This window comes from Psammomys obesus, unplaced genomic scaffold, assembly GCF_907164565.1.
Source record: "Psammomys obesus unplaced genomic scaffold, mPsaObe1.curated_primary_1811, whole genome shotgun sequence".
NCBI lineage: Eukaryota > Metazoa > Chordata > Mammalia > Rodentia > Muridae > Psammomys > Psammomys obesus.
In genome coordinates this window covers 6562848-6632718 of record NW_026585691.1, presented here as the reverse complement: position 1 = coordinate 6632718, position 69871 = coordinate 6562848, and the positions used below count along the sequence as shown (strand labels likewise).

The following is a 69871-nucleotide window of genomic DNA, read 5'->3' as shown; positions in this document are numbered from 1 at the left end:
AGGAGGAGGAGGAGGAGGAGGAGGAGGAGGAGGAGGAGGAGGAGGAGAAGAAGAAGTAGAAGAAGAAGAAGAAAAACAACAACCAAAAAATCAAACCACCTAACACTCCAAGGTGTGAATTGGGGTATACACTGTTGTGCCAGTAGAGGCAGGAAGATCAGTTCAAGGCCTTTCTCAGTCACAGATTCGGGCTGGCCACGGGCCTTGGCTGAGGATGACCTTCAACGTCTGATCCTCCTGCTTTGACCTCCTCAGTGCTGAGGTTGTTGCATCTGCCGCTATTTTCAATCAAACTAGGGGCATCGCACATGCTAGGTGGGCGCTCTACCAGCTGAGATACATCCTCAAACCTCAGTCATTATTTTACTTTTAGTTTATTTTTACTTTGTTTATATGAATGTTTTGCCTATGTACATGTATGTATACCATGTTCATGTCTGTGGATCCCCTATAATTGGGAGGACAGCTGGTTGTGAGCCACCATATGATACTGGGACTCGAACTTGGGTCCTTTTGCAAGAACAATAAATGTTGTGAACTGCCAAGTCATCGCTTCAGCCCCTGAGCTATTATGTCTTCAGTGGCTTTCTTGGAAAGTCCCTGGTCTTTTTTCAGAGTCAGTCTTTTCGAATGATGCACTTGGAGCTTAATTCTCCACAGAGAAAGTGCAGAAAGAAACCCCTACTTTTTTAGCTCTGTGCCGTCAAGCAAGCACAGACATCTGATTTGCTCAGGGGACGGCTGCAGCATGCACCACCCTTCTGCATTCCCATCTAGTACATTTGCCACTGAACCTCTGGGCCAGGGCGTGGCTGCACTTCAATAATTATGGAAGGTCTGGAAGCATAGGGTGGTTGGCTTGCCAGGAAAGCGTGGTCACTGTGCCCTTAGGTCTACATCAAAGGGCAGCTTGCCAGTACTGGCCTCAGACTTCCTTCATTCCAGACCTGTCCCCATCTCCTGCACATTGACTCTCCTTAGAGAAGGTCAGCCATGTTGCCTTATGTACTCCCAAGTCCCAGGAAAAACTTTTGACTAACCCCATGTCAGCAGGGTGCACCCAACAGTCCCTCCACAGGTCCCTAGCACACCTTATGAGCTGGCTCCTCCTCTCCTTCCGAGGAGGAGAGGCCTTCACCCTGCTGGACAACCTACCACTCCAGCAGCTCATGGGTGGCCCTGTTCCTCTGTAGTTACTTTTCTCCCAGCTTCAAGTTTCCAAAACTCCTTTCAAAGCTCAGCCCCAGTGTAGTGCCCCTCACTGATTCAATCTGACATCATTGCACAGTTACAGTGACTTGTTACCTGAAAGAGCTTTTCTGTCCGTTACTATTAAGTGGCTACTGCAGCCTGTAGGGCACTCTGGAGAGCCTTACCACGAGGACTGCAGGGACAGAGACCCAGGCCCACAGCCATTGGTAGGGGTGAGACTGCACCTCAGTGCTACACCCAACTGCTCCCCCTGTCTCTTCTAACAGTCACCATCTCTGGGTGGCTGAGGAGAAGGCTCATTTGATAAGATGCCTGCTGTGTAATTCCCGGAACCCCCATGGAAAGGCTGGGTATGGCGATGAACTTGCAGCCCCAGCACTAGAGAAATGGAGACAGACGGATCTCTGGGTCTTAGACTAGCTTATCCAGAGAGCTCCAGACACAGCGAGGTGGAGAAAAGCTGAAAAAGATTCCTAAGGCTGGCCTCTGGCCTCTACAACACATACACATACAGACACACACCCCACCACACACAAACACACACCTTGCACACAAAAACATACACCACACACACACTATACTACACACACACAACACACCGTCACACCCACACCCACACCCACACCCACACAGAGCTGGCTACCTCCAAGCTTATCCTCTCATATTTCTTGGCACTGGCTGCTGGGAGGCAGAAGGCGTGGCTGTCAGCACACTCAGCATTCCCCTGGATACAGAATGACATTTTAGCCCGAGGCACTTACTAAGTTACACAGTGCTGGTTCCTTAAGAGTAAAAGTTTCCAGGCACGAGGGTGTAGCATTAAAAAGAGCCAAACTGAATTAGGACGGACCGACCACTCTATTAACCTCCCATCCAACCCCCCACCCCCAAACACTGGGACGCAGAGACGGCTAAGCCTAATGCTCCATGGTTTCACAACTTCCTTCAGCACTCTTTCTGTACTCTGAGGCCACTAACTTGTGCAATTATGTGAGATTGTAGGTTGGAGCTGGACAGAAAGGACTGTCGTCTACCCGCAGAGGCACTCTTGGTGGGGTAGAGGGCAGACATGCAAAATGTATTCTATTGTTATTTTGCGCCACAGTCAATGAATCTGCAGTATCATTGAGGCCTAGACTACGCGGTCAAACACAAGACTCTGATTCCACAATACACTATACTTTAAAAGGACTTATTTTTCTTTTTATGCAGGCTGTTTTGTCTGCACGGCTTTGTGAAACATGTATGAGGCATGCACTACTTTTGGAAGCCAGAAGAGTGGGTCCATATCCTGAAACTGGAGTTAAAGACAGTTATGAGCTGCCATGAGCTGGAAATTGAACCTAGGTTTCTGGATGAGTAGCCAGATCTCTTCCGACCATGGAGTCAACTCTCTAGTCCTATTACATCTATTTCTTACTGGTATAGGATCAACTCACGCAATAAAACAGAGAGATCTCAGAGCCATCATTCAAACTGAAACTATTTACGTGCCAGCCTCTATTATTGAAGATGTGTTCTTCAGTGTTTAACTGATTGTGTTTAACTGATAGATGAAACTTGTAAGTAAATTATGGAGCATCATCTCATGTTTTGAACCATGTACACATCATGTAATATTCAAACTGGGTGAGTATATCTGGCGCCTTAAACATTCATCATTTAAGTTGAAATCTTGTTTGAAAGTGCTGAAATACGTAGTACCTTATCTTTTCCTGCTGTGTCTGTGGGTCAGCAGCACGGCAGGGCTTATTTCTACCTCATGAATGCTCGGTACTCACTGATTAGCCCTTTTTTTTTTTGCATTCTGTTGAAATCCTCAGAGACAAACGTAAATACTGCCTCATGAATTACAGAGTCAGTAAAACTGAAACTGGACACAATATTGTCTTTATTTATTGGAGTCCCAGCTAATAGGTGGAATGCGGGGGGAAAAGTTAACAGTTTAAAGTCTGTTTCAGCAGTTTAGGTTGGATGAAGGTCTGTGGAGAGACTGGTTTGCAAACACACTCACTGCACTGGAGAATGTTCTGTGCCAGTGGTGAGGCTCTGAGAGTGGAATGTTGGTGTTTTCTCAACACTCCAGGGACTGCAGATAAGCTTTTGGCACTTGATGGTTAAATTACAAAGCAAGCAGAGGCCAAGTATTCAAGTACAGACAAGCTTTGCAGCTGGGAAGAAGGTTTGAAGATGTTTCAAAACATGTTATCTTCCAAATTGTTGACTCTATCCCGAATCTTCACTTTTGCTCCCTCTCTTTTTTTGGAGACAGGGCCCCACTGTGTAGCCCAGGCTGATCCTCATGCCTCAGTTTCCTAAGGGCTGCTGGGATTATGGATGCCATGCTCCTCCACACCTGGCCTTCTTAAGTGAGTTAGGCTAGCATTAAATGGATTAGTACTGCAAAAACATGTCTGAACATGGAACACTATTCTTAAGAGGTGTATGTGTGTGTGTTCATCTGGCTTCATGCTCATAAGAGATCAGAAGAGGGTGTCGGCTCTTCCAGAGCTGGAATTATATGTGGTTTTGAGCTGCCTGACACTGGTTTTGGGAACCTAACTCAGGTCCTCTGCAAGAGAAGTACAGGCTCACTAAGCCACTTTAGCTCCTGGAACTCTATCTTTTTTGGCAGGGAACAACTGTGACCTTTAATTTCTTTCTCATTGCCTAGCTGTCCACAGAGTTGGGCCCAGAAATTGAAAAGGTGGGAATAATGAAGATATGGAACCAGCTTAATGTCCACCAACAGATGACTGGATAAAGAAAACAGCGTATATGGCGAGACAGTGGGTTCACTCAATTCCACCAAGTGTCATGGCAGCCATAGGACAGGGGAAACAGATGGGTTTACAGGAACAGGGAAGGGAGTGACTCTTTCCAAATGGAACCTTCATAAATGGTATCCTGACCTTCCCCAGCTGTCTTTCAGCCCTTTCCAAGGTCTCCCAACTAGTTGTTACCAGCACTTTCTGCTGACTGCTAAGTTTTTCAGTATGCACCTATTGTATCAACTTTCAGTCAGATGTCCTGAAACCTGAAAATACAAGTTCACACCACTCTAACACAAAAATACCCCTCCTTCAAGTATTCTTTTTGAACTTACCTTTCCACATACTGCTCAGTACTTTTCTGCTCTCCACGCTCTCCTTTCTTACCACTCAGTTCTCAACTTGCTGTACTGCTACTGTTTCACATTAAGAAATCTGCAGATGGCTGAATCTAATAACACTTCCCTGGTCATTCTTTATTTTCCCTGACAATGTGAAAGGTACCTTTCAAAAGAAACTACTCTTCAATAACCCTAGTTCATACAAACATTGCAGAAATACGTGTAAGTACACGCATTGCTTTTGTGTACCTAACATAAACCCTTCATGCTACCCTTTCCACTTTTAAGTCTTCCAATTTGTATGTACGTGGGTTACAGACATCATGTCTCATATCAACACATACAGGCATTTACTTCCTAAGTATGGGGCACTCTCTGGCCTCACATGTTAAAACAAGACTAGTCTCCATCTACCATTACTCACTAACCCACATGTCCATATGTTATGCTGCCCTTATCATACCTCTCATTGGAGCAGGAACCAAGTCATAAATCACATTTAGTTAGCCAGTGTCTACTATCAGAAACAGCTTGACAGCCTTCCCCTGTCTCTCATCAGAAAGATGAGATTCCTAAAATTCTCCAACCACTTGTTTTATAAACTGTCTCTGTCTTGGGTTCTCTGAGTGTGTCTCCATGATGGATACCTGTATGCCAGACAGACGCTACATTATTGACAGTGTACTTTCTCTTGGTGCAAACCAAGAAACCTAACTGTTGTGTTCCTGTATCTTATTAGTGAATACCTTCTGCCTTAGGGCAGTTTCTGCCAAGTTTCTTCAACTGTAATTGATAAACACTATATTCACCAAATAATAACAATTTCCAGGGTGATTCTTTAAATAAGACTATGTGTTTGTTCCTATTTATCACCAAACCCTTGCTAACTTTAATATCTGCTGACTGCAAAATAATTATTAACTTTAGCACTTATAAATGGGTGATTTTTCTAACTCCATCTTTCCATTTGTTGGTTGGCCTTCTTTAGAAATGAATGTGCCCCTCCTGTTTGTTTATTCACTTATAATCAATACAGCCTCTTGAATAACTATTTTACTCAGAAGATTACAGATGATTACTATAGCCTATTTAATGTTTATATTTTCTCTGACCTGGGATCCTTTCAGCTAGCCCTATGTCCTCCTGATGTGCCCCCACCACTCTCTGAGCATTTTCTGGTACAACCCAAATGTCCAGATTCCCCTGCTACCTTTTTTCCTATTCATTTCTGCTGACCTGTCTTGCCCTTTGCTCCAATTTAATTCACTACGGATACATCAGTGACTCTGAAATTTGTACCGAAGTAGTTTCTAGCTTGAGCTCAAATCTTTAAGATACAGTCATTTCTATCTCATATTTAATGTATTGATAGTATCTGACATCTTCTGAACCAGTAGAAGCAGTGTAGCCCAGATTGACCTCAAACTCATAAATCTTCCTGCTTCAGCCTCTCAGGTGCTAGATAGTAGTTTCTTAAAAAAGTCTTTCTTTTCTTTCCACACAATACGTCTAATTCTTTTATACCCCTAAATGTGTTCATGGCTTATAGGGTGGTTTAAAAATAGATTCATACCTATGAGCTATCTTAACAACTGGCCTGGCATAAGGCCACTAGGGCAATAGTGGCACAAATGCTACAGAACTAACCAACTACTGTCTGACAGATTTAAGTCCCACTCAATGAGATAGAAGATATACCTGCCACTGTTAATGGGGCCAAGAACCTGTGGCTGGGTAAGTCACAGGCCCTAGGGGAGAATCTACCATTATTCTGCTAAATAGATACAGTATTAAAAAAGACTCATAATGGTTTACTGCTATAACCATAGATCAATGCATCTTTTGACTCTCATCAAAGAAGCCATTTCTTGCAACAGATGACCATAAATAGAGACTACAGCTGATCAGTATGCAGAGCATAAGAGAGTAGGGATTCATATTCCTAACTGGGATGCCTGTATCATACCCTTCTCCACAAGGTTAAGGACCTTCATTAAAGAGTCCACAGAAAAATCTGGAGTCAGAATGATGGATCACTAAAAGGAAACAGCACTTCCCAGACACAACAGGGCAGATAGATATACAGATATACAGGGCAGAACTTTAGTGATCATGATAGCATACACAGGATCTTCATAAGCTCAAGCTAGACAAATCCCAGCATGGAGGAGGGGAGGTGGGAACGAAGTCCTACCCTAAAACTATTATTATGCTATTGACAAATGATAGCTGCTGGGAGAGGGAGTCAGTTGTTGTTGTTTTTTTTTTTTTTTTAAGGGTTTGGCTCCTTAGTAGGTTGATCAAGCTCCAGGGTAGGTCCCATAACCAAGACTATCCGGACAACACAAATTGGAATTCATGTGTTTATAAACCAAAAACAAACAAACAAAGAATCCAAAGTTGAATAGGAAGGGAGGTGGAGTGGATTTAGAAGTTAGGGTAGGGGAGAGTGAATATGATCAAAACACACTGTATAAAATTCTCAATAAATATATTATTAAAAAAAATAGGTTCACATAGTCTTTGCATATTCTTCCCGTAACAGAGCTGGCATGCAAGACTGCTGACCAAATGATTTATTTCTAACCAGGAGAATGTGGCAGATGTCACTGTTCACTTTGGAGACCCCATCACTTCTGCTGCTCCTTTCTAGGGCTGCCTGAGCTGGGGTGTTCAGGCTGCTGTGCCATTAGGACATTTGGGTAGTGCTACACTGCAGTCTGGACACAGAGGGCCAGTGGCCTACTGTCAGCAACAGAAGGATGAAGGCCTTCCACCTACATACATGTGTGAACCTTGGCTTAGAGGAAGTGGATGTCTCCAGTCAACATGACTACAACTAACAGAAGAGCCTTGGGGAGGTAAACTGAGCTGCACCTGGACTCCAGCTCATAGAGACTGTGAGACAGTATTTGTCATTTAGGCATGTTAAGTCTGGTAACTTAACATCCAGCAACACAACATCCAAACCCAGAATCCAGGGAGTAGAAATGGTTAAAGCAAATACTTCTAATGTTCTTTATTCCCTCTCTAACCACACTTCTATTTTTTCCAGTGAATAACACCATCATTCTCCCAGCATTACAAATGCTTCTAGGTAAGCTGTACCTGATTGACAGTGCTGACTTGTTAATTCTAGACCTTTCCCATTTTCAAATCCAACCTCATAATATTCAACTTTTTGCCAATGCCTTCTGTAGACTAATGCTGACAAGAGCCCTTTTCAGACACTTGATCGCACTATTTATGTTACTAAATTTCACTACAGGTTACCAAGTTGTATGGGACAGGATCCCAGTGTATCTGAGTCATAGTTTCCTCCATCATCTCCATGTTCACAGCCTGGGTTTCAGCCACCTTTCACCTTTTCATATTGTGCAGCCTTCCTTCTCTAGCCCCTACTCATTAAAAAAAAAAAAATCAATCAGCTGAAGCTTTATTTCAGAAACACCTTCCTTAATTATCAGGACTTGGTTGTATGTTATATCTTTCTTTTGTTTTTGTAGTTGTAAGGATGGAACTAAGGGTCTCACATATGCTGGGCAGGCTCTCTACCACTGAGCTATATACCCCCAGCCCAAGACGACTTTTAACAATTACTTTATCAGAGCACTCATCAAATTCTTCTACTAGAATGCACACCTACAAGGAAAAGTCTGACTTGGGACAAGGTCTCATGTAGCCATCTATCTTTGGTATTTACTTATTTACTCATTGCTGAATATAACACTTATCTACTGAGCATGGCACATCTATACTATACTGTACTGTTTGTTACTCAGTGGTGAACAGATATGCTTTTGTCCCTCCAGAGCTTATTGTCTACTGTCAAGCAAACGATACTGTGAGGTCTGAATGTGAAAAGTGGACAAAAATGGTGACCTAGCGGACATTTCATGACGCAAAGCTGCAGTCAAATTCTTGAACTTGTTTTCTAAGACATTTATATAAATTATGCATTCACATAAAAGAATAAATAAGCTAGGTTTATGTTCACAATATTGCAATACCTTGTTTTCTTCCTTGCATCTACTCAGGCATGGTAGGTGAGTACTCCACCATTGAGCTAACTTTCCAGCTTGAATTTAAAATTTTTGCTATAGTATTATCATTACTCCCTTGCTTACAAATCCTTCATACTAAAAATAAAAAACAGAGCGCACCAAAAATGTGTTTAAAAAGAGCCTTTGTTAAGCACATGTGGAAAACCATGTGACTGATCTACTTGGTTAGACTTGTTCAGAGGTTTGGATTGAAAATAATCACATGGAGACAGTGGAAGCCTCTGACACTCAGACTGCAGCAAATACTGTCTAACTTCGGAAAAGAGCTAATTCCAAAGGGATTCCCTACTTCCACACCCCCAAGCTGAATGTCAAATGAGTCACAACTAAAATACTTCTGGAGATGTGAATGTGTAACAAAGTTTAGGGGGAAACCTAAGTGTTTTAAAAGGAGAGTGGCAGGTTGAGGAGATGACACACTAAGATACATACAGCAGCTGGGTATGGTATACATGCTTTTAATCCCAGTACTCAGGAGACAGAGGCAGGTGGATTTCTGTGAGTTCCAGGACAGCTAGGGCTATGTACACTCTCAAAAACAAACAAACAAACAAACAAACAAAAAACAAACAAACAACCAAAAAAAAAACATAGAACAATGTGTACTATATAAATGTGTATCAAAGACTACCTTAACCTTTAATCAGTATATAAAATTCTATACCCATGTATCAAAAATAACCTTATTTCTATATCACTATACAGAATTCTATTCCAATGAATTAAAAAATATTTGAGAATGACTGAAGAGCATATTCAATAATCTATCCTTTTCTATTATTTCTATGTATTTTTATATTCCTATATCCCCCTTTTTTATTATATTGATGTTTTTACTTTACATCCCAATCCTACCCCATCTCTAACAAACTACCTAGTCACATCAGGACCAAGTGATTCCTCCTCCACTGAGGCCAGACAAGGCAGCCCAGCTAGGGGAAAGTAATGAAAAGTGGGCAATAGAGTCTATGTCAGAGGCAGCCCCCATTCCACTTGCCAGGGCATGCACAAGAAAACCAAGCTACCCATCAGTTACATATGTGTTGGGGGCTGAGATCCAGTCCATGCATGCTCTTTGGTTGGTGCCTCATTCTCTGTAAGTCCCTTTGGGTCTAGGTTAGTTGATTCTATTGGTCTTCTTGTAGAGTATGTTTCTGCTCTGGAATGAGGTATTGGACTTATACAACTCATTTACAAATGTAAGGTTTACTTCTAGTCCTGTTAAAAGCTGCTACTACAAGCTGTTTAGAATAAACAGTTATACAAGTTAATGGTTAATCAATTAAACTCATGGTCGTCAGATACTAGTCTAGTTTATCACAGACATAAACATCCTAAAATGAACATAGTAAATATCTAGAAATAAGCAATGTTTGTCTATTCATATTTACTATAGATAGATATGATTATGTATTATGTAAATATAAATGTAAACAGATGATCCTCAAAAACTTCAGAGACCTACAGAACATGGTATTTAAAGATATTTTTATTACTTTAAGGCCTTTTTGACTTGAGACATATCAGCTCCTGGCAACATCCCCAGCTTACCTCAATGGAAATGATGAGCATCATAAAATCTTTTGGTGATAGCTTCATTAATGGCACGCTAGCCACTAGGCAAAAATACCCTAGCTCTCTCTACAGACAACATGCTGTCCAAATGGACAAGACTTAGACGCAGGCTGAGTTGACTGCCAAGCTCTGCCATGACAGGGTAAGCAAGTCCTTAATATTTCCTGCTTCACAATTTCCTTTCGTCTGCCAGATATAATGTGTCAGAAGGCTGAAGATGATGCTCCAGTGTTATAGTGAGAGAATGATACTGACCATACAGAAAGCTGTCTCTATCCCCTCTTAGTTTTGGAAGCTGCTTTCCTGTACTTCCTTCTAAAGTAATAATTTTATTCACTCTCAAGTCTCTGATGGGGTTGAAGACTAGATAGCTATAGTTTCACAGTTAGACTTAAGTTGTTCAGAATTTAAGAAAATGTTTTAAGGTCTAGAATATTGTTTCTAAGTTGAAAATACAAGCTATGACAGAGAATGAGTTAGGTACAAAATTTTACCCACCTAGATAGGATAGATAGTACTTTCTTCAAGGTTCTCAAATACAAATGCAATAAACAATTCAAATGCAATTTTTACATATGGCTGATTGTTTCATAACTGCTCTTATTTTATGTAGTTTATTAGAAATAAACTCCATATGCAAAAAACAATAATATGTACTAATAATTTAGGTAACCAACCCCTCAGAAAATCAATGCAAAACAAAACCTGATAGTAGAAGAAAATTTCCAACTTGAAATATTTTAGAGGATTTTTTGGGTCTTTCTTTTTGTTAATTAAGAAAAATTTATGTGTATGAATGTTTTGCATATGTGTGTGTGTGTGTGTGTGTGTGTGTGTGTGTGTGTGTGTGTGTGCGCACTGCATACATGCTGTGCCCACAGAGGCCAGAAGAGGTCATCTGAGCCCCTGAAACTGGAGTTACAAATGGCCATGTTATTATGTGATTGGGAATCAAACCTGGGTCCTTTGCAATAAGCCACTTCTCTAGAACCCAATTCTTGGGTTTATTTTCGTATATTAACATGGAACAGTAAGACACACACACAAAATTAAAAAAAAAAAACATGAAAATCGTCATATATTTCTGAGATGACAAATTCCTGATGTGTCTAGTGTTTATTAAAAAAACAGGTAACAAAAAGTGAACATGTCTGTCCCCTCAAGCCCAAAATGGCCACACCTACTGCTGATGCTGCTTTCTGAATTAATCAGGATACATGAGAATTTTTTTTTTTTAAATTCTAGGCTTAATGGCACTATCACCATATCTGATAGAATGATGAAGCTTTTTTCCTGGAATGCATGCATCCTCCTGTTGTCTCTGCTTTCAGCAATGTTTCACCACACTGACATGGAATTTGTGCAAAGTAGTAGAGGTACTGTCATCAAAGGTCACACCACAGAATGCTTTGTGTTTTTGTAAAACACATGGTTGCCTACCAGGAAAATATTAATTTGCCACTTTTCAGAGATAGAGATTTTTCTTGTTTTCACTCTGGCGTCCACAATGGAATTTCAACAGGTTTTCAAACACATCAACAGCAGTGTTAATACTGACAAAAATGGATTATAAACAGCTGTTTCTAACAGTGGCAATATTTAACTGTTTGGGCCAGTTTCATTAAACTGGCAATATAATCAAATTAACATAATACATGACAATTCCTAAAACAGCAAGTGATTTTCCTACCTATGATCTTTAGAAAAAACAAGGCTATAAAAATATTTCTCTTATGTGGTTTGCTGCCATGCGAATGGAGCATTCTGGGTTCTCTATGTACCAGTGGTGAGGAGGGACACTAACTTCTGCTGTCACTGTCTTTCCCACAGTCAGTAGGTTTCCAAGGCACTTTGTAAAAACTTCAGGATAGCAAGGGGAAACACTCTTCTTGCTAGTTGATCTTTTGGGCACATTCCCCTCAAAGTTCAACATTAAACACTGTTATAACTGGTTTTTCTGAAACTTCATTTTCCACGGTCCAGCCCTTACGTTATTTTCCTTTTATTCTGAGCCACTCCTTCATTTTCAACTTGCTGAACAGGCAGGCAACTGCTTTTGGTTTCCATGGAAACTGGATTCCTGTGGCTATGGGTAGGCATTCTTGTCCCACCAACCTATGAAATGAAGCAAGAGCAGAATAACTTAATACATTCACAACTTGCCTCCAAAACACCAACTCTGCATCATTTACACAGAGACTTTCAACTTGAGAATGACCTTTTGTAAATTTTCAAGTCTTAGCCACATGGCTCCTTAAGAAGTTTTAATCTGACCCAGTTTTAAAAGCATTAAACTTCTGGTAACAATGAGGGAAAAAGCTGGAGTAGGGCTCAGCTATAAACTACTGTTACACTTGTAAGATGCTGAAATATGAAATTAGAAAATGAGGAAAGGGCAGGCCTTTTGAGAAAGTGTGCAATTCTGTAGAAGGGCAAGGAAGAAAGAAGAAATGTAAGGACAGGGGAAGGAAATACAAAGAAGTGGAAAGATAAAGGGGTGGACAGAAAGAAAAATGGAGCAAGGAAAGGAGATAAGGAAAGACGAAGGTACAAGAGACAAAGAATCTAAAAAGTAAGGTATAAAAAAGAACGGGGAAAAAACCAGAGAAGGAGAAAACTGAGGGTAGAAGGAGAACATTACACCAACAGAAATGGGAGGGAAATATCTGGAAGGGAAGAGGGGATGGGCATAGGTGAGGGGAGCACCAGCTCCCTTCATGTCAGTTCCAACTTGCACCCAGCCGCCATAGTCCAAGAGAGGGGAAAAGCCTGCTAATCGAAGTCTTGGCTAAAGAGAAGACCTGTAAATGCTATCACCTCCCTGGTCACTTAGAGGCCTCACACAAGATCGAGGTTGTACGTAGCCTGCAACCATTCCCACAAAGCTGCATGTATCTGCCCTGCCCCACATTCCCCCAGCCACCTCGCACCGGGAGTGCAGTCAGTTCTGCAAGTGGGAGGGTGAGGGCAGTTGTGACATACAAAGTCACTCACTCTCTCACAGTCTAGCCCAACAAACAAAGTGCCAGGACTATGGGTCACTAAGAATATACTACAATCAGTGTCTCCACTTCCTCTTTACTGAGCTTTTTTGGTTTGTTTTTAAGTTATGTGTCTAGAAATGGGGCAAACTTCAGAGCTTTCAGTCAGCCACTGTGTCTGTCTGTCTCTGATGCTCATGTCTAGCAATACAGCTAGTAAGTGCTGATTCTCAAGACACCTGTCACTTCCCCATTCAGCCAGTATTTTCCCTCAAGGTACTCATTAATTGGGTTTCTGAGAAAGCCAACATTCTGAAAACTGTGTGAGTGTTCAGTAAATGTCTATTATGGAACCTTTATACTGGTGAAAGGGGAGCAGATAAGACTCTGCAGTCCAACTCTTACTTGATGCAATAGGAGGCAGAGTGCAGGTCTACTGGAGTACGAATCAGGGTTCAGGACTTCAGGCACTGTCCAGGAATAAACACCTGGCTCAAGAGCACTAGGGATAAGGATCACAGCAAGGCCACTAGAAGGGATAGACAACTATTTCACACAGGCTCTGACTTCCCAGTTTTCAGAATGCTCTGATCTTTCTGCATATATGCTAAGGCTGGAAACTACAGGTGCTGAGCTTGTTTGGAATTATTAAAGACCCATTTCCATGGCCTGGTTAGGAAGGCAAGGAGGTGACATCAGGATGGAGAACTACACAGCATATGTAGTTCTCACAGCATATGTAGTTCATATGTACACAGCATACAGAGAACATATACAGCATATGACACTACCCATGTCGTCGTCAACAACAGAACAATTCAAAAGTCTTCAGCATTTGTATGAAAAGCTATTTATGAAAAGGGCTTCAAAACTGACTAATTGGGGAGAGAGAGAGAGACAAAGAGAGAGAGAGAGAGAGAGAGAGAGAAAAGCAGTGTGTTCAGGGGACACAAACATGTATCTACTACAGGCGCTGCTGACTTTCAAAACACACCAAGGCAACATTAGTTATCTAACTGTCTCTGTCCCAGGGCTGGACTATGCAACAGTCTTGTCCCAGATAAACTCAAGGGCATCTGTCCCTGCACTGGACACACTGCCCAGTGACACACATGGCTGAATTGTTAGAATATATATTTATGTATTCAAATCCTCAGTACACAGAATTTCTCCCTGTCCAATGAATTTTCTTGTTACACTGAAGTATATTGGATCACTCTACTGAAAAAGGCCAATCTTGTAAGTATTTCTAAGGCATAAGAATTCTATGTTTGGAGCCAGTCTGTACACCCACCTTTAAAAAAAACATCTTGTATAAGTATGTTTTCTTCAGCTTAATGTTGTTCAGTGCCAAGGTATTAAACTGTGTATTTTTACCAAAAAGGAATCAGATACCCCCATACAGAATTATATGTTGTAATTTGTAGACTATAATTAGTGTTTCTAAATTAAAAGAAAACTGTCTTCTTAGAATATAGATTTTCAAAAACATTTTCAATTATTATTTTAAAGTTACTTAAGAAATTTCCTTAGATTACAAAAATCACTAGTTAAGAGTATTTATAAACTAAAATAGTCACCAAAACTGAAGATAAATAGTGTTAACTAACTTTCTCCATTCTTTCATTTTTTTCAACTAGTTTCCCACATTTATACTTTCTTGTGAAAGTTCTCTAGGAATGAGGGAGTGGTTCCTTAGCATGCACAGGGCCTGGCTTCCATCTCCATCACCAAAATATTAACAAACAAACAAACAAAACAGAATGATCTCAAAATGGTGACATCAGGGTGGAAAACTGAAGGGCATACATAATCCTATCCAATGTGAACAATAAAAACAACATTAACAATTAAAAACTTCTCAGCATTTGTAGAAAAGCTACTTTCTCAAAAGAGTTTGGGGACAATTACAGAGTAATTGGGCATAACAGAGAAAAGGAAAAGGAGAGCATTCATAAGACACATATGTGAGCTATTTGAGCTCCTTAGGCGCTCCCAGGGAACTGTATACAGATTAAGGAACTCAATAATCTGACTAGAAGGGTTTGGGCAACATGGCAGGAAAATATACTGGGTTTTTACTTACTGGACATTTGGATTCATTTGCAGACAGCAAAGTTCTTCCTACAACTAAGCTCAAACTGAAACTGATGACAGGACAGAAAGAATGGGTGGCATGGTACAGAGACACTGTAGAGAGCACCTGCAGTTGTGGCTTCAAATTCTGGGTTAAAAAATGCTACTCAACTGACATTTTCAGAAGGGTTTTATAATGAGTATAGCATTAATAGCATTTCAATAAATCCTAAGTTATAAAATACTTAGCATAATATGACTTAGCTCTTAATATTTTACTGTATTTTAATAAGCCATTTCACTAATTACTAATACTTACTTTTAAATATTTCCCCATCTTACTAATCAATTTTTAATTATATCAAAATTTTATTATATGGACTCTTGCACATTGCCTCAATTGTTTAAAAGAAGATGATATACACAAATAATAACTAAGAAAATACAAGTTAGCTTTGGCCAGAAACTCAGGCACTGAACTTTGTGTATGCCTCATGCTTTGCATACATATAGCAAGTAAGTAGAGAATAGGATACTTAATTGTAAGAAAGATTTACCTTTGCTTGTCCTGCAGGGTGCAGTGTTTTAGGCGGAAAAGTACAAGGTATTCGTCCATGATGGATGTGATATGGTAACAGGTAACTGGGATCTAATGGGACCCAAGGAACCGAGAGACTGGAAGGTACACCAGGAAGGTCACAATGTGCTTTATGCAAATTATATGCTGTCCTAGTAACTTTTCCATCCGAGGTCTTGTAGATCAGCAGTGAAGAATCTTCTGCTGCATGAGATAGCAAGTAGGACCCGTCCTGCAAGCTGCATCCAACACTGACACTCAATTCACAGGTTTATGGTGCCAAGCTCATCATGTTCTCCTAACCCCACAGAGCAAAACTGAGCTGCCACAGGAAGAGAATGCCATTTCTGAAAGTATTTCAGGACTAGAAAAAGGTAAAGATTTCCAGAGCCTTTAAAACTACTTTACACTTCATGCACTAATCAAGTTTTTATTCCTAAATTCAGAAATATCTGACCACTTCCCTTATACCATTTTATTGATTTATAAATGTTAGTCATTTAATGGAAAAACAATCCATGTAACTCTCTAATCCATGATATGCTCCAACCATACATTTTCATTCATTCAGCACTATACTTACATTGTTTCTAACAGGTGAGAAAATAAACACAAAAGTGAATGTGACATGTCCAGGATTCTAAAGTGTCAGAAACAGGAAAGGAACATGCAGGGAAGATGTAGTAATAGCAGCAGGCTTATGTGTTTATGAGCAGCTGCTCAATTAGGCATAAACAAACATGAGCGATGCTAAGCAGTTGTCCAGTTTGGCATAAGAAGGCTTCAATACAAATCTGGCTTTTTGGTCTGTAACAGGTCAGAGCTTCAATCACAATCCTCTGCTAACACAGTAACTGATAATGGCCAATCTACATTTTTCTTTGCTTCTTGGAAAGCCTCAAGGGATTCAGTGTATCACCACAAAGAACAAAAGGCAATGGGCAGTAGACTGTTCTCTTGGGAATACACAGCCTCTGTAGGAAAGAGGTGGAAATAACAGTTCTTTTCTACATTATTAAAATGAAGACAATCAGCTTTAGTTACAGAGATATGCCCACAAACAGAATGAGTTACATTTTCACCAACTTTTAAAACTGAAAGTAACTGGTGTTGACAAAGGAGGTCAGAGAATTATTCTTAGCTTCTAGGGAGGCTTTTTCCTCTCTCAATCACTTTCAAATAAGGAAGCAAATGATTATTTGGTAGAAAGAATAAATAACATTTTAAATATTAGTTTCAAATCAATGAAACTGACAGTTTGAGGCCAGACTGGACTATATAGCAAGACTGTGCATGTGTATGTCTGTGTCTGTGTATGCGTGAGAGAGACAGACAGAGAAATATGAACAAAACAAATACACTTGCAATTTCATTACAGTCAGACACTAGCATGTTATCTTTCACTCATATTTTTAATTTTCAACTCTGATAAAATACTTTTTACACTTCTAATTTTTTTCATTTATCTCTAATAGCATATTGTTAAAGGTTCTAATAACTCCCAGTAAAGAAAATCAAAATATCTATGCAAAATATCCCAAAGCACTTACCTACACAATTTCTTTAGAATGTGTTGGAGAATGTTAAATAAACTTGAAATCCTATTAAACAAAAGAAATTGATGTGAAATTAAACTGAAACAAACTGAACAAAGAAACCTAAAAGCAAAAGCCTTATTAATAACACAGTAAGCCACACACAAACATGTAACAAGGACCAGCAATGAGATTATGTTGGGGTGAGATACCTAAATTCTTTAATTTCCTTTCATGTTCATAAAGTATTTGGCTCTGTGTTAGAAAAGTTATAATCATATAATTTTTAGAAATCCAAATTAAATAAAAATACAGAACAGCTGTAATCAGTTGCCAAGAAAATTGACTTTCTGCATGTGAGATGACAGAGAAGCACAGAGTGGGGACAGGCCAGCCAAAGGGGACACAAATGTATCATTCTAGGTATTTCCTTGGTGCCTCATCTACACATAAACTTATTTCCATTTATTATTTCTCTTAAAAAAAAGAATGAAAGAAGTGAGACAAGGGGTTAGTTAGTAAAATATTGAAAGACTTTTCTGTGCACACATAACAAAGCAATTTTTGGAGAGTGGAGTTTTGTGTAAGCAGGGTTCACATTTGACTGTTCTCTCACAAAGCTGTGTCAAATCAAATCGAGCTTTGCAGCTAAAAGCGGTGCCTTTAACACACTAACTACCAAGGCTGCACTCCGCTCGGCCTGTGCTGCGTGAGCCACCTCTCAGTCCTGGCTTAATTGTATATGAAATGGCCATAATGCTACAAGCCTTTCATGTCACGTTGTGTAATAGAATGAGCTCATCTGCATAAGCTTTTTCCTCACAATGAAGCACACAGAGTTCCGAGGACCACTCATTTAGTGTCCAACACTTGGTAGGATGGGCAAATTTTCAGGAGTCAGACTGTTCAGTCCCATAATGCTGAGGGCTGAAGCCTATGGCTGTCTCATCCTCCCCTTCTCCACCCAGGTCTAAAATGTGTGCTTCTCCTACACTTTTCACATATACTCTCTGGCTCTAGCCTCCTTTGTCTGAAGTACAAGACTGGTGTTATTAGCAGTATGCTTCTTTACAGATGGAGACAAATTGGGTAGGGGGGAAATCTTACAATCGTGAAAGTCATCAAATATCATCACTGTTTAGAGGTAAAGGGAAAGCTGCAATCACATGACACGAGTGAAGTCTTTTCAGCATCTACCATAAAGCACTTCCTTACTTGAGTGCTGCAAGTTTTTCTTTTAGTTCTTCTGAGGTGATTTCTTCTAGCATGAAAAGCTTTGAAGTAAATGCATCAATATGCCCTAAAAGCAAACATAAAACTTAAAGATACCCAAGTCATTGTGGTTATAAAACAAAACAAAAAATTTAATTACACTCTTTATATAAAGATGTTCAACTATAAAGGACTTTTGTATTTAAAAGGAGAAATATATTTCACTAAGTATTAAGTAAACTGAATTTAAAATGATACAAAATACAAATTATGGTATATATTCATGCTAAAATATTTGTTGAATATAGAAAAGTTTACACATGCCACATGCCCCAAATAAGATTTATTACCATAACCCTCAATTTAAGAGCAAAACCTGCTCAGATATTGTTGCTTCTGGTGCCGAGGAAAGCTGCATCTTCATGCAGTTGTAAAGAGAGGCATGTGTTTACCATGTAAACAAGCAGCTAAAAGTCAAGGCTGTGGGCGGGGCATGCTCAGTGAGTCTAAAAGATTATTATCACAAAACTATATTATAAAAATATAGCTTATCATTTTTTAATTAAAGCAGTCATGAACGTCTCCGTGGGTAAAGCAGTCTACTCAAAGCCTTATTTTCTTGCATGCCTGATATAAATCTATAATCCACAAAACCCAAAACATTACACTCTTAAAGTGCCACTTCTGTTGTGGAAAGCAATGAATACATTTTAAAACAAAATAAGCTGAGGTGTGCACTGAGGTGCTGTGATGTACTGGGTGACAGAGGAGATCCTGAGGCAAATGCAATACACACGGGTGAACAGGATGGCCATGCTACTACTACTGTATGAAGGCTAAAAGCATCACAGTGTAAGAGTAACACCCACTGGTACTGAAAATAATATTTTAGATTTATTTATATTTTTATGTTTTATATTTTATTTATATTTTAAACTCCTAATATTTTATTGTTAAATTACTTAGAAAATAGGTACCAGTCACTGGGACTACAAAAATTGCATATAGTTTAATAGCTTCTCTCCAATCTAGCCTACTTTACTCTCATTTGCTTTATACTCAAAGAAGTTAATTAGAAACATTTTTACCAGATGTCTTCCCACTAAGACAACATATCCGTTTGTTTTCACACCCACTTGTTATTTCTTATGCCAACTTCAGTTTCACCTCTCCATTTCTAGTGCTCATTATATGTGACATTTCTAATAATAAAGACACATTTTAATGGCTTAATAGCTATAAAAAGAGGATATTAAGTGCAATAATGTATTTTTGGATGTTTAACAAATGAGCCTTTGAGACTATTTACAGAACTTACCTTTTATAAAAGTAACAATAAAAGTATGTAGTATAGTATCCAGCAAATACAGTCTATCAGAGAATTAACTGGACAGAGGACCCTGTACTGAGTGCCATAAAGGACTACTTTCTCAAAGAAGCTATACCTCTCAACACTGGAATTTTCTAACCTGAGGGCTCAAGTGAGGTCTATGAGTGCATGAGATACTTGTCTCCTCTGTCCTAGGGGCACTTGAGCCAGATTTGAGAAGCTGAAAGCTCTGGCCATCATCCTTCAGTAACAACCAATCTCTTCAGATCATACTTTAAGATGAGTTACACTTGGGAGCCATTGCTTTAGATGGCAAAAATGAAGCCTTCAGGTTCATGCATCATTTATACATAATGCATACATAGGTAGTCGAGCTTTATATGAAGTACAAGTTCGTAGAAACAATCACACAGGCAGAAGTCATATATTTTAGTGATAAATGGGAAGATTTATAATTATTTCACTATTTGTAGATTTTATCAAAACAAATTCTCCATCAATTTTAAGTATTTAGAGAAATGGAATATAAAAATATACATTTAGTACACTGCAATTCAAAACATCAAAGAGAGTATGATTCCACATTTTCAAAAAGTTTTACTGAGAGTAGTCTAATAGTGCTCACTGCCTCCTTAGATAGTTCTCGATAGAGAAGCATCTTTCCCCACTGTGGAGGCAGTCACACTCTCCTGTAAGCTAGGATCAACTTCTATATTCTATCTAAGAGTTCCTTTAATTAAAGCCTTACACTGGTGTTACTTCAACTTTCATGTCACCACCGTTTTTGTTTACATCATTAGTCATTAGGTTAGCCATCATGTTCCTGTGGCTGCAATTGAGAGTCCGAGCAGTGACTGTTAATATTCTCAGTCAGCTATTTCTTCTACAGCTCCATGTAAGTTTGATTACAATTTCACTTACAGCATTATTACCTTTTCTGTTTTTCCCCCCTTTATCTTTGCTGGCCAACTCCTTGTTTTCATTATCTGCTCTCGTAAGTTCTCGAATGGTTGGGACAAGGAAGTGTCACACTACACATTTAATTTCTGTGCATAAAATGGTAAGAGGTATATAGCAGTCAAAAAGAAAGGATAGAAGCAGTCACTGAACATGTGTGTCTGTAATCTACTTTATACTTAGTGAAGTGAGGAGCTGGCAATGAAGTTTATATGCAACTTCCACTTTTTTTTTTTTTTTTTTTTTTTTTTTGAGATGGGGTTTCTGTGTATAGCGTTCGCTGTCCTGTAATTTGCTCTGTAGACCAGGCTGGCCTTGAACTGACAGTGATCTGCCTGCCTCTGCCTCCAGAATGCTGGGACTAAAGGTATGTGCCACAATTGCCCAGCTTCAACTTTTATTCTTAATATACTGTCATAACTGTAATTTTATTCTTAATATACTGTCATGCTTCTAAGAACAGTGTAAAGTAAGGACTGCCTGGATGCCAACTCTATGGATTTGATAAATATCATTAACACTGGATAGTATATAGAGAAGTTGTGATGAAAGTACAGATTTTCTTAAAGAAATAGCTCTTAAGGTTTTTAAAGGGCAAGAAGCAATGTAATCTAGAGAAGGTGAGCATGTTTATAGACAGCAAAACAAGCAAGCAAACAAACAAAAAAGCAAGTGTGTTTATTGCACATGAAGACTGTGAGCTATGGTGGTTCTCAGGGTGCCCCAGTATTAGTACCTGAGATTGTGTTAGAAACAAGAAGACCCAGGTCCCATTCTGGATCACTCAATCAGACACTCTACGACCAGCTCTAAAATAATAGCCAGGTATGGCAGCATGGACTAATTCCAGCAGCTGGGAGGCTGAGTCAGGATTGGGAATATGAAGCCAGCCAGATACTCTATAAAAAATAAATAACAACAATAAGAACTCCCCCAAATATTGATTAATCAAAATGGGGACAAATTTTCAAATAAACAAATTGGAATCATTGTTGAAACAATGATTGTTTCTAGACCAGACAAGAAAAACACATAGCACTCACTATATACAGGGTATCATGCTTACGCTCTATACTAGGAACATACAAAGGTCTATCAGGCTCTGACTTTAACCTACTTACTGTCTAACAGGAAAAAGTGATGGCCTAAGAAAGAACAACAATGTAGGAAGTAACAAACGGCAAGTGAAAGAACACTTAGGAGATCAAAAGAAGAAAAAGGCTGGAGGAGATGGGAGCCAGCAGGGCAGACAGACTGATCAGCATCACCTTGTATCAGTGCAGAGACCAAGATACGAGATGACTAAGATGCTCAGCATTGTAGCATTCCAACATGAAGGAACAGACTGAACAATGAGAGCAGGAAACTGGGCATATGAAGCATGCGAACTACATAAGAACCCTGGCAATGTCATTCAAAGCCCTGCTAATAATTCTCTTCTACTCAAAACTTCAAAACCAAAATAAAGTCAAAAGCTGTTTCAAGATGAGATTTCTAAGACAAGGCCATTATAATTGCAAGAAACTTACAAGTATGTGTATATCAATTTAGCAGCTCACCAAAACTCCCTGCCAGTTTGACTGCGGAGTCAGTATAATCAGAGGATGGAAAACAAAAGAAGTACAAAATGAAGTATGTACAGCTGAATTTAAAGATAAGTACTTAAAAGGAATTACAAAGGGGAAGAGGACTCCTATAGACTCACCAACATAAAACGAGCAGTTGGAATGCAATAAACTTTCAGTCCAGAAGCGACAGAGTTCGCTTTCAGTCAGAGCTTCAACTCCATAACAACCTTGATACTCTACTTTTGGTAGCACGTAAACTGGAAATTGCTGCAATGCAAAATTGCATTTTGTCAAAGCTCTAGATCTACTCTCCACACACATTCCATGGTGCACAAGTGCTCACAGACCATACATACATACAATAAATAAAAACTCAAACAAAAACAAAATTTACTTCCCATAGAAAATATATTTACCTATATAGTCAGAAGCTTTTGAATGTCTGCAGGAAATTTAATTTTATTTATTTTGTATAGTGTAGGATTTGGGCAGGAAGATGTGTGTGTATGTATGTGTATATATATATATACACACACACACACATTTGCCTCTGAGGGGTAGATTCAGGAAGTGGAGGATAGATAAGGGATCCCTTACCACCCTCATCTCCGACACAAACAGACATACTCCCTGCCAAGGATGTAATTCACAGCGGACTCCATGGGACAGAGCCCAACACATGCAATTGTTCATAGGTCCAAAGATAAATACTAGAAGGCAGTAATTAACATATACTTCTCAAAAGAAAAGAAAAACGACCCTCCCCTTTTTAGACATCAATCACTCAAATTTCTGGAGCAGCTGGTTTTCTTCCTAAGAATGAGCATTTATAACTCTAAGGAAAACCATGGATATTACTACATTTATAACACAAGATGCTTTATTCCAAGCACTAAGCAAGTGAAAAATTATCCATTTAGAGCTTACTAGTCAGAATATCAAGCAGATGGAGCAAAATGACTACCCCATTACTGGTCTATGGGAGGATGTGCAAGCAAGTACCTACTTGTGAAATACTGCAGCACCTGTGATCTCTTCTGTCAATGAAAACTTAATTCTTTGGTGGTGCTGGACATTAAGCCCAGGGTCATGTGCATGCTCCACAAGTGCTCTACCACTGAGCTATGACATATTCCCCGTCTGAAAAGTCTACTCTCAACTGGATTCTCCATTCCCGGCTACAAAAGAAACACGGTTTACAGAACCTACTCAAGTGACATCACTAGTTAGCACTCTAAAGTTAAAATAAGGTGCTATCTTTCACAGATTTAAAAACATTTTATCATTATTTCTCAGTTTCTAGCTTTCTTAAAACAGTTTAGTGCCTTTGGCACACCAATGGTGCTAAGAACAATTCAAACACAGCATTTCAGCCATCAGCACACAGAATGATGTGGTTTATGTGACTACTGATTTCTCTGAGACGTTAAAGTAGTGACTCCTAAAGGTAATATTGCCTATAATGTAAGACACGTAATAACCTGGTGACCTTGTTAAAATGTAGACTTAGGTGGTGCCTAAGGTTTTGCATGTTTTAGAAGTTGTCATCCTAAGGACCATAGTTTGAGCAGTAAGAACCACAGAGCTGCTTCTCAATAAAAAATAAACACAATGATTAGATTAAAATCATTGTATAATATAGAAATTCATTAGCAAATGATAATATGATTTAGCCTCCTACCGTTAAAGCAAATAGAAACTGGGGACAAAATTTCCATTCTCTATTTTGCCTCCAGAATGTTCAGACATTTGGGCCAGTGATATGGCTCAGCAGATAAAACCATTTGTTGCAAAACCTAACAACCTGAATCTACACAAAATAGAGAGGGAGAAAACAGACTCCAGCAAATTGTGCTCTGATCTCCACACATGTTCCATAGCACACAACTGCCCATACACCATTTGCCTAGGCACAATAAATAGAAACCTAAAGAATACCCTCAAGCCTCATGTCAGAGACCTACGAAATCTGTTCAGTGACATAGTTGATTATAGACCAGGTGATGCAAAGGGAAGATGTTCATCTTTTTGGATCTTAAATGGATTACAGCATTATCTACACATGGAAAGTCATCTTCAAGATGCATATATACACACATACATATGGGGGAGTGTGCTTTTCTTTAATAGAAAAATAAGTCTTAAATCTGACTTTAAATTACCCCACCCACAAGAAATGTGGAGATGAGGGAATAAAGATAGAGGGTAAGACCAAACAATAACTGGCCCAACCTGAGACCTACCCCATGCTAAAGAGCCAGCCCCTGACTCTAATAATGATACTCTGCTATGCTTTCAGACAGAAGTTTAACTTGACTGTTGCCTGGGAGGCTCTAGCCAACAGCAAATCGAGAAAATCGAGACAGATACTAGACTTGCAGCTAAGCATAGGGTGGAACTCTGGGGGTCCTGTGGAAGTGTTGGGAGAAAGATGGAAGGACCTGGAGTGGACAGGAACCTCATAAGACCAACAGAGACAACTAACCCAGTCACATGGGGGCCTCTCAGAGATTTAGACATCAACCAAGGAACATGCATGATCTGGACCTAGGCCTCCTAGGATCACGCAGCTGAGGGGTGGCTTGGTCTTCATATGGGGCGCCTGGCAAGTAGAGGCGGGGGGGGGGAGTGTTTCTAACATGGACTCTATTGCCTGCTTTTGGATCATTTCCCCCTAGCAGGGCTGTCTTGGCTGCCCTCAGGGGATGAAGATATGCACAGTCCTGATGTGACTTGATGTACTGGGGAAGGTTAATGGGGGCGGGGCTCCCCTTTCCTGGGGAAAAAGGGAGGGAAAGGGGAAAGGAGAAGTGGGAAGGGGACTGACAGGAGGTCAGGGAGGGAGCATTCATGAGATGTAAAGTAAATAAACTAATATATATATATATATTATTATATATATATATTATATATATATTATATATTTATATATATATATATATAAATCTGACTATTTCTGCATGCTTTCTATTGCCATCTTCAGGAAGCCATGGAAAGGGCCTGAATGTTTTCTCTCCCCTTAGTATCCACTGAAGTGCAAATACTGTGCTGCCCAAGTGAAAGCTTTTCTTGTTTCTGCTTGCCAGTTTTTACATAAATCTCTTAAATCCTTATGTCCATTCCTAAACAGATGGTTCACAGGCAGACTTCTCCCCAGTACTACTGAGTTTCTTCTATTCTTCCTAACATATTGTACCTTTAAGCAGCCTTTTTTCTCAGGACCTGGAATGTCAACATAAAATGTGGATAACTGAATCTGAAATTGTTAACCATTTTAAAATGCAGCACCCAGAATACATGGCTAACTGTGATAGTCAAGAGTTAGTAGCCATTTATCAGTTAGCTGGCCTCAATTTCATAGTTCTGCACAGAACCTATAAGCTCCAACTTTGTAGTGGTCCACATCAGCCTCTGTCTTCTCTTCCAATTTCTCTTTACTAAGCACAGTATTGTTTTTATTGTTGTTTTTTGTTATTGAGACAGGGGCTTACTCTGTAGCCCAGGATAGCCTGGAACTTACTTTGTAGAACACCTGGCCTCAACTGCTTACAATCCTCCTGCCTCCCAAGTGCTGGGATTGATTATCTATCTATCTATCTATCTATCTATCTATCTATCTATCTATCTATCTATCTATCTATCTATCTATGGTTTTTCAAGACAGAGTTTGCTGTGTACCCTGGCTGTCCTGGAACTCACTATGTAGGCCAGGCTGGCCTCAAACATAGAGATCCACCTGCCTCTGCCTCCCAAGTGCTAGGACTGAAGGCATGTGCCACCACCGCAAGGGTGTGCTGGGATTATTATTAACCAGAGTTTTGTTGAGGAAGTAAGATAACAACAACACAAAACTGCAGAGTTAAGTAAAAATCAGAAATGATATTCTTGAACACCAGGAGTTAGACTTGGAAACCTGAAAACCTTCTCTAAATAAGCTGATTCTTATGAAGGAAATATTTTAAGGATACATTCTTAAATGACAGTATTTTCAAGTTTTTTCAAACTAGTGTGGACACTAACTTCCCTCTAATGTTCGTTACAAAAGACCCTTAGCCTCCTAACCCCTCAAGTTTTCTCACCTATTTACTGAGTTTCTGTTCTACTAACATTTGAGGAGAAAAAAGAGAGAGAGAGAGAGAGAGAGAGAGAAATAAATGGGGCATAAGTCCAATAAGCATACATTACAATATGGGAATTATACCATGTTTGCTAAACCGCCATACATAAAGAACGACAGATGCAAGGGGCAAGCATTCCCAGAAAAGCTTTCAAGTTTTACTCACTTTCGTAGTCAGAAATATGACTTCTATTTAGATATTTTCTGGGGCACAATTGTTCTGACATCTTGATGAATACTTTTCTACTAGATGGCTATAGACTGATACTTACAAATTTCACTTTCTGAGTGAATGAGAATGATCCTACCAAGTTATCTTGGTCAAAATTAAACTGGTGTCCAAATTCTCCTTGGGCTATTTTTACTTGGGAGATACTGACTTCACCAATTTTTGAGCATATAAACAAAAAGAAAAAAAAAAGAAAAAGTGTTATGTATTCACAGTTTAGAATGTGAAAGAAATGAGTCTGGCTACAAAAAAAAAAAAATGAGAGTGCAAATAAGTATACAAATACAACTAAAACAAATACACAAACAAACAAAAAAGAGCTGGAGAGATAGATGGTTCAGCAGTCAAGAGCAGTGGCTTCTCTTCCAGAGGATCCAGCAGTTCGATTTTCAGAAACTACATGGTAGCTCATAAATGCCTGTAAGTGACCCAACTCCCTCTTCTGGCATCTTCAGGCACTAGGCAAACAGATGTGGTGCACAGACATACATGCTGGGAAAACATCCAAGCACATAAAATGAAATAATTAAACAGAAAAAAAACAATTTAACAAGTTCTCTTGGGCTAATGAAATAGTTCATTGGGTCAGTTGCTTCCCACCGAGCCTCATGATCTGAGCTCCAGGAGAGAAGCAATTTCCAAAAGTTGTCCTCTGACCTCCACGCGTCCATATACATATATATTTGCATATGGGTGTGTGCACCCTCTCTCAATAAATAGAAATTTCAAAAAAAAAAAAAAAAGCCTTTTAAGAAACAGTAAGACACCTTAGTGCTTCTTAGCAGACACCTCAGTACCTCTTAACAATCAATTAAAACATGCTTCTCACTATTTACCAGACACTAGAAGTCACGAACAAGAGTGCCACGTGCTCTAAAAGAGAGGCTCGGCCACAAAAGAGACACTGGGAAAACTATAACAATCACCTGCTTCATTTACTGAAGAGACCTTATCTCACACTCTAAGAGCAGCCCGAGGGGAAAGCCTGGCACCCTAGCAGCCTTGAAACTTCAGAGCTCTTTTAAAGCTTCTGTTTCTAGAAGACATTGAGAAATGTCTCAGGGTAAAGAAAGGGCTCATAAGTCACACACAAGATGGGATGTAAGTGCCAGTCTGGTCAAATCAATCTAAATGATGTTTTCCTAGGGTTCATATGGACTAGTGAGGTTGGTTATCAGCATTTATGACACTGGTGTGTGTATCTTATTAAAACTGACTTTAACATCTTATTAAAAGAAGTTTACCCAGAAATTTAGGAATGACCAGCAAGTTAAAAATTAAATTTTGTTAGAAAGCCATGTTCACTATTTGGGATTATCATTCACACTGCCATCACACTCTCAGATGACTTACTCTTCTGATCTTCTTTCGTTTTTTGGAGCGTGGTCTTGTCTCTACCCTCTGGACGCTACACCGCACAAGTAACAACAGATCTTGTAGGCTGAACAACTTGTAAACAAAATTTCCTTCTTGAGGAGCTATATATTCTGATGTATCTTCCACATAGTCTTGAAGTTCATACGGCAATCCTTTAAAAACATTTCTCATTACCATTTAAAAATATGTTGTTCCTTTATGCACTGGAATTTGGGACATAGCAACTATAACTCCACCTTGAGCCATACTTACTTACTGACACTGCATTAGAGAGCTATACTCAGAGCTTTCAAGTTCTCTTACTTTTCAGAAATACCTCCATGAGCACTGGGCAAAGCATGCATCAAGGTGATAAGCAGCTACAAGAACGAACTTAAAAGATCCAGCTATTTCCAAGCTAGGAGGACTGAAGAGCATCATTACACTCATTCTGTAGTCCAATGTTTATGATCCCCTCCATGAGCTTAGTGACCTAACCATGTACATGCTGGGTAAACAGTATACAAATTGGGTAGATATACAAAGAGGACATGGTGGAAGCTGAAATAGTGATTAACAGACTGAAATGAAATGTTAGTGACTAGGTAAAAATTATAAAACAGGTTATAATAGTAAGAAAGAAGGGAGAAAAGCTAAGGAAAAGGAATAGACAAACTGGTGAGTTCTTGATATTCACTTACGTCCTTTAGGCTTCTGAAATGCAGATGGCCAACTGGATTTTGGCCAGCTAGAGGCATCCAAAGCAGCAGAGGCTTGCTCAGAAGCAGATGGCTGTTTACATTCTTCTGAATTAATCAATGTCAACTCCGGTACTTTCCTGGAAACTGGCTTTAAAAGCTCATCCTGCATTTTTAGAATTTCTCCAACTGGATCAAACTTTTTATAGACTCTCTTGATAGGTTTCTTTAAAACACAAGACTCTTCGGAAATAGTAGTAGTCTGGTTTCCCATAGAAGCCTGTGCTGAAGAATTTGGACTTGCTGGTCTAGAACCCAAATCAACTGTCTTTCCGTTACTATTTTTATTCTCTGTATCAATGATTAAACAGTCCTCATCTGTATCACTACCACAAGGAATCCCTTTCTCAGTTTCAGCTGTTTCTGATGCAGTAGCTGTTTTATTGCCATTGTCTGTGTTCCCCGGAATACTCTGTCTTTCATCATTGGTACACAGCATACCTATATCATTTTCCTTAGAGATTCCATCAGATGTTCTGTGGACTTCATTATCTTGTATTAAAGATTTTGCATTGGCACTGGGAACCTCTTCATCACAAGATTCAAGTCCTTGAATATCTTTATTTTTGTACTCTTCAGGACCACTTTCCACACTAGAGAATAGCTGTTTCTCCTTCTGTAATTGTTTCATCAGAATCTGACATAAACTTCTAGAATCATCAGTAATGTTTGGTGTAGCTGGTGCTTCAGTTATAGCTAGTGCCTTAGGTATAGCTGGTGCTAGAGGCACAGCTGCTCCTTTGGGGGCTGTGTGGACATCTGTCATGATGGGTGCAGAGGAGTCACTTTCTGAGCTTGGTGACCTAGATGGACTAGTGGTAGTTACTCCAAAGGTTTCAAGTTCTGTGACATCACCATCAAAATCCAGATCCATATTTTCCAGTGTCTCAATTTTTCGGCAATCACTAGCTTCAGTGGATGTCTTGGAAGAAAATATATTGACCAATTATTAGGGAAAAGTTCAGGTCATAGTTACCTAACTCTAATGTCTTACCCCTAACATTATAGTTCATGTTTCTAAGAGTAGAAAGATGGGGCTGATGACTCAGTGAGTAACAGGATTTCTATGCAAGCATAAAACCTGAGTCTGGATCTCCAGCACCCAAATAAAAGCCAGACATGGAGATGTGAGACAGTGATCCCAATGTCACAGAAGACAAAGGGAGTACAGTTGGAGGAAGATCCCAAGAACTTGCTAGCCAGCCAGTCTAGCCGAAAAGGTTAGCCTCAGGGTCAGTGAGAGACTGTATCTCAAAACTAAAGCTGAGAGTTTATTAGTCTCAGAAAGATGCTTGGTGTTGACCACTGGCCTCCATGTGTGTAACATACACTACAGGTCCCTCTTACCTCCATACACATTCACACAATCGCAGCAGAAAGGTTTAATGTCTAAAATGTACACAATTTATAGTCAAGTACTTAATTTTGTATTCTCCTTGAAAGTGTTTATACAGACAGATCTGTCATGGTATAATAGCACAAGAAACTGAACTGTGAAATGTCAGCCCCAGAGAAGCATAGTCACAAATGCGAAAACAGACAAGACCATCACAAAGAGATGGCCTCAGGCTCAACAACAAAAGATGTTCATGTATGCTCACTTCATATACTCTGGGAGAGAACCTTGAACTTAGCTGACCAGGAGGACAGTTTCTTTACCTCTGTTAGGCAAGGATCTTCCTAATACCAATCAGTGACACTCTTTGCATATCCACTCAGGGTAAACACTGAGTAAAATATTATAAGGCAAAGATGGACAGGAAGTGGCTCTTGGTATTCTGGAACACAAAGTCATTGAGGATGCAATTTTTATGTACTATTTTGATAATAGCAAAACTACAAATAGCTTTAAACTATTCAAGAATAATTACCCACTAGTCAAGCACCAGAGATCTGTTCTCAAACTGGAAGAGCCCTTCATTTTTAAAATGAATTAATTTTAGTTTTTTTTCAAACAGGTTCACACACAGCTCTTTCTTATGCAGCAGAAGCTGACCTTAAACTCATAAACTTCCTGTTTCTACCCCCAAGTGCTGAGATTACAGGAACGCCATACTATATCTAGCTGTTTATTTTACTATTTGTGGTACTGATGATTGAACACAGGGATACTGCATGGTAGACAAATACTCTACCATTGAGCTGTAATTTGTAGCCTTGGCAGAGTGAGTTTTTTAGTAAATTCCATGAAAACTTGACTATAAGCTAGGTATACTACACATTTGGGGGTAGGGTTTGAGAGAGTGAGTGTGGCAGCAATTAAGTTCAAGACTGACCTATAGAAATTACCTGATCTCTCTGAACTTCACATTTTATATTTCTAAAATAGGAATAGTAAGGCTACTTTTTTCTGGATTTGTTCTAAAGATCAAATGAAAAATCATAAACAGGAATTTTCTTGACATTGTGCCTGGCACATAGTAAGCAGCCTCTCAACCTCTGAGAGCTCTAATGAAATGAACAAATCTACCACAAAGGGAGACTGTGTGCCATCAACAGGAGGGCAGTCCCACACAGCAAGGATAAAACAGAACTGGAGATAGCACCAAGAAAGAGAGCAAGGAAGAACACAGGCAATGTTAACAGGGTAAGAGAAAAAGGAGGAAAAAATGTGAATGTGACAGAAACATCACCAGGCCTGCTCAATGGTACTGTCTTTAAGGAGGTAGATGAGGATATTGAAAGGATGACTAACATTGATAGGAATGAAAACACATGTAAGACTGAAATGTATATCCTATACATTCTACATATGCTCTCTTTCCTCTGAGAACCCAAGGGGCCTTTCTAAAAGTGGACTATAAGTTAGTAAAACCTCAACATTGTGCAGAGCAGAATTTGCTAAGGTCCTACTCCAGTTAAAAAGGAAATAAAATTAGAAATTATTAAGAAAACTTCAACAGTAAATCCAAGAACCCAGAACATAAAAACACATACAACTATTGGATAAAATAAGGAGATGAGAATTTTAGAATACTTAAGATGCAACAAAAGTTAGAACAAACACTTGAGGTAATCAGTATCACAATCTGGGGCTCAGCAGACACCGGTCTCCCCTCAGAATCATCTCTGCATGCTGTTGCTGGAGTCTTGGGAGACACCAGCTATTAAAGAGTCACACTACTCCAAACACAAGGCTGAGAAGGTTAGGCTAAAAACCTGTGAGGAAATGGGTTCCTTCTGCATTACCTTAACTCACAGCTCTATGGGATGAAAGGCCTTACTGGGAAACTGAACTCTGCCTTGTTAACTTCATCCTGTGATACTGCCAAAAGCATAGGCTTTTTTGGTTGTTTCTTCAGAACTGGCAAATACCATCAAAAGCATAAATGACCCTAAGTGATGGCTTGCCTCCTAGACTCCTGTAATCATGCTCTATCTCAGCTTTGTAAATCCTTATCCTATTAGGACTCCACCCACCCCATGCTAGTAAGAAATATGTTCTTGTATTTTTCCAGCAACAATGTTTAGGTGTCATCAGTAATGGGAAGGTCCCACTACCAAAGTCATTCTGTGACTTTTATCCTTCTTAACCTGCTTTGTTTCTTCCTGGTATTTCTCATCTCTTGACATGCACCTGCCACCAGTACATATTCCAACATTAAAATGTAAAAGAATAAAACATACAACAAGCTGGAAGTGCTTTATGACATATCATGAAAATATCAATGCTCAAATGGCAAACAGAAAAGTTAAAACATATAAAACTGAAAAAATAAGCTGCTGACAGTGACACACACTGGTAATCGCAGCACTCAGGGAGGCAGAGGCAGGTGGATCTCTGTAAGTTCGAAGGCAGCCTGGTCTACAAAGCAAGTCTAGGATAGCCAAGGTTACACAGAGAAACCCTGTCTTAAAAAATCCAAAACCAAACCAAAACAAAACAAAAAATAAAACCAAAAATGAAAAATCAACAGCCTTAAAATAGTGTAAGTTTGTACAAGTAGGGAAACATTTTTTTATATCTTAATTTAAAATTGTCTGATTTCTTACCTGACTAAAACTTTCTGACCATATTTACTATCTTCAGGCCTTCTTGGTCCTGAATATAAAACACCTCCATCCCTGTCCATCTCTCTATTTCTTACTGTATCCTGTTTTTCTCCATAGTATTTCTCAGTATCTGCTGCTTCTGCTGCTGCATATTTAGAATGTGTTGTCAACTACAATGTAAGCACTGAGAAACCAGGCTGCATTTGTATTTTCCCATTCTCAGCACACAGAACAGACTCTGTACAGTAAATATTTGCAGAATGGATTATTTTCTATAAACAAAATATTTCACTTTAATAATCATAGAAAATTATCTTTATGTACACATCATTAAAACTAATATTTATACCAGGCCAACTGTCACTCTAATGCTTTATACGTAATAAACCTACACTCAAATTGCTAATAAGTTAATGTGAGACTATCCTCCAGACGGCTTCGATGAGAACACTCATTCTCTGCTCAGTTTTGAATGGCACAGTCCTGTTAACTATACTCTCCTTCTTGGGTCACAGACCTACACCAACCCTCCCTCATATCTATTTCCCTGTGACCCTGTAACTACTCTCTCTACTGCCCTCCTTGGCTTCTGTGACCACTGCGCTGCTCTCCAAGTCTATGAACATGTCTTTTCTTTTAGCTGTCACATTTTAAAAGGAAATCACATGCTACCGATTTTTCTGTGACTGGCTTATTAACATTCTGATTTTCAGGTACATTCATACTGTTGCTAATGACAGGATATTTATGTCTGTAAAGGTTTACTAGTATCCCAATGTATTTATACACCTCATGTCCTTGATCTGGTTGCCCACTCCTGAACAATGAAGCTGATTCCATATCTGGGCTACTGTGTACAGTGTTGCAATCAACATAGAGGCAGAAGGGTCTAAACTCTCAGGCTTGTTGTTTTCTTTGAAATATATGTTCACTGGGTAATTGATGGAATACATAGCAGTCTTATTTTTAAGAAACTTCTTAACTGTTTTCTGTAGTGGCCAAACTAATCGGCATTCTGAACAAGTATTCCACACCTTCCTCAATATTTGTCTTTTTGTTACTTATAAATTCTGAGACAGGTCTCACAATTCCTGCCTCAGCTTTCCAAATATTAGTGTCGCCATATGAGCCACATGCCTGGCTAGCATTTGCCACTTATCCTTTTTGTTATTTCCACTCTTACTAAGAGAAGATGACTCCTCACTGTGGTGTTTGCACTTGTGTGTATGTGTGTCTGGGTGTCAAAGGCTGAGGCCCAGTGTCTTTTCCTCAGTCACTCTCCACTTTATTTTTTGAAAGACAGACTCTCATTGAACGTAGAGCTAATAGTTTAGCTAGGCTGGCTGGCCCAAGAACCCCAGAGATCCACCTGCTTTGTCCTCACCCATCCAGTGCTAGGCCTACAGGTATGCCCAGTCGTACCTGTTTTTTATGTGGGTGTCGAGGACCTGAACCAAGATCCTCATGCTTCTGCAGCAGGCACTTTACTGACTGAGCCATCTCCTTGGCTCCTCATGGTTTTCATTTGCATTCCCATGACAATCAGTGATGGTGAACAATCTTTCATGTATTTGTCAGCTACTTATATATCTTGTTTTGGAATGTATACTCAAATCATTATGCTGATTTTTAAATTGTTTTTTAGGTAAAGGGGTTAGAGAGCTGGCTCAGTGGTTCAGAGACTTGCTGCTCTTCTAGGGGACCCAAGTTCTAGTTCCAGGCACTCACATCAGGTGGCTCAGGACTGCCTGTAACTCTAGGGACTCTGACACCTTTGGCCTCTGGGTACACCTCACTCACATGCACATATCACATACTGAGAGATTTGCAATATAAGTTTATGTTTCAAAAGGATAAACAAGAATAAATCAGTATATCTTAAACAGGGGAGAAAAAGTATTACATACGTCCATCTCAGAGGTGTACTCTTCAGGTTTGTCCATAAAGACTGCAGAGACTGGGACAGATGTGTTTTTTGATATTATATGTTTTAATGGAACTTCATGGAAGATTTGATTTCTTTCTCGCATTGTCATTTGCTTTCTGGGAAGTGGTGAATCGACATAGATTACTTTAACTGGTTTAGAACCTTTAAATAGAAACAGAGGCAAGTAGTAATTAGTATCCTGTAGTTTTATTTTAAAAGGGAAAAAGGATGCATGGCAGAGGGATCACTAAACAGAGATAGGGTAGGGCAGTGGTGTCTTGCCTCCTGCATCTGTCCCTCTTGCACTACATGTCATTAAGCTCCTTAGTGCTAAAGAGTGAGAGGACCTAGCCAGCAAGAGAAATGTTTCCTAACAGTATTTATAGCTTTCTGGGCTTTAGAGCTATACTGTTAGTGTCTTTATTGCTCTGTTCTTTCAAGTGCCTATAAAGCCCTTTTACACTTATAAGAGATTACACTGAACTCTAATTTGTTCTGTTTTGTCTTTAAAAATGAAGACTTACTCTTTATGTTCTTATGTTTAATATTAATCTGGAAGACAGAATGACCAAATATGAAACAGATTGATAGAAGAACTAACGTGCAAACATTAATTTACTGGTGACAATTTACTTTGTAGACCAGGCTGGCTTCGAACTTACAGAGATCCACCTGCCTCTGCTTCCCTGAGTGCTGCGATTACCAGTGTGTGTCACTGCCAGCAGCTTATTTTTTCAGTTTTATATGTTTTAACTTTTCTGTTTGCCATTTGAGCATTGATATTTTCATGATGTGTCATAAAGCACTTCCAGCTTGTTGTATGTTTTATTCTTTTACATACCCTCTGTTAACACTCTTTACTTCTTTCTGGGTCCCAGTTACAGACAACGTAGTCCTGGAAATTTGCTCACTACAAACTATCTAAAGTGATGCATTCCTTCATCCCAGTGACAAAGAGAAGTCCCACATCTTCAATTATTTCTGGCTACCCTGAGTAATAATTCCTTTTCTTTATCTTATTCCCTAACATGACTACAGGTACCATAGGTGTCAGCAGTCAGTTCTATTTTAACTTTATAGCTGGAAAAGGTCTACTGAGTTCAAACATCAGATTCTCGTTCTCCTTAAACAAAGATGGAGATCTGTGTGTGGCACATAGCCATCTATGTCTGCACAGCTGAAATGGGGTAATTCCAGCCCTTCTGAATACATTATTCTAGCACACCGAATCACACACCTTCCACAGTTATCATCTGAACACACACTGGAATTTCCCACTGCTCCTTGTAGCTTGGTCCATGGTTATTGAGCAAGGTGAATAATGCTTGGCTAGTCAGAGCTATCTGTGGATGGTATCTTGAAACAAGCTTCTCTGCATTCGGATCTTTACTAATATCCTGAAAAACAATTGTATTTGGCATTACTGATTTATGCTTCAAAAATAAACAGAACAATGTGCACCTTAGTATCTAGGTCACTCTCAACATTCCACCACAAAGTAACAAGGAAGAGGGAGAACATCACAGAAAAAAGGTTAGAACAATCAGGCAGTATGCTTTTTCTTTAGTACAACTATTAGGATTATTTTAAGTATTTAGGAAAGCCACTTGTGACTTACATAGTGCAGAGCTTCAGCTTTTTGCTGTGGGGTCTCAATGGAAGACATGTCCTCTTTTGAGAGCTGTAGCTTCACAGGCATCGAGGGAAATGCTGTTTTTACAAACTTTGCACTGCCCTAAATTAAGTAAAAAATGAACGTTACTGTGAAAGTCTCAATGTATTTTCTTGAAACATGCAAATTTAATTGAAATTTCAAATGTCAATCCTAAAATCTCCTTAAGACAATACATTCATTCATAGTTTTGCTTGACAACCACAAGCAATGCTTTTGTTATTGCTATTGTTTCTAAAAACGTCCATAGGAGTTCTCTTGAAATCTTTCTGCAACTTTAAGTTTTACATTTTTGTGTGAAGAATAAATCATAACACAGAATGGAAGCACTAAAATATCCTTTTCATACACCAATTTCTCAAATATTTGTGAATAAATTTCCTTTAAATGGAGTTCTCTCTTTTATTTGAGAAATATTAAGGAAAGTGGGAAGAAAAAAAGTCAAGAAACAAAATTAAAAGTGGTATTTAAAAAACATAACATACTGTACCTGAATCATGCAGCCCCAAAATTTAAACGTGTCTACATGAGACATAAATGACATTTCCAGCCAAGGTTCCAGTAACCCCCTTCACATCCACAGCATAATCCTTACCAAAACAAGAAGAGTCTTTTCTAACTTCAATCCCATCTCTATTTTGAAGGGGAAGAATCCCATTAGGCTGGTAACTTCATGGAGAGTATAAAATTCTGGATACTTTTTCACTTGTTCAATGCAAGCTCTTAGAATTTGCTGAGAAATAGAAAATGAAAAGTATTCATTTGTATTATACTTTCCTAACAAATGTATGTTAATTACATATGACTATGAATTTATTATTTGTAAAGTTTGACCCACTTTACTCATCCCCTCTTCTTCCAATAACCTACATACTCTGTATATTTCTTATTTGACTTAATATCTTAGTTCTCATAAAAAGTTTTAACCTAATTTCCTAAAATCGTGACATTTAGTAATACTAAAATTAAAACTTTAAATAGAGAAGACTTAAGATATTTTCTATGCTTTTTAGGAAATTGACAAAAGAAAAGAAGCCACATGAAGCTGGAGCTGGTCCTACATGCACATGCCTCTAATCCCAGCACTTGGAAGGTAGAGGCAGGAGGGTCAGTAGTTTGATGTCAGCCTGGGCTACATGACATGTCTTTGAAGAAAACAATGACTAAGTACTTAACTGTCTTCTCCAGTTTTCAAAAATATTAATGACTTACTAGGAAATGTAGTTGGGAATGAAACATTCATAGCTTCACTTAAGAAAAGCATATACCTGTGATAATATGTAAGTAACTCAAAAGAGCTGAGCCATCACTGGGAGAAGTTCTGATAATTTTAAAAGCACACACATGTGCTGTCTTCTAAGGTACCTGTCATCTTTGTCAGTGGATGGTATCTAAACCTTTTAGGATATATTCTATTTTATTTTTATCTTTCAGGCTGGCTCTCACTTTGTAGTTCTGGCTGGACTGAAACTTACATTGCAGACCAAGCTGGCCGGGACTTACAGAAATAAGGATCTGCCTGCCTCTCTGTCCAAAGTGCTGGGATTAAAGGCGTGGGCCATCACAACCACCTAGGATGTAATTTAGACCACAGAAGCTCTAACTTTAAATCTATATCCTCCTCCTTCTACAAAATTACAAAATGTTTCAAGTTACAAATCAGGAACTAGCTCAGTACATTTTATTTAATTGTTTGTTTGTTTGATTGTTTATGGGGGACTAGTTGGAGGCATCAGCTCTCTCCTTCTACCATGTGGTTCCTGGGATGGAGATCAGGTAGTCAGGCTTGCCACAGTACCTTTAGTGTCTGAGCCTCACCCTGCAACTCCATATCCAGTTCCTTTTCCTAGTGCACATGCCCCGCTGTGTTTAACAGTTGCAACTGCGTTCATTTACCTTAGCACTAGGAAGGAAGGAGGGAAGGAAGGAAGGAAGGAAGGAAGGAAGGAAGGAAGGAAGGAAGGAAGGAAGGAAGGAAGGAAGGAAGGAAAAGAAAATCCCTGGAGGAAGCACTTAGAGGGCACCACTGTGCATTATGGCAGTGCACCTTCCTGTGGTTTCCACTGTTGCCTGCTATCAAACAAGGAATGAAATACTGTTGAAAATTTCAGAAACAAAAAATTCCTAAGTTCTCAACTATGAATGATTTCGAGGAGCACGTTAAAGCCCAAACAAATTGTTTCCTCAGCAGCAAGCTCAGATATGGACTGCAGTGCCTATTTCTACATCCTGAGCTGTCAGGAGTTCTAATATTTCACACACTAAGCAGTGCTCTGGCCTCCATGTAACTAAACGGCTAAGGCTGACAGTTCCCTAAGCGCCAAGGTCTTCACACACTTTAGAGACGCTCCTAATGCCTATTGCTCAGCAGTTTATGTAAATGTGATCTTTTTACCTCTGTGAAGAGATGGGCCTCGTCAGAGAGCATATTATAATCCTGTGCACATTTCTTTGCAGAATTCTGCAAAAACTTTAGGAATTCATTAACTTCTTCATTCACATGCTTTTTCATATCCTTAAAAAAAACAAAACATTTATTTTAAATAAACTTTCACTAAAAATAATCAATCCTCCAGAGTGAAAACCACAAAGAAAATAATTTAAATATCACCATATAATAATAATAAGCTTGTTTAAAAAAACTTTAGAGTATAGTTTCCTGGTAGATTGTGGACTTATGTTTGAGACATAGGTTCAACCTCAAGCACGTACACACACACACACCAAACCCATTAAAAAAAAAAAAAAAAAAAAGCCTTCAGAAATAGAAAAGCAAATGACCAAAATTACAGTATATGCATAGGAAATTCCATTTCTATTTTTTTAAAAGGACAAACACTTAAGAGAAAAATGAGCAAACCATAGCTAGCAGAGTTACATAAGTACAAGTGCCTATCTTCGGGTGTGTGGCGCGTTCCCACACCTTAAGCACTTCTGAGACGGTGTAGCAGTGGTTGTTTAATAACTGCCAAGGACTGCAGAAAGCTTGGGGAATATAAGTCACTTTTCAAAAACAAAATAAAAAAATAAGTAAGTAAATAAATAAATAAAATATAAAACACAGTTTATAGATGCATGGAAGATTTTGTTTTCATTAGTGCTCAATATGTTTATTTAGGTATAAGCACCCTTTTCCTCACGCAACAGAGGCCAAAAAAGAGGCAGCAATGGCTAGTGTTGAAGGTGCCTCCAAAACCTCTCCTCTTACAGTGGTATAAACAAACAATTCAAATCTTCTGAAGACAACTGATCTGTCTAGGGCTGGAGAGATAGTTCAGTGGTTAAGAGAACTTGTTGCTCTTCCAAAAGACCCTGGTTCGATTCCCAGCACCCACATTGCAGTTCACAATTTATCTACCTATAATCACAGACCAAAGCTTTAACAACATGTACAGCCTTTGACCTTACAACTTTATTTTTAAAACATGTTATTTAAAGAATCTATCTTAAAGAAACAAAATTGAATAAAGAATGATTTTGTTAGAAAAGATATTTAGCACAGGATCATTTCCTTAACTAGAGATGCGGACACAATTTACTCAAAATGATCACAGCAAGCTTATGAAGGTGCTCTTGCTAGGAGGTAAGCTGTGCAGCAGAGTACATGCCAGAATTACACACAATAAAAACAACAGAAGAGTTAAGTGCCAACACTGTAATTATTTTACTTTCTTGTTTCTGTATATATGAATATACCTAATAATAAAAGAAATAAATAATACACTAACAATGACAAAGTGCAATGAAAGGAAATGTAAAGTAGACTTATTTCCTGGTTCTTGGTATTTTTATTGAAGCTGATGGACAGAATACATACCAGATACTGCAGGAATTCATTTGTATTTGTTCCAACAGTCTTGGAACTTGAGGAACTCTTTGCATATTTAACCAACAAATCCACATAAATCCTCTGTTCTCTCTGTGAGAACCGAGAGAAACGAGGATAAGGAACTCTTGGTTTTGGAAGGAGAATCATCCCAACTTTTTCCTTTGCTTGAGTTGCTGAACTAACTGCAGGCTCATTTTCTACAGAACTTGCTGAGACATTCAAATTTTCTCCTATACGTCTGGAAAAAAAATACAATTTACAAATATGTGCTTTTCACATGAAGATTACTATCATGGAACTTATGATTCTCAATCAAAAGGGAGAATAATATGGCATGATTAACAGTAACTTCTAGATTATTATCTAACTCTGCCACCTGCATTTTGATGTTCAGTCATTTAGTGTAGTTTAAGTAGTCTGCATGAAAAGACCTCATTGCAGGCTTACCTTCAGCCACCTGATGGAGAGGGAGAGGCACAGTTCAACCAGCTATTCTATTTGGAACTTACCTCTTTTACTAAAAGGGGAAATTGTTAAGGTCTCCTATGCTCCAATTGCCAAAGTCTCTTTCTGCTTTGGCAAGGTTTGAGGGTCCTGGGCAGGATCTGGGATGGGATGCAGAATTCCCTGTTCACTTTATCTCTTGGGTTGCCAAGCTGATAAGCAACTGATCATGAAAGATGACTGAAAGAAAAAGGAGTTGAGGAGGGAGCCCAGGATTCCTTCTCTAGGACTAGTGACTGGTTAGACTGCTGCTAAGGAGGAAAACTTGAACTGGTCACCTTTTTTTTTTTTTCCTGCAGCCAAGACCTTAAAGGCGGTTTCTAGCCAAAACTGCAAGGGGTGGTAAAAAGGTGCTCTTTGACAGGAGATTAGTCCCTGCATGGGACAGGCCACTGTGCAGGCCTCCACAGGCTAAGTAAACTTTTTTCTACTTATCTTAGGCTGATAGTTAGATCTTGAATCTGCTAATATGTTTGTAAATCGCTAAGAAAAAGAAACGAGGAAAGTAGGTGAAGACCATTCACGCACACAGGCTCAAGGAAAAAGGTGGAAGAAGGTAAGAACTTTAACTTCAACGAGTTCCCACAGCTTACATATGATGATATGTAGATTTCTGCTAGTGTCCCCTCTGCAGAAACTGCAGTAAGCTGAGGCTGTTGGTTCTATAGCGTCAGCCCATACATACAAATAGACAAACAATCAGACATACAGACCTGTATATATTCATAAACACATTCAATGGACGTTACAAAAGGAGCTCCTTACATGCAGATGACAATTGACATACACTCATGTATGTGAGTGTATGTCACAAAAACCAGACAGATGGGACATATTTATATGCAAACACATATCTATATACATATTTATAACTCGTAGATGAAATTAATTCCATCCAGCTTTTGTTCAATGGGTTTTACCACCAGGCTTCTGCCAACAGTGTGTGTATTTTTTTTCTCACTGTTTCTCGTATAGCCTTTATACCTCTGAGACAAAGCTCCCAGAAAAGGAATTACCTCATAGTCAAAAAAGGCAATTAATCACAAAACAGATGAATTCTAAACTACAACAGGTTACATGTTTTAAAACTAAACATTTCTTATCTATGTGTGCATTACATAAGTTCATAGTGAGTTCAGAGTGACAAAGTTGACAAGGCCTAAAGGTTAACAGGGTCTAAAGGTTGTAAGAATACATGTCCTTTTAATTAATACTGACCTGGCTACATATTTTTTTTTTAGCTATCTCTAAGTTTATAGTGAGCTCAGGACAATACTTTTATCTGTCTTTTATTCTAAGAAACAAAGTAAATTTAAAATGACAGTATATAATGCCATAAGGTGAGAAGGTATAAGGAATTACAACAGAAAAGTTTATATATAATGACATCACTTAATTAGACATTGCTTGGCAGTCCCATTATAATTTGAGTTCATGGGACATTTAAACCAACTTGCTATATACATATTAATGTATATACCAGGATTCATAATGAAGGCTTAGCTTGAAGACACAAGTCTGTCTCAAAAGTGTCTCCTAGTCATCTGGAAGTTCACAAAGGTATTTGTTTCAGCCATAAACTTTCTAATGCTGTTTTAGAAGGTTTAAAACAATTTACCTTTTAAAATTGTTTGAATCAAATCAGGAATTCCATAACCAGGAATTAATTCATTTCAACAGCACTTTATCTTCATGAAGATCCCATAGGAAGTTTGCTCAACCAGAGAGTGTAAATAACCACCAAGTAACAACTCCCACCACACCAGAGTATAGAGAGATGCAGCAGTGCACAAAGCATGCGTGTCAGAGCCTGGAGCGATCCTGGGGTGTGTCATGGTGTGTATCAGATTACTTTCCTGAAGGCCCACCTGCCTAATGAGAGCTCCTTTAACAGAATGGCTCCTGACCAGAAAAAAATATACATCATTATTGTGAACCATGCTAATATTTACTTACTGCAGTGCTATTTGGTTTTTAACATTTAAGTTCTTCAGAAAGAGATATCAGTTAATATGGTGAATAAAAGACAGTAAGAACAGAATAAAATGAGGCCACAAAGTTGAAGTTAATTCACTGAAATTCTAAATTTTCTGGTTTCCATTGGTTATCTCAGAACTTGAAAATAAAATTCCAATAACTGTGTCACATTTTATGGAAGCAGTAGTGATTTTAGAAAGATTGGACAATCCTCTATCTGTCACATATATGGCTAAGTCCATAAAAAATGTTTCTATGCCTTTTATGGCTACAAAAGAAAAACCATGGCATATCTGTAATGAGGTATGCTCAAAGAGAAAGCAATGAGTAGTAGCAGCCTGAGAGCCTGATATTAGACTTGTTTGTAAAACACCTCAATAAAAAAATTACCTATTTTTATTAAGATATACAATTATAGATTATCTTATTCATAAATTGTCTCTATCTTTGCAATTCAATTACTTTATTCTACAATTTCTGTAAGAGAGTATAAATCTACCAAAAAACTCCATTTCCTTCATCTCTACAACTTAGATTTCTACTATAGTTGTTGCTTCTTTAACACAACGCCAAATTAAATAATGATAATTTGTAGAAGAAAGGAAACTAATGAGAAAGATGGATGTCTATTGACTCATTCATTAATATTTACTGATAATTACTAGTGTGTTATGTTCAAAACCTTTTTTGTTTGTTTGTTTTTCTAAGATAGTATTTCTCTGTGGAGGCTATCCTGGACTCAATTCATAGACCAGGCTGGCCCTAAACTCACAGTGATCTGCCTACCTCTGCCTCCCTGAGTGCTGGAATAAAAAGTGTGCACCACCACACCCAGCTTGTTCAAGAGCTTTAACAAGCAGATTGCAGTATAATCTTCAATCACCAGGATCTTTTTTTTTTGTAAGATTTCTTTATTTATTATGTATATAATGTGTGTTTGCATGTACAGAAGAGGGCAACAGATTTCATTTTAGATGGTAATGAACCACCATGTGGTTGCTGGGAATTGAACTCGTGACATCTCGAAGAGCAACTAATGCCCTTAACCTCTGAGCCATCTCTCCAGCCCAATCACCAGGATCTTAAAACAGTAGTTTGATAAATGAATGAAAGAAAACCACATCAACATGAAAGAAGAAAATTATATCCATTCACACACACACAAATGCAACCATAACAATACTGGGTTTCCAAACTAAATTTACCAAATAGGTGGTCGAGAAGAACATTATGGAAATGATGGATTAAGAGGAAGAAAGGGAAGAAAACAATGATCTGCAATCAAGACAGTATTACTTTCCTTAAGGCGGTAATTTCTTTAAGCCAAAAGGAACATCTAACTCATCATAGAAGAGAACGGTTGACATAATTTGCTGAGGAATACTGAATGCTGAATGAACATATGACACTGATCACATAGCTTGTAAAGGTCTTTTTCTCTTGCATAAAACAATTACAATTTGCTGTTACTTTCACAAATTTTGTTCTGTTTCTATAATTATTTCTTAGTATATTTCATTCTCCTTCTCTTAAATACAGTCTGGCTTATTGTGGGTTTTGGTGCTGAGAACTGAATCCATGGTCCTCTTATAGGTTGTACAGGTGCCATACCCAGCCATAGTCACTATAAGTGGGTATTACATAATCCAGGGTAGGAATCATTGTTCTCCTTTTATTTCACATTGCATATTTAGAACATCATGCTATTTTTAAAAGTTATGTCTGCAGGAATAAACTATTAATTTCATTTCAGGCTAATAAAGGAAGTACATTAGTTCTAACAAATAATTGCTAAAAATAAAGTTGGAAGGTTTGGGTCTCATTGATAAGGTTGGGAACTACTAACTTATAATAGTATAATAATAAATACGGTAAAAATTCCAAAATCTAAAAATAGCATTTTAGAAAAGGGTAAGAACGTTCCTCCCCGAAATAAAGCAAAATCATTTCAAAACACTCTCAGAGATAAACTATGAATGAAATACTCAACAAATAACTAAATAGTTAATGGGAAGAGAATTTTGTACATTAAAATTGTGATGTTTAGGCTGACCTGACTCTGGAAATAAAGGCAAGAGAACACATACTTAGCTACCAAAGTTTCTCCAATAACAGTATAAAAATAAGCTCATTTTAGGTTAACAAAATGAATATTAACTGCTGATCTTGGTAGAAATATATTACAGCAGATTGATTTCTCACTAGAATATGTCTTGAGAGCTATTCAAACCTAACAGTATTGTGTCCGCAACTCTTAACAATACTGCCTCACAGCTGTCTCTCTGAATATGAGAACATGTCTGTCCTCCTGGCACAAACTGGCAAATTTAATTAAGCTGCTGCAGCAACGAGATGCTGACTCAGATATGCCCGAGTAGGAATGTCAAGACATTCTAGCAGTTTAAATTGGCTACATGCAGCAAAGAATGAAATAGCAGCACATCAAGATCATTCTGAAGTGCAGCCCTGTCAAAATCTTCATCAGGTGCAGCCACAAGTACCCAATAGCACTCCCCACATACATTATAACACTGCATTTATTTCAGTTGATAGTTTGAAGTTGCCTCCTTCATTTTGTCAACTACCATTTTTCCTTTCTACTTCAAGTTGCTATGAAACAAAGGAAGGTTCCAAACAGTTTGCTAGACTCTTAAGTCAGCTAGTTTGACAGTTTCTTTAAAAGCCACATTTGGGAATGATATTTCTGGGCTCCATCTCAAAGTCTACCTGAATCTTGGGGTTTAGTTTTCTTTTATATTAATCAGGTTAATAGCAACTATTATTCCTCATCCTATTCAAAACTATTCAGCTATCTGTTGGCTTAAAACTCAATTATAAAGATCTGTAATCAGAATGCTTAATTTTAAATAAAGGTGGGTGTTTATTTCTACATGAACAGCTTTTCATTTTCTCATTTATTCTTGGCTAAACTTTTCAAACAGCTAATGAACTTGATACTTCACTGACTTTCTACTTTATTCACACTAACTTCTAACATCACATTACCCTGGAGGTCCTTTCATCTTAAAAACATGTATGGAGTATAGTGCATCTAATGAATGCTTTTTGTGCAGAAATTAAGAGTAAAATATCTTTTTCTGATGAGAAGGGGTTGAATAAAAATGTCAGTTTTGAAATAAGCACAATTAACAGTATATTTTTCCAATATGCTAGAGAACACAAAAATTACTATGTTATGGGTAATAATAAAGAATGTTGTTTTTCTCAACAAGCAAAGTTCTAAATAACTGAGCTCCAAAATCAGTTTCTTGTTATAACAACAAAATCCAGAAACACATACCAATGCTTATGCTTTTCTTTTACACTAACATGTAAATCACACTAATAAACTGTGCCTGTGTAAAAAAAAATCTAAAGAAAGAAAAGCATATTCTAAGAAAATTAGGACTTTTTGTTTTGTTTTTTAAGCCTAACTGCCAGCAAAATATTCTCTCCTTTATATAAGTCATGCTTAGGAAATGCTAAGCAAAACTGCAGAGCACCATTAAAGAAGCAGTGGTAGAATGAGGATTAATATTAAAGCCAGCCATGGTGGCCACACCTGCATACCAGCGTTCAAGGAGGCAGATCTCTCTATGAGATTAGACAGGTCTAAATAGTGAGCTCTGGGCTAGCCAGAGTTATATAAGGAGATTTTTGTCGGAAGAAAGAAAAGAGAGAGAGAGAAGAAAGAAAGGAAAGGAAAGAAGGAAGGAAGAAAAATAGGTAGAAATTTTTATCTGAAATGATGAAGGCTGAGACAAAAATTCTGAAGTAGTAAGAACTTTTTTAAAAAGACAATAGAATTTTATGCAGCTGTTAAAAATGAACAAAAATGAAATCAGAAATCTTGAAATCTACATGAAAATGAAATCTACAAGTAAATCGAAATGATCCTGTTAAGCAAAATAAGCCAGACTAAGAAAAACAAATGATGGACAATGGACTAATATTTAAAACTTTATATATTTGTGTTGAACTTAAATATTTTATATATGCATGTGTGTATTTGTAGGTCATGTGTGTATTTGTAGATCCCTGGTAGGGAGGAAGATATTTTTAAGGGAGGTGGAAAATCAAGACGATTAATACATAGCATGCAGGAAGGAAGCAATGGGTTATTATCTGGGGAAGAAAGTGGACCAGTTTGGATAGTAGGGAGAACATAGACAGAGGAAATAAATGAGGACACAGTATAATAGAACACATGGATGAAGATGGCATGATGGAACCCATTATTCTGAATGCTAACCTAAAAAAGTAAATAAAGTCCCAACTCCAAACTAAAGGTTTTAAGAAAGCACTGGGAAAGAGGGAGAATCAAGAGCTTTTTAATAACCTCTTTTCTTTCAAAACACATGTACTCCTTGCAGATACTTGAGGTCATTCCTGGGGGAAGGAATAAACTTCCAGCAGGTGGACTGAGAGAAAAGGGTCCCAGGAGAGTACAGGCAGCACAGAGGCCTGTGTTCCTTGCAGTGTCGGTCACTGCCCAGTTTGCCCTCATTATGAATCCTAAGAGAGGCTGGAGATGGCTCAGAGGCTCAGAGCACTGGCTGCTCTTACAGAAGTCTTAGGTTCAATTTCTAGCATCCACGTGGGAGCTCACAACTGTCTACAACTCCAGCTCCGGTGGATCTGATGTTCTTTTCTGGCATTTGCTGACACTGTACATACATGATATACAGACATGGCAAAAGACCCATAAACATTTAAAAAAAAAATCAAGATTCTTAGAGACAAGAATTTACATTTAGTGACTTGGTAACTTCCCTGATATCATAATATATATGTAAATAGATATTAAATGAAAATGAAAAACAAACAAACAAACAAACAAACACAATGCTACTTTAAGGGGAGGAGTACAAACGTTCATTATGAAAGGTGTCCAGATAAGGTGCAATGAACAGAAAGGGTCAAAGGTAGATGGACAGACAAGTGATTGAATAAAATGTTCACAGAATCCAAGAAATGGATGTAATGGTATAATCCCTGCTAAAGTTCTGCTGTATATTTGAATTTTTTTCTCAACAACCATGCTCTTCTACAAGTTCTGTAGAAGCTCACAATTTCTACTTAGCTTGTCCAGACTTAGCCTGGACTAAGGCAGTGAGGACTTGAACAAGGTGCCTTCTAGTTCCCAGATTCTTTAATTTCCTGCTCCTCTGAGACTCTGGAACATAAAGTAAGATCACCACACTGTTGTAGTCATCTACACCATGACTTAGCCCTGCCAGCATGGGCAGGGAACTTTCTTCAGTGGGACAAGGGTGACACAGAGTAGATCCAGAGAGAGAGTGACACTGCTGTCTATGCTCATGTCTGAGATACTGAAATTTGAAACCAACCACCTGTTAATAGGATTGTGGGTAATTTCCCAGAGTATGGGACAATGCATCAACTGTTCTTAGTTAGGCACTACACCATCTGTTTGTCCTAAACTGAGCATTTGTGGATAGAGATCTTCCCGAGACTCAGTCTGATATGCAAATCTCAAGTCAGTCTGTCAGAGATCCTTGTGCTGCCCACATGTTTGAAGAGCTGCCATTAAGGAGACTGGTGTCAACCCTTGTTCAAGATTTTTGTTACAGATACCGAACTCTTGGAATTTTCTTCTTCAGGAAAATAAAGCCAGTGTATACATAATTGCTCTTGCTTTTTCTCTACTAAGAGTACACTGTATTTAATCATGACTGGGTGTTATATTCATTGTTGAGTATTGTACAATCATCGCAGGGTTGTGCCTGGGGCCATTGTTGGAGGATTTTTTGTTGAGACACCATGTAGCAGTTCTGCATAATAACTACTGAAATTTTTTGCTGAGTCATCTTTTAAAATTTTTGTTAAGCCACCTTTGGGCAATTTATTTCAGACTCACCACCTGGCATTTCTGCTGAGTTGTCATTGAGTCCTTTTGTCAAGTTACCCTTGTGGTTTTCCTGGGCCATCATTCAGCATTTTGCTGAATTGTCTTAGGTAGGGTTTCTATAGCTATGATTAAACACCATGACCAAAAGCAACTTGGGGAAGAAAGGGTTTATTTCAGCTCAGTTTCATATCACAATTCATCACTGAGGCAAATCAGGGCAGGAACCTGGATGAAAGAGCTGATGTGGAGGCCATGGAGGAGTGTTGCTTACTGGCTTGCTCCTCACAGCTTACTCACCTACCTTGTTATAGCACCTAGGATCAGAATCCCAGAAGTGGCACAGCCCATAGCTGAGCTGGGCCCTCCCACATATCAATCATCACTCAAGAAAATGTACCCTAAGCTGCCCACAGGCCAATCTCGTAGGGACAATTTCTCAAGGTTTCCTCTTCCAAAATGACCCTAGCGTGTATCAAAATAACATTTAACTTGCCAATACACTGAGTTACTTGGGCTTTTGCTGACCCATAGTTTATTGGGTTTGCTGGGTATCACGAAGCATTTCTGCTGAGTCCGTAGACATTTTTGTGGAGTCACTTGTAAGTGTTCTGGTACATCATTTCTCGGCACTGTGCTGAGTCAGCATTTCCCTGGCTCTGACTGTGTCCCTTGAAATTCTGCAGGCAATAACTTGGAATGTCAAGCTAGTTCAGGACTCTTGGCAATTCTCCAGGGCCATGGTTTGAGCATATCACCAGATCAAACCCAGACTATTTCTTTTTCGGCCTTAAGAACATTTTAAATAAGAGGTAAAGGATAAACATTATTTGGTTTAAAATAATTAAAGGTACTGAATGACTGAAAAGTTTTGTTTTTTTTTAAATTAGTTATTGGCAGGAAATAATAAAAACTGAACAACAATAACAGCTTTAAAAAATACATAGATGCACAAATATGAATCTTAACTTTTAAAGCGGACACTACCAAATACACTGAGAAAGACTTAATATTTTAAATAGCAATCTGGCTGACTCAGCACAGTGCCCAGAAATGATGTACCAAAACACTCAAAAGTGGCTCCACAAAAATGTCTACGGACTCAGAAGAAATGCATAGTGGTACCCAACAAACCCAAAACATCAAAATAAATGTACATATATGCTTTCTTCCAAAAAATTTTTATCATCCAGGTACATGTACAATAATGCAGACTATTATAACTCCTTTTACATAAAAGGAGGATATTTTGATGTGTTCAAGACACACAAACACTCATTATTATAAACTAAGTCAAGTGCACAGACGCATCCTGATTCTCAATAGTTTGGATTCAATGGACTAGGTTGACAGTACAAAAATCAGTATTTCTTAAAAGTCTACAAGTAATTCTAATGATCAGGCACTGTGAGAAGCATAAAGATGAAGATGGCAAAGGTTATCTGAGAACTACTACAAAAACCAGAACTGGAAAGAAACGTGAGTGAAAAAGCTCCAGTCAAAAGCTCACTGAGAATGTCACTGGACTAGTTTCAGAAAGCAACTCTTTCCTATTTTTTAGTTCAACTGTGAATTTGCCTTTTCACCGAGAAAGTCTTGTCTACCTATACTTAAAATACTTATTGCTGTGGAAGGACCATTACTATCTGTGTTAATGTTTTCTATATGCCTCACATATTTTTCATTCCTTACTTCACGTCAGCACACATACACCTCTAAAGTAGTGTACGTCCAAAGGAAAGAAGAGGTAACAGAAAAGAAGGTGGAGAGGAGTATTTAAAACAGAAATTGAAATATTTTCAAATGTTGATCAAAATGAGTAGAAGAGAAGATGAAGATAGAAGAATAAGTAGGCAAACCGACTGAAAAAGATGGGGGAGATATAGTTCCTCCACTGTGAGAGCTAACAGAATCACAGTAGATCTAAATTCCTGTGGAAGAGCTCCCTCACTCATCTCTGGTCTCTAGAGTAACCTACAGCAGAACAGACAGTCAATCAAACAGTGAAAAGGAGCAGCTGCAAGCATGTGAGCAGTCACTTTTATACAAGACAAGAAAAAAAAATCTTCTTTTGACAATTTTGTATCATCTATTAAAATATAAAATATATATAGTCTGACTAAATTTGTATGCCTTTACCTTACAGAAATAATTGCAGACTTTCTTTTAAAAAAATTCCAATAGTTGCTACAGGAATTATAAACACATATATAAGAGAATAGGCAATTAATTAAGATTTTAAGGGAAAAATATGTATGCATGAAAATAAATACAAAATACTGATTTTTAATGATAAAAGCAAATTATATTTTATGGTGTTTTGAGGTAATTACAGCTATGATCTCATTTTGTGTGCATAAATATACAACAATGTGTGAAGAAAGGTAAATATTAAAGTGTTTCTATTTTTCAAATTGTAATTTGAATACAGTCATAAAATTTCAGCTATCAGAAAAACAGCAATGAAATGAAAAAATAAATAACCAAAAGAACATTACCTGTTAGACAAAATATAGAGTTCTTTTAAACTTGGAGCCATGGAATGATTTTTATAATTTTCTGGAGAGAAAAATGCTTTAAGGCCATTTTTGGGTGTAACATCCCTGTGAAATAAAGTAATTTACTTGCACTTGACAATTCAAAATCTCATGTTAGACAAAGAAGCATAATGGTACAGCTGGAACTTACAACCTCTATCCCAGCTTTTCCCAAATAATCACTTCCTAGCCAGTTCAATTTCACGTGCCAGATCTTGAGTGTATAGATTTATTGTTTTATTTCTTGGACAGCTTTAAGCTTGGGGCAGTATGAAATTCTCAAGCTCCAATACTGTGCTTTCCTGTAGTATACAATTAAACTTCAAAGACTTGAACATTAAAGATGGAAGAGAATTAAGTATAATCAAGGATCTGTCAGAGACAGGAATCACCTCTGGCCGTGAATGGTGACATTAAAAATGTGACTGGACTTATTTTGTTCCATGTAATATTGTGTCAGGTGAAAACACTAGCCATTCTACTCACTGCTTACTTGATCTGACTTTGTTACATGGGGTAAATGACAGGGGCTTGCTAAACTCACCTCTAAAATGATACATGGGTTTTATAACATGAAAATTAGTTAGAGACTAATATAGCCAATGAAAGAAATAAAAAATCCAAAATTCGGAGATTAATTTATCTAAGGAGGACTCTGATCAGCAAAAATGGGGAGCTCTAAAAATCCTAACACTGCAAAATCCCTTTTGGTTTCACAGCGCCAGAGGTGTTCAGGGCTACCTGCAGAACATGTGACTACACATTCATGTTATAGTCCTAGGACAGATTTTAAATGATTCAATACAGCTTGGACATGGTACAACACGCCTTTAACCCAGCACTCAGGATGAAGAGGCAGGTCCATCTCTAAGTTCAAGGCCAGCCTGGTCTCTACAGTGAGCTCCAGATAAGCCAACCTTACAGAGAAACCTTGTCTCTTCCCGCCCTTTCCCCTCCGGCCAAAGCACATTAAAACTAACACTGATATGTTATGGTCAATGTTACTTGAGTGAAGGAATTAAAAAACTGAAACTGTAGAACAATTTCAGCACCTCTTCTCCAAAGAAAACAATAATCACAAGATGAAATTCTATCTAAACACCTGAGTGCTGAGTTGTCATTTCAGGAGGTGAAATTGGTCAGTTGTAACTCAACAGGTTTGGTATATGAATAGGGCAAATTCTGAATCTCTGGGGGTCACGAAGTTTAAAACTTCTGTAAGCCAGAAATCCTCCCTTCCTAAGATACCCACCAGCCCTGTCTCACTCCTCCAGAATGGATAAGGAAGAGGTCCAACTCACCAGTTCAGTCTTGGTTCATTCATGGTTATGCTAGAGCTCATCTTCCTAGATTTCTCCTTTACTCTAGCCCACAGTTATTTCAGCCTGGCAGTGAAGGTTCCAAGAGACTGAGGATCAGATCCTTCCTAGAATCTACATTCAACTGAAGACAAAACAAAAAGTCAAGATCAAACCCAGATTAGGGTGAGAAAGGGCATTTGCTTAACATCTACTCTCAACTGACTAAAAAAAAACAAAAACACACACACACACACAGGCAGAACATTGCCACGGTTCTTTGCAGCAAAGATGACAGAGAAGGAGTCCCTTTCCTTTAACTTTTGCAAGGAGTGTTGTTACTCTCGACATTAGCTGAGTTAATAAGAACCAAAACCAGAGGGTGTTTTCACATTGTTTACACTACGGCAGGGCTATGCCTCCGATTTATATCTTATAAATCTTGTTTCCATTTCCTCCAGTTATATACGGATATGCGGGAAGCATATGATATGCGATGTACGGAAAAGGCTCTCTGGACCCCAAGAATCTTGGACCTTTCAAAGAGAACTCTGCATTTATGAGACTCAGGTGTGGGCAATTCAAAGGAAAAAGTCACAGGGACACTTAAGAGGTATCACCAGGACCAAAGCTGTAGCTTGACTTCTCCCCGCTGGGTGCTTGTCCAGGGACCTGGACAAGCTTGGGGTCCTTAAGAGTCAAATGCAGGTCCTGGCCTCTGAGCACCTGTGGGGTCTCATGAGGTTCCCTCTCAACCTACCTACCTCTCCTTTCCCCTTAGTGTGGGGCTGGGGGGGAAGGGAGTGGACGGCGGACGCCGAGGGAGCCGCGGGGAAGCAATGGAAGAGAAAGAATCGGGAAAGGTGAGGAGACGAATGAGGAAAGCCGCTTAGGGCCTGTGAGGGAAGCCGCCGAGGGAGGCCTGTGAGGAAGGCCCGGTGGGGCGCTGCCTCCGACCCTGTTCGCCATGTTCCCTCTCCCGCCCCTCGCGTCCCGGACGAGACGAGTCCGCGCGCAGCCGCCTTTCCGCCCACCTCAGGGTCGCAAGCGGCTCTGGACCCGGGAAAAACCGACGCTTTCGCACACGTTTTGCTGAACTCACTGCTGCACGCCTAGGAAGGCCTCATTTAAAGGCCCTGAGGGCGCCCGCACGGCTGCGCGTGATGACGTCACACGAGCGCCGCGGGCGGGGCCTGCCTGAGAACCCGCAGAGAGGACCAGCCTTGCGCGCTTAGTGTTAGATCAAGAGAGACTGGGCCGTGACCTCGGTGATTCCCTAAATTCTGGTCCTTGTATACATCTCACCATGTAGCCAAAAATAGCCTCAGATTCTCTTTGTAGCCAGGATAGTCCTGAATTCACATTCCTCCTGCCTCGGCTTCTCGGGATTATAGGCGTAGGCATACACTACCATGATCCTATAGCCTGTATGGTATGTTTTATTTGGAGAATTTAGTTCACTTACATTCAAAGATTTTATTGAAGAAAAAAAAAATACAGGGTTATGGTAGTCAGTTTGTTGATTCTGCTCTAGCTGTTTTGAGTACTTTTTGCTTCCCTTTTAGTCATCTTTATAATGTGATGGTTAATTGTATTGACAATGGCTGACTCTTTTGCCTATCTTCTATTAATATTACTATTTTAACACAACATCACGATGATATCCTTCTTTCACTTCTGAATACCCCATGAAGTAACCATTGTAAGGCTGGGTTGACAGTCCCGAATTCCCTCTGGTTTTTTGCTTATCTTGGAATATCTTTGTTTCTCCTTCACTTCTGAAGGATAGCTTTGCTGAGTATCGTGATCCTGATTGGCAGCTGTTTTCTTTCACAACTTGAAATATGTCATTCTGTTCTCTCCTTGCCTGTAGGGCTTTTGCTGAGAAATTAATTCCCTCCTAATCTAATGGGTCTTCTATTAAATGTGATTTAGCACTTTGCAGATTTTACAGTTTTGTTTTTTTTTTTTTTTTTTTGTCATGTATTTAGCTGTTCATTGATTTATGATTGTTGTTGCTGTCCTGGGGATTTTATCCAGAGCCTTATGCATGCATGCTAGCTAGTCACTCTAGCACTGAGCTATAACCCCAGTGCTGTCCTAGCCTTTTTACAGTGTGGTTATGTTAGGTGAGGATCCTTTCTGGTCATGCCTTGAATATCCATGCCTCTCTGGGGCTAGGGAAGTTTTCTGTTAGCATTTCATTTAATGAGTTTTCTACACACTTAGACTTTATTCTCTTCACTTGGGTGTGGCAGCGATAGAAATACTTGTTCCTTCAATGCTGTGCCCCAAATCTCGGTTGCCCTCCTTTTTCTTTCCGTTTTGTCTGAATTTGATATTTTGAAAGGTCTGTCTTTAAGTTTTCATATTCCCTCTCCTATTTGATAAGCTTTGCAGTCGAGGCTTTCAACTGAAATTTCTACAAGATACTTATTTTGAAATTTTTGTTTGGGGTTTATTTGCCTTATTTTATGTGCATAAATATTTTGCCTGCACCGTGTGTGTGCAGTGTCTGTGAGGCATCGGAAGAGAGCGTTATAGTCCCTGAACCTGGACTTATGGATGGTTGTGAATCACCATGTGGGTACCGGAACAAATGCCCCAGGCTGTGCAGCCATCTCTCCAGCCATTCTTTATTTTTATTTTATTTTATGTGTATGTTTGTGATTGTGTGCACATGTATGTGTGTGTATGTTTGTACGTATGCATGTATGCATGCAGACCAGAAGAGGGTGTTGTGTCCCCTGGAAATGGAGTTATAGATGGCTGTGAACCACCATGTGAGTGCCCAGAACTGAACTCAGATCCTGTACAAGAGAAACCAATGAGTGCTCTTAACCACTGAGCCATCTCTCTAATCCTCAAATGAACTTTTTTTTTTTTTTTTTAAAAAATGTTATTCCTTATTTTAAGCATTTCTGTTTGGTTACTGTTCAGAACTGGTTTTCACTGATTTTCTTCTTCATAACTCACACTGACTTCCTAGTTCCACTTAATGGTTCATCTGTGTTCTCTTGGACTTCTTTGAGCTCTTCAAAACTGTTCTTTTGAATTCTTTATCAGACACTCCATTCATCTTGTGCTCATGTCTAGTCCTCTCAAAAGCATGTTATCAGTCAAGGTGTGGGGTTAGATGCTTCTCTAGGTGTGGCTATGAGCAGGATGTCAAATCCTACATGCCAATGCATGCCTGGGCATGGGGCAGCACGTTTCTCTTCTCAGTTCACTAGCCATTTTCTCATAATCCTCATAATCCTCCTGCCTCAGCCTCCTGTTAGGATGACAGGTAGTCGCCAACATACTAAACAGTCTCTCGGTGATTTCAGTTGTACTGCCCTCCAAGAAGTGAATGGCGAGTGGCCAAAGTTTCTTCCCAGGCAGGGTGTGCAGGGACTCGTGACAGCCAGGCCCTCTCTGTTGACCTGATGGCTTAGCTCACTCCTTTGGGTGTTGGAACCATGGACTTCTGCCCATCTTCTTTATGAGGAAGGTTGATAGAGCTAGGGGTTGTGGGAATGATATAGCTAAGAGCCATCAGGCCTCACACTGGTGTGAAGCCTCATGACCCTGGCTACACTGTTGGTCTTAAGGGCAGGTTCTTGGATGTTCATTCCTTTGGGTGTTCCCTAACCAATGGTAACAGTGGTCCTACAGAGAGCAGCTGTTTCCTCTACAATGACATAATTATTTCCATCTTGAGTCAGATCATCTGTGATTACCAGCAGACAGCTCGACTCTAGTTTGGGCCTTGTAACATCCTCAGGTGCAGGTGTGTGGGGTGGCAATCATGCTGCCCCACCCTTCCTGAGGTTATGTAAGCTGTAAACACGGCGACTAGAAGGTGCTCTCTGGAGTAGCTGTTCCTCAGCGCTGTGGAGGACTTCCTCATGATCCAGCTGCTTTTAGCACATGAGCCTGTAAGTCCTATCAGTGAACTCATGAGTCCACCAAGCTGTAGTTGGATGGAATCCTTTCTTTGGTTTTTCTATGTTTTTTGAAAATAGACTCCCTAGGAAAAGTTTCACAATCATGGTAGGTTCTGACAGTCATTCGGTCACTCCAAGATTGGTTTGTGAGGCACCTAGCCACTGACCCAGTGCAGGGGAATGTCTGTGGGGTGTCAGAGATGGGAACGCATGAGGATTTCCGACCATCAATGTAGTTCAAATTTAGACAATAAGTACCATCTCAAGATGGCTTCCAGCTATAGCTTCAGGGGGAGGGGATTCTGAATGAAGTCCTTGTCCAGAGTCAAACATTGTGCCCATTAAGGCCTCTCACTGTTCAGCCTGTAAGCCTGCAGAGCCCAGGAGAATCCTAGCTAGGAGTGCCCAATATCTTTGCTGAGTGAGTCTGCTGGGACTCTCTCTCCCACTCTTTCCCTGCTGAGGGGATATTCCCCACCCCAGCTCCAGAATTGCAAAGGCCAGACTATTTTGTTTCTCTATGGCTCTTAAAAGAGTCGCTTTTCCTGCTGTTGATTTCTAGTGTCCTCCCATGGCTGCTCGTCTCACTGTGTTTCAGGAATACCTGTTGCTTTGGTGCCTCCTAGGCAGAGGGACAGGTGCGCACTGGGCGCCTTTGTTAAGCCATTTTGCTCCTTCATTCACGAGCTCTTGAGGAATGAGGGCAGAAGGTGTTGCAGCTGTGTTAAAAGCCCAGCAGCGTGAAGCACTGTTGAATGCTGGGGAGGAAGGAAAAGTGGTTGCCTTATGGAGTGGGAGAGGGAGAAGACCTCTGAAGTGGACAGGAGATTGGAGCATGGATTGTCTTTAAGATGCCAGAGAGTTGGACTTTTTTCTCTGGGTTATGGTGAACAACTCTGTAACCACTCATTCTAAGTATCGTAATTCCATCATTTTAACTGTCTCACTAAGTAACTTTTAGTGAATTGATAGGACTTTGCAGCTACCAACACTACCTCATTTTAGGACAGTCTCGTTAATCCTGACTGTCTATTTTCGTATCCAATAGCAGTCAATCCTTTCTATCCTCAGCCCCATGTCAACCATGAACTTAATCTTGGTGTGTTTGCTCTGCCTGGATATTTCACAAGAACAGAATGATATAAGACGAGACCTTCTGTGTGTATGCTCTTCGCTAGGGTTTGGGCTTTGTCCATGCTGCCGTATGTGTTAGTAGTCCATTCCTTTTTGTTGGTGCATAGTAGTTCATTTATAGACATATCCAAATGTGCTTTTTCAACATTTGATGACTATTTAGAGGTGGTTTCCTCTTTGGGGAGATTATGAATAGTGTTTCGAAGAACGTTGTGATGGGCCTTGTGACCTCTGTGTTTTGGCTTTGCCTGAGTAGAAACATAGGCATGGAGTTGCCTACTAGTATAGGAAATTACCTGAGTAACTCTCTAAGGATTCTCCAGAGCGTTTCCCAAGTTACTTGTACCATTGTTTTCTCTGGGTTTTTAAGCAAAGAAAGCTTTGGTTTTCTATTTCTGCAAAACTTAGAGGCAGACTCCTAGGTTGAGTTAGCTTGGAATAATTGACAAAAGTCTGTATGTGTTTTCAGTTTGTGCAATGTTTCATTGGGCCAGTTTTAATGGCAGTTGTTACTAGGTGCGTATTTCTTCTTGCAGACCAAATAGAGACAGAAACATACAAAATTCTTTCTCTTCGACCTCATCAGTTCTCAGGCACTTTCATAACCCTCAGCTAATGAGCTTCCTTTGTTGATGTGGTGTTGATATAATGGTCTTTTGGAGTGTATACACCTTACCTTTGTTCATTCAAATGCTGATTTCTCTCCCCCAATATCTGGTTTCAATCCGGGCATTACATTATGATACTTATTCTAAACATCACCTGTCTCAAGTTTGTATAAACATGCCACCATTTGTTCTCTAAATTGTCAATTAAAACAACCAGCCACAATGTTGAGCAATGGAGAGGATAGGGTGGGACATCCTGGTTCAGAGTAGGAGAAGAGGAAGGAAGCAGGGGGAGAGGAAGGAGTAGGAGGGAGAAATGTAGAAGCTGGGAGAGGAGCAGGAGGTCTTGGAACAACGTGGAGAAATGAACCTAAGAGATCACTAAAAGCAAGTATAATGGGTGAATCTGAATGGTAGGAAACTATGCGGGCTTGGAGGTGTAGGATGGAGTAACTATTGCCCGGCATTGTGCTCTAGGTTAACTAAATAAATCCTAGTCTTTGTGTGGTGATTTGGTTATACAGCTGTTTAGGATTAACCACAGCTTTACTAAAAGATATATCAATAGTAAATATTAATGGCCTAATACAACAATGTGGAGTGAACTTGGCCTTGGGAATTTATAGTTTGATAAACACTTCACTCAATGAATTGCCTCGTGAATCACTAGTTATCCATAGGTACATTGGATGTGGGAATCCAGAAATATCCCTAGAGCAGAGATGTTTGGTTTAGAAACATGAGGAAATACTGCTAATAGCAGTTTGCGTAAATCTGGCTTTTTCAATAATAGGTGATGTTTTTCTACTTAGTGGTTAATGTTTTCTCTGGCATGTTTCACTATAGTCTGCATTACATGGGCCCTGAGCTAACTAAAAGAGATAGATAACTGCTAGTTGGAATGTTGATCTCTTCCAGGTGTACCTAAATATCTCAGGGAGAAGATAATTGCAACAGATAATTTCAAGTAGAGAATTTAATTAATTTGGCATGAGACCAGTAGTAAAGATAATTTTGTCTTCTAAGTGAAAAATAATTGATAAAGCAACTTCTCCTCTCCAAAGGGAGTCATCTTAGGGTTAGAAGCATTGTCCCAGACGTCCTCAAGTGGACAGCAGCACCTGGTTCCTGAGAGGTGACTGTGTTTTATTGGAATCAGTAGTTTCACCTTCCAAGGAAAGAAAAAGAAAATCAGGAGACAACAATTTAACTGTTTCTAACATCAAAAATCGTTGACACCAGAAAAAAGCGAAAGTCTCCTCAGCCCACAGCTGGAGCAAATCTCTGAGTCCTCTGCACCTCTGGGGTGGGGGGATTGGGGAATAGGAGTGTGTGAGTGGGTGGCTGGCAGGGGGCCTTTGGGGTGATCCTTCTGCAGTTTAGGAGAAATCTCTTAGCAAAACACCTTCCTCTTACAGTTGTAGTGGGTACAAAATAACCTTTCAAGTTTGTGGAAGGTGTGTAACATTTGGAGAGAGGTGTGTTAGCATCAAGTCCAACCAGTAAGCATCTCCATCATGGTAAAGCTTGCTTATTTGTGTTGGGAATGGGCAACATCCTCTTATTCCCTTAGCTCTTCCTCATTAGCACTTCACAACTTTATCTTCTCATCTAGCTATATTTGGGGACCCATTAGTCATCCTCTCCATTCTTATTGTTATACTGGTGGCTCATGTGACCTTAACAGCCTTCTTTGGATTGTGGCATTGAACACTGGACCACATCTCCATTCTTGTGTTTAAAAGAAGGTCTCAAGCTACTAAACTGTACCCAGCACAACAGGGGCACCATGGACTCAGCCTGGTATTTTCACAGTTCTGTCAGGAGAAACTGAGCTTGGTCCCTATGAACTTGGTCTGTATGCACATTAGATCTCAACATTGTGAGGCCACTCAGCTTCATTTTGTCATTTTGAGAAAGAGCTTGGTAATTCCAACCAGAAACTAAAACATTTGCTCTCCTTTCTGACTTTCCTCTGTGATCACTGTGACGAGACGTCTAAGAAATTCTCTTTATATTCCTATTACGTGCTCTCGTGGACACTGAACTAGTGTGTCAAAGAGGTGGAAGTGGCTGGAATTATTGTTTTAAGCAGAATGAATTTAGGTTTGGATTCAGATGAGGCCTCGAGGTGACAGATTACAGAATCTGAACTTTTTCATTATCTCTCAATTTCCTGAGACACCAGAAACAAACAACTGTAATTGTACGGGGCGGTGTTTCATGACAGATCATGTGCTTGACCTTTCCCCCTCCTTTTATGTACTTGGGGAGAAAAAGATGGGGAATGACTTCCTTATATGAAGTAAAATTTCAGACCAATTCAGATATTTATGGAATATCCTTTGCTTATAAAAGATGCTTAGATAGGGTAGCGCGTGTGTAGAGAAAAACACCTAGACACTTTATTCTGACTTGAGAATATTTTAAAATATGGTCAGATGTGGCAATGCATATGTGGAGTTACAGCTGGAACCAGAGGACTGCAGTGAGCCCAAGTCTGCTCTGGGACATATGTCAACAAACAAACAAACAAACAAACAAACAATCTTAGAAAGGGACCGAGGGAGATATCGTCAGTAAAGTTCTTGCTGTTTCAGCATAACGGACTGAGTTCAGGCCTAATATCAATATAAGATTCCAGATACGGTGGCATGTATTTGTTATTCCATTGCTGGGGAGGCAGGGACAGAGGATCCCTGGGGTTCTCTGGCCAGTCAGCCTTGTCTACTTCATGAGGCCCAGGTCCCAGTGAGAGATCTTGTCTCAGTAAAAGAAGGTGGACAACTCCTGAGAAACAGACACACACACACCCTCCCTAAAAGTTCTTGATATTATTTTAAAATTAATTCACAGCAACTTTGTTGTGCTATTAAAATGTGATACAAATCAAGGGAAGCCTGGGGGTGGGGCAGTGGCAGTGCAGGCCAAGTCAGGCTTGAAATCTTTGGCCTCTTGTCAGCCATTCTGTCTCCATGGGTTCTGAAGCAAAGATGAAAGTCCGATGCACAGTCAGGGCTTCTCCTCTAACACTTAGGTTCACTCTCATTAGTGGCCCTTTCCAACATCGACTACTACTCCCCAGCCATTATCTGTAAGTTAGTACTTCATGTGCTGTGGTGGTTTGTGTGAGAATGGCTGCCATAGGCTTATATATTTGCCTGCTCAGTGCCCAGTTGATGAACTGTATGGGAAGGATTAGGAGGCGTGGCCTTGTTGGGGTAGATATGTCCTTGCTGTAGGAGGTTGGTTGCTGGGGAGGGAGGTTTGCAGTTTCAAAAGCCTGTGGCAGGCCTGTTGTCTTTCTCTGCCCTGCGGCGTGCAGCTCAGGATATGAAGCTCTTAGCTACTGCTCCAGTGCTGTGCCTGTCTGCATATGATAATGACGAAGCCCTCTGAAATGGTGAGAAAGCCCCCAGGTAAGTGCTTTCTCCTGTAAGAGTTGCCTTGGTCATGGTGCCCCTTCACAGGAGAAGAAAGGTGAGTAAGACATGTTCCCTCGGGCTAAGAGGGTAACTTGCATCATACTTTTTTTTCTTTGTAGAATGGAAGTGAATGCATTGTTCTTTCAATGACCTCATTATCGGTGCTTCTGAGACTTGTAATAACACCAACCACCTGGAGCTTGTGAAAATGCAGACTCTGATTTACTAGGTCTTGAGTGGAGTTTGGGACTCATATTATTATTATTATTTTTACAACGTATCTATTTTTATTTTATGTTTATCTTCCTGAATACATGCACACCACATGCATGTTTGGTGTCCATGGGGACCAGAAAAGGGATACCCTGAAACTGGAGTTATAGACAGCTGTAAGTTACTATATGGGTGCTGGGAACTGGGCACAGATCCTCTTCTAGAGCAGCTCTTACTCACTGAGCCATCTCTAACAGTCCATGTGCTACCACTGTTACTGGTCTGTGGCCCTTACTGATTATCAAGGTTCACTAGGAGACCACTGACAAGAGGGAAGATATAATTAGAAAAGTATACAGTGTCACTCAATAAGGAAGAAATGCGAGACAAATGTTCCATTAGAAGCTGAAGTTTTATTATAGGATAATAGCACACAAAGCACATCTAAAATTGATGTGTTCAATGCACTTTTAATAAAGGTACTGTAATGTTAAAGGTACAGTTTCTAAGTACAATATAACAACATCCATATTAGAATGAAAATTGGAGTATTTAAAAGACAACATTAAATCTCTCTTTTTTTTATACAGCTTGTATTTACAAAATGAATCAAAATATTTTTTTTTTCTTTAAATTCAGGACTCCATAAAATAAACAGCTGGGAATAAGCAGTCCACTACTGTAGGGAGAGGATTGGAAAGGAAACCCAATGTCAGTGAAAAGTGGGATGAGCCTCTAGTAAAGATCATTAGCAAAGTTTCAGGTCCATACTCTGGTTTTTAGGAATCCCATAAATGGTTTGCATTTCTAGTGTGACAGAAAAAGCAGCTGTACATCCTGTGCACAAAAGAGACAGCATCATATTTATAGGTTCGGCATTGCTGCTTCCAAACTTTCACGAACACTTACAGCAGGCCAGGCTTGTTACTTGTGGAGTTGTGTGACATTTATGTGCTGGATCCTGCGGGCCCACACACAATTAGACTCAACATTTCATGCCCTCCAGAAGGACAACGTGGCTCTTATACTTGGTTAGAGAATTGTTAACTGTAAGACTTCGCGTGCTTTTTCAGTTAAACACCCCAGCGCTGGGGAGTGTTTTAATTGTGGGCACACTTGTCATTTTAAACAGTAATGAAATGCTGACATGTGCTGGCCATGTGCAAGTGCAAAGAGATAAATTCACTGCCCTGGGGAAGCTTGGGATACAAAACTGTGCAAAAACCAATCAATCAACCAACCAACCAATCAATCAAACGAACAAACAAAATGTTTCAATCTCTCTTCAAGCTAGACAGTTAAGGAATGGCATGATTGCATTAAAAGAGATTTCTCTCTAAATTGTATCAAATTCATTTTAAAAGGTCAACTGTTATCATTAGCTTTCATTAACCCCCTGATTGCTTTTATAATCAAGGGGACAGTAAGAAAAATGGAAAACGTTCAGAGTGGTGGCTGAGTATGTATTGTGTTGCACGGGATCCACTAATCGTGACTTGAGACGTTATCACCTTCAGTTACAAAAAGTGCAGTAAACAGAAACATTTGCTCTATATTTATAAATTGCTCAAAAATCTTTGCTAAAGATCTTACAAATCCAGTAATATCACAGAACAATTCTAATCAATATTTAAGAAGGCTAATTACATCCTCAGTTAGATATTTGGTGTACAACTTGAACAATGCCAATGACTCTTGGGGGAAAAAGGTCAGAGTTAATGTAGCTCACTATTAAATGATTTTAAAACAAGCATCCTCCACTCAGTTCACAGAACTGGTTGTGGTCATATTAGAACATCACCCCTTGTTGAATTTGCAGTATAGCCCAATGTATATGTCCATAAAGCTCATCACTAAGATGAGGGGAAGGGCCTAGAGTGCTATCAGTCCTCCATGAATATTCTACATATTGTCTGTACTAGGAGTTAAATGTACCATTTAGTCAGGTGCCAATTACAGAGTTCTTCGGTAAGGGAAAAAAGGGTTTCTCACTAAACGAGCTTGTTGCTTTGGGAGCAAGGCCTGTCAAATTACGTTTCCGCTCAGAAGGTGTGATGGGAAGCTGAGCAACAGAGCTGCATAAATGGTAACAGTTTTTCATGTCTGTATTTATGAACAAACTCACCCAATAGATGTCAAATATCCATACTAAGGAAGTAATTTTATCCTAATTAAATACACTCTAGAATAATTTATATAATGATATTATGTATTTAAAGAGAAAAGCATGTCCCAAATCTAGCACTCTGATACAGTTGCCAGTTGGGTACAGGTAGATATATATATATAGATATACATATATATATGTATATATATACAAATATATAGTTATACTCAGTGAAATTAACAAGACCCAAAGGTGGTTTTGTCTAGGAATAAAAGGGATTTTTTTTTGTTGTTGTTCACAAAAGTAACTTATCTAGCACCACACATCAGAAAAACACAAAAATAGCACACTCTAGTTCTAAACAGCTATGTCTAAAATAGATTATATAGTAAAACCAGTATTACACAGCATATTGTGGATTTGATAAACAGATAAATATTTGCACTGAGTAGGCTGTTTATAATATAACATCTTCTTATCTATACAGAACAAAAGCCAGAAAGTTAACTGTATAGAGGTGTGCAGAACAGCATTAAATATTATGACTCAAAAGCAGGGCGAAGGTGAATTTGAAAGAAGAGGAGAGAAAATGTGTACAGACCGTTACAAGTTCTTAAGTTAATAGTAAATAAGGAATCCATTGCTTGAGTTGAAGAAAGCAGTAAACAAGAGATTGCATTTACATGCAGATGTCTAAAATTTGTAGTTTTTAAAGTCTATGCACAAAAGTCATTTGATTTATTGCTTGACATTCAGTTATGGCTAGATTATTTAACCTATTTTTTTTTTTTGTACTTTGGAAACAAGTATATTGTTAAAGGTGCCATAAAAATGGACAACATTGAAAACGGTTTGTAAATAAACCACCCAACACTGCAGTTCTTTACAGATTAAAAGCCTTGTCTGGGGTTTGTCATAAGTTCAATATATTTAAACTGGGAAAATATGTTGTAGCTTGAAGCCTCCCATTGGCCCAAACATCCAATACAAAAACATGTCTCCACAAAAGGAGCGGGCAGACAATACAGGTACACTTAAAGAAGCAGCCAGCTAATGTCCTACTGTCTAAAACATTCACCACTGTTGTAGATGAGACTTCAAACCATTAGGATGAGCAGAGAATTGGGGCCTCAGGAAGATGTGTGCAGTACATACAGGTTGTGTGTGTGTGTACGCGCGCGCGCGCGCGCCCGTGTGAAGTCATACCCACTATATTGCTCAAGGAATATCTGCATTTACGTATGCAACATATTCAGTGATTATCATCTTGATAGAAGTAGTTACTCCTCCACACAAGTCATAAGGAACAAGAAAGGAACCATACAGGAACGCCAGAGAGAAGCCTGTTGTTCTAGGGGAACAACGTAATGACAGGCACAGCCCATAAAGCTAACAGCCAGCTGTCTTGTCATTAGCTTCGAGAAGGATCACAGAAAAAGCATAGGACAGCTAATGTGGCAAAACAGAGATGTAAACAGAGAACATGGATCTCTTCCAAACATTCGTCTCCACTCTCCACACTAGACCCTGGGAAAAGGTTATTTCTATTTGGATCAAATATTCCGTCACCCATTTACAAGTAAATGAGCAACTGAACAGTGTTTATTGCTCTAAGTTTTGAGGGCTTGGTTGAACATGCTCTGCCCCAGTCATGGTGGCTTCCCGGTGTGAAGCCAGCCCTCCTGTTTGTTTAAAAAAAATTATTCTGAGAGTCTGACAAACTGATCACATACAAGCATGCACAGGCACAAGGCACATGATGAGTGTGCGCACAGTCAGTCAGGAGTGCAGTCAATCGCCTTTGAGGACATTGATAGCTGGCCTTCCCATCAGTTAAAAATAAACAGCAATGGGAAGGTCCCTGCCATCAAAGCTGGTGGAAGCATTTCCCACATTAGTGTTTAATGGAATGAAGACCAGAGTGACAGGGAGTAACAGTCAATCAGTATCTGACTGTTCAACTGCATTTCTGGGAACATATCTGATCCACAGTACAAGCTGTCCTTGTGGGGTTCTGTACCTCACAACTTAGGCAGTGGCCCTATGATATTATGTAAAAAACGTCTGTCACATATGCATACGTGTGGATGGATGGATGGATGGATGGATGGATGGATGGAGAGATAAAAGGGGAGGAAGGAGGTTTCTTTCATCTACACTCAAAACAAGGTGTGAGGTGTTATTGTCACCTGATAGACAGATCTTCCAAACCTAGTTCTCCTATTGTAAGAAGCTATGTAATTCTGCCAAGTATGTATTATGGGCCAAGAGACTCAACCATGAGCGACACTGAGCTTCCCTGGCTTTGTGGGAAGTTGTAGATGAGAACATGAGCACAGAACTGCCTTCCAGAGCTGTAAGGCCCTTGAAGCTGTGGTCTGTCATGCAGGGACTGATCTGTCTTTAAAAATGTCAGCTCTTCTGGGAAAACAAACAACTGCACAAGTCAAAAAAGCTAGGGATGTGCAACAGGAATTGTTTTGCATAGCAGGAATTTGGTTTGCCCTGGAGGAGAAAACGGTGAAAGAGCCCGTTTTCTAGTTCTGAAAGAGTCTCTGTTGTTGCCCATTTCACTGAACAGGTCTTACTGCTGGCCTTAAAAAAAAAAAAAAAGTAATTCATAATACATAGAATTTGAAATTGTTTAAAATTATGTTATACTGGAGCATTTTAATTGTTAGGAAAACAGCAAATGGCCTACACTTTGCTCCTCGATTGGTCTGTCACTTCTGAATTCATCTTCCATACACACTGGCAGAACTTCACACAGAAATTTTGAACTCAACAAAATGAGACAGTGACGAGCTCACACAGACAGACAGATAGACAGGCAGACAGACATACACACACACATACACACACCTCTACAGTTCACTTGTGCCTTGGAGGGATATTAGCATCATTCTCTTTACTAGTAAAAACACAATTTGTCCCAGTCCACTGGCCACCCTGTTTTAAGAGTTTTACAAGATCCCTGAGCACAGTGTTTCTGACTCCCAGCCCCAACTCCAGATAACAGGGCTCTGTCCTTGACACCAAGATGGATTGTCATTCACAGTAGGTCAACCATAAGGTGCTTTTTTTTTTTTTTACCCTTTCGTTTTCCACCAGTCAGCACAAAGAACTGTCAGAAAATAGCTTTTTATTATTATTATTATCATCATTTTAAAATAATAGTACTGGAAAGACATGACTCAAACAATCCGTGTCTGAAACAGTGGCTTTAGGCTGATTATCTGGCTGCCTCTCAACAACAAGTAATTCGATCGACATTCCTTAGCCAAAAAAACGAAAAGGAAAACAAATCAACAAACAAACAAAAACCCAAAACAAACCCAACAACTATACAAATATGTGTTTTTTTTCCCTGAGGGATCAAAGTACACCCGCAAGTGCTGTATGTACAGATATTGCACTAGGTAGGAATTAAAGACGTGTGCAAAAAAGCAACAAGGAGAGACGCTTGCATCCTACCGAAACCTCCTCATCAAGGCTTCTGCTAAGTTGCTTTGCATTTTGGAATGTCGGAACACAAACAGCCATCCCTTAGTCTAAAACTAAAAACACGTACATCTACTATGGCACATTCAATGAAATAAAAAGTTTTCCAAAGACAGATAGGCAAATTCCATCAAGAAAATAATACAAAGTTTGTTTGTATGTTTTTTTTTTTAGAAAATTACATTACTTTCTTTCTTTGTTTCACATTACAAAATCTTTTTTTTTTCTTTACACAAATCACATTTTATTGCAGGAATATTTCTAGTGCCATCAAATATTTATAGAAGGGTTAAAAAAATAGAAGTCTCTCTAGAGTGGTCCAGACAAGGCTTTGTATAGAATAAATCTTTTTTCCATCTTCTAGTTTTGATTTATGTATTTTGAATACATTTTCTTTTCCATTGACACTTAGTAGCCTAGAAGCGGTCTACCACACACACTTCAGCCACACGGAAGCCACACGCGCACGGGCAAACACACACCTTCCTCCCCTGACCCTTGGCCCACCCCATCCACTCACAGGAATCTGGTATCCACAGGCTAAAGAACAACCAAACTTAGAAGCAGTGTCTTACTCAGGTCATGTTTTTCTTAAGTTAGGGAGGGTGAGTCAGGACGTTAAAGACTTTGGAAAAACAAAACAACCTATGGATTTAACACAAATTAGAATGCTGAATGCTAAAAAAACAAAAACAAAAACCCAAAAAACAAAAACATAGCCTTAGCACAATTTGTGATCTGTCCAAACAGTGCTTTCAACTGCACTTTGGATGCAGTTTCTACAAGGCCAGTTTCTCATGATGTTGCAGGATCATTTGAGTATCATAGCAACAACGCCCAGATTTTGCACAAAAGCCTCATTTACTGTCTGTAGAAAAGAGTTACCTGATTTCGCTTTAGCAGCTGAGCTGACAAAAATACTGTTCAGTCCTCAGGACGCTGTTGAGCCTTTAAGTTCAAGCAAGTTTAATGACGGGAGCTATTAAGCCTCACGATTCTTTGTCCTTGACTACCTTGTGGTACCACACGAGTGGCTCTCACAATAAGGAAGAAAAGAAAAATGCCAAAGTTTCTACATCCTGTTCTGGACTCCCCATGACTCTCAACTTAGGTAGAAATCATAGTCAGCTGTGCTCTCAGTTTCTCAGAGCAGGCCTGCCTCTACTGCTCCGTCTCTACCTTGTCAGAGGACTTTGCTCTGAAAGCCTACTTCCTGCTTTTCTTTCAGGAAAACCTGGAAGCAGTCAAACCACTCTCTCCTGGTGTATTGTAAAAAGCAATGTCACCAAGGCATAGTACTGAGATTTAGAGTGTCTTGTGTTTGTTTTGCATTAGGTACATGCAGAATCCTTTCTGGGAAAATCAATTTCTCTGAAGTTCAATATCACATTCTCTCTCACCCTTAGAGAAGTTCAGTCCACTCTCCTTAGTCACATGTGGACACTGGAATTAGGTTTAGTTGCTCTTTAGTGCGCTAGCACCTGAGGCTGGTCATATGCAGAAAGCTTTGGTTAAAAAGAAGTTAATATACTTTACTAAAACCATCCCCAAATTTAGTGAATCTGAAGAACTAAAAAAAAAGAGAGGAAAAACAAAAACCAAACCCAAACCTCACACCATTCCCTCACACAGGAGAAACAACAAGAAAAAAAATGGGCAAATAAATAACACAACTGTACTCTCTTCAGAATATAAATACTATTAATCTTTAAAGGAACTATGCTTAAATAAAATTTTGATTTACCCCTTCTTGCCCAAATATAAATACTATATCCTGACAGCTAACCTCTCCATATAAACACATAAAATTTTCTATGCTTGTAAGAAATTTAAGTAATATCACTCTCCTGTTCATGGTTAAACCCTTACTATGTTTTTGAAGAAAAAAAAAAAAACAAAAAACAAAAACCAAAAAACCTCAGATGTTACTTAGGGTTCCCCCACATATTTCTGTACAAATAATTGCTTCCTACTTTCCAAGTCCCTCAGTAAATAAGGCAGAAAGTCAGTGAAGTTAAAAATTGGTGAAGTGCTCTGGGAAGCTGGCCCTGGTATAACCCATCAGACAGACATCAGCAGGGACAGAAATGATGGCAGAAGAGTCTAGAAGGGCCCTAGTGGCAGAGGAGGGAGCTGCATGTGTTGGGCTTCATAGAAGCACCCACTTTGTACCAGGGAAGATGTTCCCTTTTCCTTACAGGTACAGTCTTTGATGCCAGACCAGTATCTTGTGACCAAAGTTATCTCCTAAATGCCTCCTACATTCTAAAAAGGGCGCTTGTTTTTAAGGATGTGTTGATCTTTAAACGTCTGTCTCTCTTTCTCACTGTGTGTGGGTGTATGTGTGCACGCACCGCCACAGAGGCCAGAAGGGGACACTGAAATCTTGGGGCTGGAGTTACAGGCTTTTGTAAGTTGCCTGAGCTGATTGCTGGGTTCCAGGCTTTGGTCCTCTGATAGAGCAATAAGTGCTCTTAACCATTGGACCATCATGCCTCTAGTCCAGGGCACTTGCTTTTAAAATACGCACACCTGTGAACATAAGAATGCTCCTTCCTCTTCCCACTGGGGATTATTTTTTAAAAAATGCAAAATTAGTCAAGAATACCTCACTACTTCTTACCTGAAAACAAAAGCCAAACTATCATCTAAATATTTAATAAAATAAATTAGAGTCCACAGTTTTCTA

General features: G+C 39.2%; 2 protein-coding genes across 5 annotated transcripts in view; both read right to left on the bottom strand.

Annotated features, from left to right (window-relative positions):
* Positions 1-11425: 11425 nt before the first annotated feature.
* On the bottom strand, positions 11426-53391 carry Ice2 (interactor of little elongation complex ELL subunit 2). 4 transcript variants are annotated; one of them, XM_055598786.1, is made up of 16 exons: positions 53300-53391; positions 52269-52410; positions 50929-51033; positions 40069-40318; positions 38647-38766; positions 36847-36984; positions 36198-36314; positions 35817-35976; positions 34560-34741; positions 28603-29581; positions 27899-28074; positions 22337-22466; positions 18348-18432; positions 17148-17198; positions 15578-15836; positions 11426-12078 (listed from the first exon to the last, which is right to left on the bottom strand). In XM_055598786.1, the coding sequence occupies exons 2-16, from the start codon at positions 52307-52309 to the stop codon at positions 11950-11952; spliced, it is 2922 nt and encodes a 973-aa protein (XP_055454761.1). In that variant the 5' UTR covers positions 52310-52410; positions 53300-53391; the 3' UTR covers positions 11426-11949. The 4 variants fall into 4 exon arrangements, with proteins under 4 accessions (XP_055454761.1, XP_055454762.1, XP_055454763.1 ...); XM_055598787.1 differs by lacking the exon at positions 50929-51033; XM_055598788.1 differs by lacking the exons at positions 11426-12078; positions 15578-15836 and adding an exon at positions 15850-15919.
* Positions 53392-61967: 8576 nt separating this feature from the next.
* The window catches only part of Rora (RAR related orphan receptor A), a 119130-nt gene continuing 111226 nt past the window's right edge, over positions 61968-69871 (bottom strand). The window contains exon 10 of the mRNA XM_055597907.1: positions 61968-69871. This exon is cut by the window's right edge and continues 1614 nt beyond it. The gene's annotated coding sequence lies outside the window, so the exon portion shown is untranslated.

What these genes read in the sequence shown, in the direction of transcription:
- Ice2 (XM_055598786.1), bottom strand. Translation starts at nt 52,309, where the DNA reads ATGAGCTCTAGCATAACCATGAATGAACCAAGACTGAACTG. An exon ending in AACGAAAGAAGATCAGAAGA is followed by an intron (nt 22,467 to 27,898) that starts GTAAGTCATCTG and finishes TTTGCATTGCAG; the next exon opens with CAATTTCCAGTTTACGTGCT. An exon ending in CAACTGCTCGTTTTATGTTG is followed by an intron (nt 18,433 to 22,336) that starts GTGAGTCTATAG and finishes GTTTGCTTTTAG; the next exon opens with GGCATATTGATGCATTTACT.